The sequence below is a fragment of the Apostichopus japonicus genome, chromosome 11 (genome assembly GCF_037975245.1).
Source record: "Apostichopus japonicus isolate 1M-3 chromosome 11, ASM3797524v1, whole genome shotgun sequence".
In the NCBI taxonomy this organism is placed as follows: domain Eukaryota; kingdom Metazoa; phylum Echinodermata; class Holothuroidea; order Aspidochirotida; family Stichopodidae; genus Apostichopus; species Apostichopus japonicus.
Genome location: NC_092571.1, coordinates 21,813,219 through 21,885,307, shown reverse-complemented (window position 1 = coordinate 21,885,307; position 72,089 = coordinate 21,813,219). Strand labels below are relative to the sequence as shown.

At 38.2% G+C, this 72,089-nt stretch overlaps 1 protein-coding gene across 3 annotated transcripts; it reads left to right on the top strand.

Moving 5' to 3' along the window:
- Positions 1-11,845: 11,845 nt before the first annotated feature.
- LOC139975566 (gamma-adducin-like) lies at positions 11,846-71,406 on the top strand. 3 transcript variants are annotated; one of them, XM_071983574.1, is made up of 26 exons: positions 11,891-12,211; positions 14,800-14,957; positions 15,302-15,599; positions 16,095-16,294; positions 16,409-16,612; positions 18,653-18,751; positions 19,270-19,296; positions 19,927-20,165; positions 20,808-22,850; positions 22,987-24,625; positions 26,079-26,229; positions 26,531-26,678; positions 31,777-33,832; positions 37,793-37,957; positions 38,771-39,068; positions 44,469-44,587; positions 45,622-45,732; positions 46,576-46,668; positions 48,889-52,395; positions 53,314-53,374; positions 54,874-54,977; positions 55,230-55,415; positions 56,682-56,832; positions 57,632-57,847; positions 64,460-64,538; positions 65,737-71,406. In XM_071983574.1, the coding sequence occupies exons 14-16, from the start codon at positions 37,934-37,936 to the stop codon at positions 44,477-44,479; spliced, it is 333 nt and encodes a 110-aa protein (XP_071839675.1). In that variant the 5' UTR covers positions 11,891-12,211; positions 14,800-14,957; positions 15,302-15,599; positions 16,095-16,294; positions 16,409-16,612; positions 18,653-18,751; positions 19,270-19,296; positions 19,927-20,165; positions 20,808-22,850; positions 22,987-24,625; positions 26,079-26,229; positions 26,531-26,678; positions 31,777-33,832; positions 37,793-37,933; the 3' UTR covers positions 44,480-44,587; positions 45,622-45,732; positions 46,576-46,668; positions 48,889-52,395; positions 53,314-53,374; positions 54,874-54,977; positions 55,230-55,415; positions 56,682-56,832; positions 57,632-57,847; positions 64,460-64,538; positions 65,737-71,406. The 3 variants fall into 3 exon arrangements, 2 of the variants coding, with proteins under 2 accessions (XP_071839675.1, XP_071839676.1); XM_071983575.1 differs by lacking the exons at positions 44,469-44,587; positions 53,314-53,374 and having other exon boundaries at positions 11,892-12,211; positions 38,771-39,003; positions 48,889-52,382; XR_011795786.1 differs by lacking the exons at positions 44,469-44,587; positions 54,874-54,977; positions 55,230-55,415; ... (2 more) ...; positions 64,460-64,538; positions 65,737-71,406 and having other exon boundaries at positions 11,846-12,211; positions 38,771-39,003; positions 53,314-54,295.
- Positions 71,407-72,089: the final 683 nt, after the last annotated feature.

Here is a 72,089-nt window from a genome sequence, read left to right as displayed (position 1 = left end):
CACTTGCTGTAAAAGATCGGCAAAAGACGTCATCACCCGGGGTTCGAACCACGGATGCAAAAGAGAGTCTCGATCATCAGCTCGCACAGTGCGCCAAGCCATCGCGCCACTGTATGGACTGAGATATTAGGTGGATTAACTAATACTTACAGCTCCCCGTGTAGGCACTTGCTGTAAAAGATCGGCAAAAGACGTCATCACCCGGGGTTCGAACCACGGATGCAAAAGAGAGTCTCGATCATCAGCTCGTACAACGCGCCAAGCCATCGCGCCACTGTATGGACTGAGATATTAGGTGGATTAACTAATACTTACAGCTCCCCGTGTAGGCACTTGCTGTAAAAGATCGGCAAAAGACGTCATCACCCGGGGTTCGAACCACGGATGCAAAAGAGAGTCTCGATCATCAGCTCGCACAGTGCGCCAAGCCATCGCGCCACTGTATGGACTGAGATATTAGGTGGATTAACTAATACTTACAGCTCCCCGTGTAGGCACTTGCTGTAAAAGATCGGCAAAAGACGTCATCACCCGGGGTTCGAACCACGGATGCAAAAGAGAGTCTCGATCATCAGCTCGCACAGTGCGCCAAGCCATCGCGCCACTGTATGGACTGAGATATTAGGTGGATTAACTAATACTTACAGCTCCCCGTGTAGGCACTTGCTGTAAAAGATCGGCAAAAGACGTCATCACCCGGGGTTCGAACCACGGATGCAAAAGAGAGTCTCGATCATCAGCTCGCACAGTGCGCCAAGCCATCGCGCTACCGTATGGACTGAGATATTAGGTGGATTAACTAATACTTACAGCTCCCCGTGTAGGCACTTGCTGTAAAAGATCGGCAAAAGACGTCATCACCCGTGGTTCGAACCACGGATGCAAAAGAGAGTCTCGATCGTCAGCTCGCACAGTGCGCGGAGCCATCGCGCCACCGTATGGACTGAGATATTAGGTGGATTAACTAATACTTACAGCTCCCCGTGTAGGCACTTGCTGTAAAAGATCGGCAAAAGACGTCATCACCCGGGGTTCGAACCACGGATGCAAAAGAGAGTCTCGATCGTCAGCTCGCACAGTGCGCGGAGCCATCGCGCCACCGTATGGACTGAGATATTAGGTGGATTAACTAATACTTACAGCTCCCCGTGTAGGCACTTGCTGTAAAAGATCGGCAAAAGACGTCATCACCCGGGGTTCGAACCACGGATGCAAAAGAGAGTCTCGATCGTCAGCTCGCACAGTGCGCGGAGCCATCGCGCCACCGTATGGACTGAGATATTAGGTGGATTAACTAATACTTACAGCTCCCCGTGTAGGCACTTGCTGTAAAAGATCGGCAAAAGACGTCATCACCCGGGGTTCGAACCACGGATGCAAAAGCGAGTCTCGATCGTCAGCTCGCACAGTGCGCGGAGCCATCGCGCCAACGTATGGACTGAGACATTAGGTGGATTAACTAATACTTACAGCTCCCCGTGTAGGCACTTGCTGTAAAAGATCGGCAAAAGACGTCATCACCCGGGGTTCGAACCACGGATGCAAAAGCGAGTCTCGGTCGTCAGCTCGCACAGTGCGCGGAGCCATCGCGCCACCGTATGGACTGAGACATTAGGTGGATTTACTAATACTTACAGCTCCCCGTGTAGGCACTTGCTGTAAAAGATCGGCAAAAGACGTCATCACCCGGGGTTCGAACCACGGATGCAAAAGCGAGTCTCGGTCGTCAGCTCGCACAGTGCGCGGAGCCATCGCGCCACCGTATGGACTGAGATATTAGGTGGATTTACTAATACTTACAGCTCCCCGTGTAGGCACTTGCTGTAAAAGATCGGCAAAAGACGTCATCACCCGCGGTTCGAACCACGGATGCAAAAGCGAGTCTCGGTCGTCAGCTCGCACAGTGCGCGGAGCCATCGCGCCACCGTATGGACTGAGACATTAGGTGGATTTACTAATACTTACAGCTCCCCGTGTAGGCACTTGCTGTAAAAGATCGGCAAAAGACGTCATCACCCGCGGTTCGAACCACGGATGCAAAAGAGAGTCTCGGTCGTCAGCTCGCACAGTGCGCGGAGCCATCGCGCCACCGTATGGACTGAGATATTAGGTGGATTAACTAATACTTACAGCTGCCAGTGTAGGCACTTGCTGTAAAAGATCGGCAAAAGACGTCATCACCCGGGGTTCGAACCACGGATGCAAAAGATAGTCTCGATCATCAGCTCGTACAGTGCGCCAAGCCATCGCGCCACTGTATGGACTGAGATATTAGGTGGATTAACTAATACTTACAGCTCCCCGTGTAGGCACTTGCTGTAAAAGATCGGCAAAAGACGTCATCACCCGGGGTTCGAACCACGGATGCAAAAGAGAGTCTCGATCATCAGCTCGTACAACGCGCCAAGCCATCGCGCCACTGTATGGACTGAGATATTAGGTGGATTAACTAATACTTACAGCTGCCAGTATAGGCACTTGCTGTAAAAGATCGACAAAAGACGTAATCACCGGGGTTCGAACCACGGATGCAAAAGCGAGTCTCGGTCGTCAGCTCGCACAGTGCGCGGAGCCATCGCGCCACCGTATGGACTGAGATATTAGTTGGATTAACTAATACTTACAGCTCCCCGTGTAGGCACTTGCTGTAAAAGATCGGCAAAAGACGTAATCACCGGGGTTCGAACCACGGATGCAAAAGCGAGTCTCGGTCGTCAGCTCGCACAGTGCGCGGAGCCATCGCGTCACCGTATGGACTGAGATATTAGTTGGATTAACTAATACTTACAGCTCCCCGTGTAGGCACTTGCTGTAAAAGATCGGCAAAAGACGTCATCACCCGGGGTTCGAACCACGGATGCAAAAGCGAGTCTCGATCGTCAGCTCGCACAGTGCGCGGAGCCATCGCGCCACCGTATGGACTGAGATATTAGTTGGATTAACTAATACTTACAGCTCCCCGTGTAGGCACTTGCTGTAAAAGATCGGCAAAAGACGTCATCACCCGGGGTTCGAACCACGGATGCAAAAGCGAGTCTCGATCGTCAGCTCGCACAGTGCGCGGAGCCATCGCGCCACCGTATGGACTGAGATATTAGTTGGATTAACTAATACTTACAGCTCCCCGTGTAGGCACTTGCTGTAAAAGATCGGCAAAAGACGTCATCACCCGGGGTTCGAACCACGGATGCAAAAGCGAGTCTCGGTCGTCAGCTCGCACAGTGCGCGGAGCCATCGCGCCACCGTATGGACTGAGATATTAGGTGGATTTACTAATACTTACAGCTCCCCGTGTAGGCACTTGCTGTAAAAGATCGGCAAAAGACGTCATCACCCGGGGTTCGAACCACGGATGCAAAAGCGAGTCTCGGTCGTCAGCTCGCACAGTGCGCGGAGCCATCGCGCCACCGTATGGACTGAGATATTAGTTGGATTAACTAATACTTACAGCTCCCCGTGTAGGCACTTGCTGTAAAAGATCGGCAAAAGACGTCATCACCCGGGGTTCGAACCTCGGATGCAAAAGAGAGTCTCGATCATCAGCTCGCACAGTGCGCGGAGCCATCGCGCCACCGTATGGACTGAGGTATTAGGTGGATTAACTAATACTTACAGCTCCCCGTGTAGGCACTTGCTGTAAAAGATCGGCAAAAGACGTCATCACCCGGGGTTCGAACCACGGATGCAAAAGCGAGTCTCGATCGTCAGCTCGCACAGTGCGCGGAGCCATCGCGCCACCGTATGGACTGAGATATTAGTTGGATTAACTAATACTTACAGCTCCCCGTGTAGGCACTTGCTGTAAAAGATCGGCAAAAGACGTAATCACCGGGGTTCGAACCACGGATGCAAAAGAGAGTCTCGATCATCAGCTCGTACAGTGCGCGGAGCCATCGCGCCACCGTATGGACTGAGATATTAGGTGGATTAACTAATACTTACAGCTCCCCGTGTAGGCACGAGCTGTAAAAGTTCGGCAAAAGACGTAATCACCGGGGTTCGAATCACGGATGCAAAAGAGAGTCTCGATCATTAGCTCGTACAGTGCGCGGAGCCATCGCGCCACCGTATGGACTGAGATATTAGGTGGATTAACTGATACTTACAGCTCCCCGTGTAGGCACGAGCTGTAAAAGATCGGCAAAAGACGTCACCGGGGTTCGAACCACGAATGCAAAAGAGAGTCCCGATCATCAGCTCGTACAGTGAGCCACGCCATTTTTTTCCTCTTTTATTGGGAGATGAGCCCACTGGCTTACCCATTGACAATATTATTTTCAAGGGTAATTTTTACAGAATTAAAACTTAAGTATGATTTGATTCAACTAGAACATTAATTAATAATTACCTTAACATTTACCCATGTTTAGGTTAAGAGAAAACTAAAATACTAAACACCACAGACATAAGAAATTATATACAAAAGACAACAATGTCTAAAGCAAAGTCAAAAGACCAGACCCTGATTACGTCAACACGTATTGTATACAAATTAACCTCTATCCAGATAGTAAGTATAGCTGTTCGATTCTTTCTTAGAGAGCACAATATCGTTCTGTGTAAATATATTAAAAAACCGTGAGGTATTGTATTTGTGATAGTACACATCAAAAAGTAACCGAATTTTCTTCTTGAGTACATTGTGAAAAACTTTTTCAATATTACAAAGATAGTTATTATTGAGGCGGGATATTCTGCAATTCCAAATTGTACACTTATATGTATTGAAGATGAAGTCACACAAAATTCCTACAATACAGTTGTTTTTACGGCCAAAAATGACCCAGAAGGGACAACCCCTTCCATTCATCAAAATTAACTACCGGTTGTAAAGTATGCAACTTATTAACCAAAAAGTGCCATACATTTTCGACTTCAGAACACTCAATAAAAAGATGAATAGTACTTTCGTGCGCGGCTTTGCAAAAGGTGCAGTAAGGAGAACCGGTTAATCCAAACTTGTACAATTTGTCGTTAGTGTAAAGAATATTATGTAATACTTTGAAGTCGATATCGGCGTCAAAAAAACACTTTGGAGAACGATATATGTTACTCCATCTATTAGAAAAATCAAGACTGGGAAAATGCTGCTTCCAGTATTCTTCGCCCTTGGGCGATGTGTTAAGATTGTCACGCAAAAGGCGTGAAGCTATTCTGCACGAAACTGAGGAGGCATCTATAATGTTTTTGCCATTTTGAAATTTTACAGTAGGATTATAGTCAATTTGCGTAGATACAATTGCATCAGAAGAAAATATATCACCTAACCAGTCAGAGGGGAAGGCGTGGAGAATGACATCGATATAATTTTGTTAAGCTGTTGTACGCTTTTTGGAAGACTTCCTTCACACTGTAAATTTACACGTGAAAAACAAATAAATCAAATCAAATCAAAATAATTCTGAACATCGGTTACTGTAAGGGGATTATCAGGATTAGCAAGCTCAATGCACTCATGCACGGCCTTGGCTGGCAGAGAAGTGGGTATAATCTCATACATCAGAACACTTACAGAAACGATACCACCTTTAATGAAGTGACGATTAAAAAGTGTTTGACTATCATTGTCAACAATCAGGGTATTACTAAAGATAGGTTGATTGAGGATGTCTTCTCTGGTCTCTTGGTAGCCAGAAACGGCCTTGAATTAGCCGATCCCATGCTAACATGAGTTCACATGTGTAATACGGGCTTAGCTTATGAACAGACTTGCGGTTAGGAGTAATTTGAAAGATACCACGCCCAAGGCTCATATCTTCATACATATTAAAAAAATACAACATTAATTTTTGTAATTTAATATTAATGTTATTGCTTAATATCTGACTACAAAATTTAATTCTAAGAGCATCGCTTGTTAATTCAATGTCGCTCAAACTGAATCCCCCTCTGTAGATTGGTAAAAGCAAGTTAAGATACTTAAAAGAAGGTTTTTTACCTCTCCAGATAAAATCGACTACACTCTGACGTAATGTGGTGATAAACCAATCAGGGACTGGTAAAACAGTGGTCAAATATACTAAGCGAGTTACGATGAGCGAATTTATAATGAGAGATTTACCCTTAAAAGATAATTTAAAAGGTATTTAAAAGGTAAAAAGGTATTTAGTAATTTACGGCAGGAGGTAACTTTTTTCTCCCAATTTTCGTTTTCGATTGATTTTTTATCGTTACCAATAGCAACACCTAATACTGTAATGAAATCTTTCCTCACAGGGAAGTCGAAATTGCTGGGATTAACATGGCTGCACCCAATGCTAAGTAATTTAGTTTTATCAATATTACAACTAGAGCCAGAAGCACGTTCATACAATTTAATGATGTTAAAAATAGAATAAATACTTGTGATACTAGACACGAAAAAGGTAGTGTCGTCCGCGTGCTGAAAAATTTTGGCTTCGACTTCACAAAATTTAATACCATGAATATATGGACAATTAATTATAGCTCCAAGAAACGGTTCGGCACAGAGAACATAGAGCATGGCTGAGAGTGGGCAGCCCTGCCGAACTCCCCTTTTGACAGGGAAGGGATCGGATATATAACCATTGTGCTTGATTCGGCCCTCGATATTGGTAAAAAACAGTTTGATCCATTTTAGGAGCTTAGGGCCAAAACCCAATTTTTCAGCGACTTCGAAGAGGTATTTATGGTCAACTCTGTCAAAGGCTTTATAGTGGTCTATTTTAAGAATAAAACCTGGTTTATTATATGAATTTACATACTCAATTACATTTTGCATACTAAGCACGTTTTCAGAAATATCTCTTGATTGAATACAACACGTTTGATCTTCTGAAATAATATTCTTACTGATACTTGTGATTCGTTTGGCAGGCTTTTGCAATCATTTTGTAATCGACATTTGAGAGGCTTATTGGCCTCCAATTATTTAAACTACGAAGATCTCCTTTCTTGGGTATAAGGGTAAGTATACTTATTTTCATGGATTCAAAGAGTTCGTTGTCATGGAATGATGTCTCAATGAGTCTAGTAAAAATATCGATAAAATCCCGCCAAAACACTTTGTAAAATTCAGCAGTTAGTCCATCTAGTCCTGGACTTTTGTTCGGTTCCATTGCTAACAGAGCGGCTTTCAACTCATCTAATGAAATATTTGCTTCACATGCTTCATCGTCCATTGGCGAGAGAAATCTTCTGAGTTCACAAAGTATCTGATTCCGCGATTCGTTGTCGGTTTCTCCGGCTTGGTAGAGGTTAGTATAAAACTTTACTTGTTCTTTCATAATTTCGTGTTGATCGGTGATGATTAAGCTCTGGTCAGTTAGCAGTTTCATTACCTTCATTTTTTTCGTTGATTTTTCAAGATTAAAGAAAAACTTTGTTGATTTTTCACCCTCCTCGTGCCACTGAATTTTAGACCTGAGGAAGGTTCCTTGTAATTCTCTTAATGAACGTTGGTTCGACTCATCTTCTAGGTTTTTAAAATGGGTACAGTCGTAATCGGAGAATTTTTGAGCTTTGTATTTCTCGTAGTCAATTTGTTTTGTTGTATAATTGTATTGATTGTATAATTGAGGATTAGCTTCAGTTTTTAAAGTTACCATATGCGATTGAACACCACGAACTTCTGGGAGGGAAAATTATGTGATAATAATCCTGCATGAGAATGCATTACATGGGAGGGCAAGTAATCCCTTCGTTCGTGTAATGTCTCAGTAGAATCTCAATCAAACTTCAACCTATGGTCTCGTTTAATTTAACGATTCTACTTCCCCATTACACTTCACTACGGAACTACTTGAGATTTCAAAGCAGTGTTCAAGCGCATACGAACAGAAAGATTACAAACGAACACAAATTCAAAGTTTGTATCTTTTTTAATTTGCTTGCTGAGCAACAGAAACATTTCTTTTCTTTTTAAACAAGAACTGAGGTAATTTCATAACCACTTGGTACAAAGGATAACATAACATTCTTAATTTCCATACTTTGAAAATAAAAAAAGCCTGGATATAAATATCATCAATGTAGCTCAGGCAAGAAATACCCAATTTCCTGAGCTCAGCCAGAATAGGTTTGAGTAGTTTAGTAAAAATGCGAGGTGCTGAGGCCATCCCATTTTGTAGGCAAGTATACTGATAAAGTTTGTCTTTGAACGCAAGTCTCAAAAATTTTCGACTTAAAGAACTAATAGGTACTGAATAATAGGCGTATGCACTGCAGAAACACATGCACTTTTGGTATTAGCCTGGATATAAATATCATCAATGTAGCTCAGGCAAGAAATACCCAATTTCCTGAGCTCAGCCAGAATAGGTTTGAGTAGTTTTCTGAAGCTAATCCTCAATTATACAATCTCTCTTTTTAAAGTTACCAATAATTCAAAATTTGGAATTCACTGTCAATAACTTTAAAAACTAAGAAAACAAGCTCCACATTTAGTAAATGGCTTAATCATATTAACTAAAATATCATATAATTGATTTATTGTCGAAACGTTTAATTTGATTTTTAATTTTTTCTTCTCTTTTCTTTCTTCAGGGAGTCTTCTATAAGCTATTGTATGCTTTATAGAAGACTTCCTTTCACCTTGTATATTTGCACGTGAAAAAAAAAACAAAATAAACCAAATCAAATCAAACCAAATTCCTACCAAGAATAACAGACCAATGAACTTCATGTACAGGCGAAATTATAAACCAGATAAAATCAGGCGTTTTAACTATGAAATCGAAAACAAAAACTGGAACGATGTTTTAAGCCAAACTGATGTTAATCTGCTTAAGACACCTTTCTTTGAATCCTTTAATTATACCTATAATAATTGTTTTCCAATATGTTATGTAAGCAAAAGGAAACGACGTAAAAAGAAACATCCATGGATTACAACTGGAATGTTGACATCTATCAAAAGAAAGAACAAGCTCTTTAAAAGTTATTTAACAGCACCTACTGATGTTAACAAGGCTACGTATAAGCATTATCGCAATAAGCTTAACCATTTTATTAGATTTTCTAACAGATTGTATTTCTATGATAAATTCAAAAATAATAGAAATAATATAAGTGTAACTTGGAATACAATAAACGAAGTTCTAAACACCAACCGAAAAAAGGTGGATATCCTGCTGCTTTTAAAACTGGTGATCAAGAAATCAGCAACGAGAATGACATTGTCAGCTACTTTAACAAATATTTTGTAAACATTGGACCCTCACTTGCAAGAAATATTACAAATAAAGGTAGTACAGAATATCTTATTCATAATAATAACAGAAACAGTCACTCTATGTTCATTAATCCTGTCAGTGAGGAAGAACTTTCAATAGTTGCTATTTCCAGCCTGAAATCAAGAAAAGCAGCGGGATATGACGATTTTAAACCAGATATAATAAGAAATGTTATTCACTTTATCGCCAAACCATTGACTCATATTTGTAATTTATGTTTTACTTCTGGTACATTTCCAGATAAACTAAAGATTGCTAAGGTTATACCAATTTTTAAAAAAGGTGACCAAGATGTATATGAAAATTACCGTCCTATTTCTTTATTATCATGTTTTTCAAAAATTATTGAAAGGCTTATGTACAATCGTATCTTTAAGTTTCTAACCAAGTTTAATATCCTGTGCAATGATCAATACGGCTTCCGCCCAAAACATTCTACAGAACTTGCTTCGGCAAATGCTATTGAAAAAATATGTACTAGTCTTGATAATACCAAAATATGTATTGGAGTGTTCCTCGATCTCTCCAAGGCATTTGATACTATTGACCATACCATTTTGCTAAGTAAATTATCTTTGTATGGTGTAAGGGGAACAACCCTTGACTGGTTGAGCAGCTATTTATCCAATAGACATCAGTATACTTCATATAAAAACTCTAAATCCGAACACGCTGTAACCCGTTGTGGTGTTCCACAGGGCTCAATATTAGGACCACTGTTGTTCATAATATATGTCAATGACATTTGCCAGGTGTCAAAAATTGCCAAGACTATTTTGTTTGCTGATGATACCAATATTTTCTTCGAGTTCGAAAACGTACATAGAATACATGATACTGTCTCTACTGAATTAACTAAATTTACTAACTGGTTTGCTGCTAATAAGTTATCACTTAATGCAGACAAAACTAACTATATAGTATTTAATGGAAGAAGAACGCTTAACTGGAATAATGACATAATAATGGACGGTAAAGTAATGAAACAAGTATCAACTACTAAATTACTAGGGGTTAATATTGATAGTAAACTTTCATGGAGTGACCATATTACAAAAGTTTGCAAGAGGTGCAGGAATTTTAGCAAAGCTAAAACATTTCCTCCCCCAGAATATACTCAGAATGCTTTATCAAACTTTAATAGCACCACATCTGTATTACTGCTTGATTATCTGGTCTGGTACAAGTGTTTCTCATTTAAGTCACCTTAAAATACTTCAAAAGAGTGCAATACGTCATATATCTCACGCAGCACCCCGTGAACATACAAGCCCCCTCTTTAAGAAACTCAATTTATTGAAATTAGATGACATTATAAAAGTTAATATTGCAACATTTACATACAAGGCTTGGAATGGATCATTGCCAATCAGTTTTCGAAATTTTATAAATAGCAACACAGATTTCCATAATCATAATACCAGAACGGCTAGCAACGCACATTATAAATCATACAAAACACGCACTGGTATGTTAAGCCTCAGAAACCGTGCAACCAAAATTTGGAATTCGCTGTCAATAACTTTAAAAACTAAGAAAACAAACTCCACATTTAGTAAATGTCTTACTAAAGAAATTATCATGTCTTATTAATTATGATTTAGCTGCATAGTCGCATAGCAGCATATTCACATATTGAAGCGTATACGTATTGTTATTAACATTATTTTCACTATTTTCTATCTTTTCTTCATGGGAGTCTTCTGTTTTGTTAAGCCAGCATAGGCTTTTCAGAAGACTTCCATTCACATTGTAATATTTATGTGAAAAAAAAACAACAAATAAATGAATGAATGAATGAATGAATATATATATATATATATATATATATATATATATATATATATATATATATATATATATATATATATATATATATATAAACATTAGTGAGAGAGGAAAAATGTCCATATCTTATGGATGAAAGAAATCTCTGTCTATCTAATATCCTCATCAATAAAAATACTGTTAAAAAGAGTTTCATCGTTCTCTTCGCGTAAGAGAGGGTTATGTTAAATTGGTTGGATAAGCATCTCCTCTCTTGGCATAAAGGGGACTTATAGGGTGCGAAGACTCGCGCAAAAAGAAACGTATAATGCCGGTAATCTGACCTAGTTTCGAATGAGATGTAACAAAAGTGTTGGACACCACCATCGATCCCAGAAAATACACACACACAGCTTGCTACCTTCGGTAATTAGACACTAGTGTACAGTCAGTGCATACAGCTGCGGTCAATAACCACAGCACAGTATACAGACAATACAGCGATGGACATCTTAGGTCCAGCTAAAATATAACAAGGTATCACGTTTCATTGCCGTACTGTACTGTCTGCACTTTGTAGCGACACGAACAAATCGTCACTTGCAAGCCACGGAAAGTTAACTTTTTCAGATCGCCGAACGTGGTTTTGGGCGACTCTCCAATGCCTTTAAATTGAACCAATTTTGGCTCAACTACAAAACTCCCCAGCCCCCTAGCTCCCATCCATGCACTTAAAAGCTTCTTGAAGGATCTTATTACTTAATTTCTGTTTTCATACGTTTTTAAAATAAACAATTAAGATGACAAGCAAGAAACATAACATATGTTAAGACATTCTAGCCATTCATGCTCTTCAACATGCAAGCCACAAAAAAAAAAAAAAAAAATATCAAGATTGATAACGGGTCAAAAAAAGATGTTCTCCTGATGCTTTTTGGAACATTTCCCGAGATAGAATAACAATCGGGCGGATCGATATCGACTCTTATAGGAGTATGCCACCCTAAATCAGAAAACTTTATTGAAATGTGCAGACGACACTGCCATACAATTTTACAAACACATATTTTGTATGAAACGTGCGTAGGCTAACAGTGGTTTTGTATCGTTTTAAAGAAAACATCTTGCCTTGCTGTGCGGCCTGATGTAGCCACCGAAATGGAGATGGAGTTCGTTTCTACAAAGACGAAAGATTTAGGAGACAAAATTTCAACTGCATGACGGTCTAGAGGCCTACCAAGCTGTTTGAGGTGGGGATAAGCATAGGACCATAGGCACTACTACTAATCGGTAATAGGCTAGGCTTCAACAACTAGTATTACGACAGTAAGAGTAGATCGGCATGTTTTGGTCATCAAGTCCAGGATGTCCTGTTTAGTTCCATTTTAGGCTTGGCTTACTACTTATTTGAGATCAAAGCAAACAAGCATAGGCCTATGGCTTCCTATGTCTAGGCCTACGACTGAGTTATACGACTGAGTTATAACAAGCCTAGCCTAGACCTACAGTAGTTAATACCAGTGCAACCAATGTAACCAAGATTCTAAAGTCTGACTGTAGCTGGGCTGAGTTAGGCCTAATGGACCTATATGCAGACAATTAGCTGTGTATCTCAATCATAGGAATTGAAGTTGAATATGGCCATAAGAAGTAGCCTACTACTAGTACTACTATGGGCATAGCAATACATATTCAAAGTGGCTATTCTTACGACTAGTCGTAAGAATAATTTCCGATTACGCATGCGCAGTTGCTATTTTCACGACCAGAAGTACTATTTTTACGACGAGGAGTAACAATAATTTCAGGTTAGGGTTAGAGTAAGCGTTAGGATTGAGGTTTAGGGTTATGTTTAGGGTTAGGGTTACTGTACCCCTACTACATGCGCAGTTGCGTTATTTACTTTACTGCGCTTGAATTTGCCTTTGTCGTAAGAATAGTTTATAAATAATTGTTACAACTAGTCGTAAGAATAGCCACGGCCATACATATTACTAGGTCTAATGCTATGCATGAAGGCCGAGACTGTCTATAGATAAACAGTCCTTCTCAAATTCACTCGAGCATTAAGAATTTGTTACTTGATAAACTACCCCAAATACTGCCACTAGGATTCATCCTTGAGCGCACCTCATTAATTCACCAGTCAACATGTATGATTGTAAACATAAGTGCTCTAAATCTAATGGCCAGCACTACTTTCCTGTGCTTGAAGACATGTTTGGCTTGACCACTGAAATAATGCTGTGTGTGTTTAATCATGAATTTGTGCAGAGGAGCATTAAGTCTGCCTAGCATTACCAAATGGGGTAGATATTCAATATCCCCTTTTTTGGCCAACCACAAGTCGAGTCAGTTGGTATTGCAATAAGTATATGGAAGATGGTAATGGCTTAGCCTAAGATACTCCTAGGGTAAGCACCTAGCATGTTATGCAACAACGCTTTGAGTGAAGATTTGTTAACAGACTTATCAGCCATAAGGCTAGTTCTAAATTAGCTAGGCCTTACACAGTTACATTTTCAGCCAAAAACTCCATTAGGCCTATACAATTTGGCCTACTGCCACTGGCTGAAGTTTAAAACGATAGGGTTAAGACTTAGACTAGACTCAGTACATCAGCAAAAATCGTTTAAGTCGAAGACTATATTGCTAGGGTTTTGCAGGCCTGCCAACTCTCGCGGTTTACTGTACAACTCTCACTGCAAGTCTTCAAAATTTTACGAAAGTTTGTTATACTTTTGAGTTTGAAATCAGCGTCCTCGAAATTGGGTCTGTTCACGTTTCACGGTTGCCAAAGGTAGCAAATTTTCAAATTACAGTACAGAACTTCTATTCTAAATGAAAGAAATATAATTAATATCTGCAATTCATGAATTAGAATTGACCAGACCTTAAAACTATTCTGGAAATTATATTCACGATGGTAGAAAAGTGTGACAATCTATAAATTTTCTAAAAGTTGTTCTTTTCTTAATGGTGGTTCCACTCCACCATTAATCAAACATATGTTGTTCACTTAAAGGCAATAATAATGAGTAGACAAACATGTTATTAATTCATAACCTTACTAAAAAAGATATATAAACTCTTAATAGGTTCCAAGTTCGAAACAAAGAAAAGTGATCAACAAGACATAAATTTATTAAACACAAGCCATGCTTGTTATTATACTAAGCAATACATTTCAATGTGTAACGCGCAGGCACACAAAATTCTTAGTAGTTGCATATTTGCACGCACTGTTCTGGCCTTCGGTTAAGCATTAGGAGTTGAGACCGTTAACTTACTTAGCCCGATCTGATATTACAAGATGACTTCTCCTGAGCTGGATACCGATGAAGAGTACATTATCATTGGAAAATATCGTTCGTCAGGACTGTGCCCTGAAAATTCAACATTAAATCTAAGAAGATCGATACGGAAAAGATCAAAGAGTTTAGACTAACGGGAGCAATAAACAGCCACCGAGCTTTGTGCTGAAAAGTGTGAGCAGTAATAGTTTTAAATCAAGAAAAGCCAAAATCATGCAATTTAAGTCATTGAAAGTAAAAAAGCTTCACTGTCCAGTATCAAAAGTATTTGCAAACTTTGATACAGCATTCTGTTCTGTACAAGAATTGTTGATTGTACACACCTTATTAGCAGTGTAAGAATACCTGCTTTTAGCACATTCAGTCATCGAGAAATCTTTTGTCAACTTTCAATAAGTATATATCAGCATGATTGGAAATCCTTAATAGCAGTATATTGTCTACAAAACTCAGATATAAATCACTTGAACATCAGTTGGTATGATTGTGTATGGTTCTGAATGCTATTTTCCTTTTTTTTTTAGGTGGGTGTGGATATGATTGGACCCCTTGCAGAGACCATCAATGGAAATAAGTACATCATAACCCTATGTGACTATTTTTCAAAATGGCCAGAGGCTGTTGCTGTAAGAGACAAAACAGCATAAACCGTTGCAAACTTTCTGTTTGAAACCATGGCCAGGTATATATCCATCTACTTTGTTTTTACTTTACATAACATATTTTTGAAGTTAGTTATGCAGACTTGCATTTGTTCTCAGTTTTACCTGTGACCCAGAAAGCGGCCAAATGGTTACAGGAATTTCTTGAAGTTGTTTTATAAGTTAATGTTAATAAAATGTTAGTGGGATAACGGTCAGCGCATCCAAGACCAGGTGTTATGTCAGTGCTTAACTTACTTGTTTTGAAAGAAGTGCTAAAAGAATCTGCTGATTAAACCACACAGCCACTCTGAAGATGCCAATAGTTTACTGTATTACTCATAACCAGTTCTTTAACAACTTGTTTAATTTTTCATTTATTTAGATTTGGGTGCATGAAAGTTGTCATCTCAGACCAAAGAGGAGAATTTGTTAATTCTCTGAACAAGTCCCTGTTTGACATGACAGGGGTGGGCCACAGAGTATCCTTCAGCTACCACCCACAGACCAATGGGCTGGATGAAAGATTCAACCAAACTCTGCAAAATGCACATGTCACTCATCAAAGTTGTCAATCAAAACCAAGATGACTGGGATGAAACACTGTCTTCCATTCTCATGGGGTACCGTACAGCAAAACATGGTTCTACAGGTCTTTCTCCTTTCGTTGTGATGTTTGGAAGGTTTGTAATAATTCAAACCTACCATTGCTGAATAGAGGTTTACATTTGTAAAGGTCATATACTGTACGGAGAAAAGCAATCAGGGAAAAGAGAGTTTGGAAAAATCCTGCATAGCTACACTGATCCTCTATAGGATAAAATCTCATTTGACACATCCCAGGTCCTGGGAAAAACTGCTAAATAGCAAGCACAAAAGATGAACATTCATTAAACTATAAAAGCATGCCAATTAATTTAGATACATGCAATTAATGCCACTGATATTGGTTTTGTTTTTCAGTTATATATCATATTTTGGGCTGGTATGCAATTTGGACCTATAACAGCACAGAATATACTTTTGTTTTATATTTCTGCTGGTTTGAGTATGTGATGTGACTCAGATTTATGGTTCCAGGGTCTTAAATGTGAAAATAAAATATATAAAAATTTATTTATTCTTCAGTCAACAAAGTGTTGTGAATAATTGATTGTTAATTATCTTCATATATCCAGAGAGCCGTTGTTACCAGTCGACATTGAAGACTCCATTGTCCAACCAGAATCTCCTGCTGCAGCGATGCACAGCGGGAGAGGGTTTTTCAACTCATGTCACAGTCGCAGGACATAATCAAAGGTTTTGTAAAAGAAAATATTGGCAAAGCCCAAGAACGGCAAAAAAAAAGAATTTTGATTAAAGGCAGCAATCAAAACAGGTAATTACATAATGCTATGTTGTGCATTGAAAACTGCACTGTAGTTAAATGAATGGCATCATATACATTGTATTATGATGTTTACGTATATATGCTGGATTTTGTTTTATTCAGAGCTTCAAAGTTGGTTCTATAAGTGTTCTCGTCCGGAATGCTAGAAAGGATGCCTGAAGAGGAGGGGAGCTCGAAAACTCTTGGCTTGGGCCGTATGGAGTCAAGGCTGTGAATGAGAAAGGGCTGTACACACATATTAACAGTTCCACAGGCCTTCCTTTGAAGAAGAAATTCAATCCATTTTACTTAAAGAATTTCACACAAGTAAGATTCCTTTACAGTCTTTTTATTTGGGAGGGGGGGGGGGGGTCGGGAGAGGGGGTTGATTGGCATGATTCCTCCATAATTTTCTTAACAATAATCAGTAACTTGATGAGTTCTGTGCTGGCTTATGTGAGGGTAAGGGCTGTAGCTGTCTTCACACAATAAATCAATTTTGACTCAATGGCTTTAAAAAGGAAACATAATTGCCAACAATAAAAGAAAGAAGAATAAGTTAATTAGAAAACTCCAGTTTCCAGACAAATGTTTTCAAATATTTGATTTTATTTGCTTAGTTTCGAGAGGAGAATTTTATGTGATGTCAGTTTGAAACTCAGCAATTAAATGTTCAACTTCTAATTAGCTTCTTGCCAGATCAACTTGGTAAAACCACATATAGTAACTATTTCCTTTGGTGTAGATATCATGCATGGTAATGAGTGGGCGGGGTTAACATGAAACTAGTATCAACATGTTGCTTGACCATTACAACATTTTTAATCTCCGGTTTATTCTGCTGATTGAATGTTTGTAACGGGGGGGACCAAAATAGATTTTAGCTGACGTTCTCTTGTTAGCTCCAATCTGAAGAATGGTAGGTTGGTTTGAGGTGATCCTTGCAGCAATGATGAGCTAAGGAGGGTCGTTATTGCTTTTGGTGCAGATATTGTGCAACAAAATGAGTGGGCAGAGCTTAACATTAATAACTGTTAGCTCCAATCTGAAGAATGGTAGGTTGGTTTGAGGTGATCCTTGCAGCAATGACGAGCTAAGGCGGGTCGTTATTGCTTTTGGTGCAGATATCGTGCGACGAAATGAGTGGGCAGGGCTGAACATTAAAACCTGATCTGCAATTGTTCACCAACCATATGTGGTATGACTAAATTTTATTGTGCTGAGCAGGTTGGTTACACAATGCAATGTTTTCAGTGCTATTATTTTGCTGCATATTGATGAGATGTGTGACAAAATAAGGTTCAGCTGAAATTTCCTTATAAACACAGAATCGGAAGAATTTTATTCCATTTGAGTTGATACTCAACATAATGATACCTCATAGCCTGCAGGAATGGTCCGTCTCGTTTTCTTGGCAGATATTTTCCACTTTCGCCCATGTTTGTTGCATCTCAATCATCATTCCAGCTTTTTCTAATATTTGTAGAGCCTTAATTACTATTAAGTGTGTGCAATCCCCCTTCCCTCCCCCACACACAAACAAACGCATACACAAATTACTCATGTTACATCATGGAAACCATAATGCATTTTACCTTGTTTGATTTTTCATATATTGAACAAACTAAATATTAAGAAAATGTCCCTTAACATATTACTTAATTCAAAAGGGAATTGCGATATAGCATCATTATGGTAATGTTGCTTTACCATTCCAATGTTGTTGTTATAGGAGAAATGATATACTGCTTAAATCTTCATGGTGGTGGCAGCAACCCAATGAGATTCCAGGCTTGCAGCCGACAATATCAGGAACTTGGCCAAAGTTGGTTGAGTTGATAATCTAACACACTGTCTAGACTGAGTTTGCAGCAAGAACAGCCATCAAATTACCATTTCCCCAAAGAGTGGTGAAGCTGGGAACCACATTGCACTTTGCATGTGTGGTTGGAGTATTAATTTTATACAGGTTGTAAAACACTGCATGAAGTCACATTTATTCTTTCATCAACATTGATTCTGTCATCACAGAAATCTTCATAGAGGCATAAATTTCCAGAATAGGGACTGATATTGACCGACTTAAATTTCATCTGATCTTGAATTTGGTATGACCTCTATGTATTAACATATTCCTTAATTAACAAAGAAAAAAATGCAAATTTGTATTCAATATCCAATAAATGTCTCGGAGCGTTTAAATTTTTTATTGCAAGAAAGAATTTTTTAACAAAAGGTATCGATATATACATGTATATGAACATATCCACAGTGTACTAACACAAATAATTGTTGACCTGTGCTGTGATAGGTTGTTGAATATAGCTGTTGCATGTAATCCATAAATTTAATTATTCTATATTTCAGGAACTTGCAGCCAGTATCATCAGTACAAACACACCAGATGGTTAGCAGCCCAAGTTTGAATATGATTCAAATATCCAATAGAAGAAATTTGAATTAAAGGTAGTCTGTATAGGCAACAAATTATAGCATACTTTTCTGAAGATTTCAAAAATTACATTCCTTGAGATTCTTATTTCCAGATTGGTCTCAGACATTCTAAATGAACACACAAGATGACTGAATGTCTCAGTGAGGTAAATTTCCTCCTGGGTGGTAATGACAACAGTTTAAAATGTTGACCAAATGTGACCGTATTGGAACTTTTGGCATATTTGGGGCCAAACAAACCTCTGCCCCCCTGCACAATTTCCCACCCCAACCTATGTTCTATATTTCTCTTTCACAATATATGTTACCTTCTTACAGGGAGAAACATGATCAAGGTCAATACAGCCCCACAGTTATTGCATATATATCCAACTCTTGCAAAGAATACTGGTTTTTCTATTTCAAATTGAGTTTTCTGTTTCATTATTTTATGGATATAGATCCATGTTATTGTGAATTTCTTGATCGTGGAAAATCACCGGCCATGCTCGAAAAGTCACATTAAATATTGTTAAATGTTTTTATTTCAGGAACAAAGCAATCCTGTTACTGTAAAGGTAAGTAACCTAAGACAACCCATGCAGCTTTAGAAATAAATTCATTAAGGCAGGGATTGCAAGCTACGGAGGTGCAAGACTTCATGTGACTTGATCATCCCCACCTGGAAATGTTGAAAAATGGAAGACTTTTACTGTGCCAAGACCATACCCTTGACAAACTCCTATGCCTGGAGAAGGGAAAATCCCAACCTATATGGGCACAATTGCAAGGGGCATTTTGTGATGTTCCAACCCCATCCCAAGGATTGGCACTTATTGCAGAATATCATAATTTTCACTTCAACAATGAAGGTTTTAAGTTTTATTATCCCCCAAATATACTAGATTTCCAACATGGGCACTCTCTTTGTCAAGTTCATGATACCTCTACTCCTTTCTCCCAGTAGCAAATTCCAACAAATGGTTATTAAGATATGATGTGTTTATCATTTTACTTGATGAGAGTAACTTTTCAGTTTCAGAAGCTAGTGACAGACTTCCAAGAAAGTGCTTTGAAACATCAAGCAATCATAAAAAAATAGATACAAATGAATGCTGCAACCCTAGACTTTTCTACTTATATTGATGAGCCACCCATGTCAGATGTACTGTAGCTTTCTAAAAATCTAAATTTTCCTTCTTTTATAGCTTCTTTGCAGCATCATTCAACACTATGATGGACATAGCTCTGAATTAATGGAAGTAATCAAAGCTCTCTTCCACGCAATTTCAACCTGAACTTTATGGGCCTCCTGTCTCGCAAGGTTGAAACAGACTCTTCCAGAGTTTGATTCAACTGCACAGGAGGATGCATTAGAATTCCTTGGTGCAGTTTACACATCATCATGCACTTCCTGTAACCAAAGCCAGTGCAAACTTTTAGATGAGTAAGAGATATAGATCGTTCTGTGAAAAGCATCAAAGCAACCCCCCAAAAAATAAGTGAACTTTTCAATGTATTATTTAAATTTATGCCATGTTGGCCCAAATATTCAAATTTGGTCACCTTTGGTCAAAATTCTATAAACTGTTTTTTTTACAACTTTTGAGGAAATTTACCTCACGGGGACATTCAGTCATCTTGTGTGTTCATTAAGAATGTCTGAGAACAATTTGGACTAAGGGCCTACATGAAAGTAACTTGTTAAAATCTTCTAGCAATTATAGCATCCTATAATTTGGGGCATATACAGACTACCTTTAACATTGAAACTGATTGGGAATTTGCTTAGGTTTGCAGGGAATTAGTCATTTTTAAAAGAGGTATCATGGCACCAGTTAGATCTGAGTGATAAACTTGCATCAATGCAATGAGGATGCATATTTTGTAAGGCTGGGTTTAGATGATAGTCTGTATCTGATTTATAAGTTTGTTGCTCTTAATAGTAATTCTGATAATTTTAAGTAAAAGCTGAATGAAAGTTTTCATTTATACCTGATAATCCAGAGGGTAAAGGAACAAATGGAAATTGCAATAGAAATGCAACATTGTTGTACCTGTAATGAGTAACTTATTTTTTCCTTTCCAGGTACTTCTTCTTACATACAACAAATGAGATGAAGTGGACTTCCTGCAATGAGACTTGGCACTGTCGGGCAAACTCATATCCAGTAATTCCAATATATCCTAGTAACAAGAGCTATATGTCATGCTTGAGTATGCAGGGGCACCTTCAGGTGTGTCTAGATTGCAAAGATCTTGAAGGCTTTTGTGAGTCCTGGTGAGTTCCTGCAAAGTCCCTGTTTTTGTCATATTGTTTTCATTCCATGCTGTTTTGTGTTATGTAAAATTGTTACAATATGTAACACAATGCTTTTTTGTGAAGTAGCAGTATGTGTGTTTATGAGTGTAATGCTAAGAGCCTGTCATTACGATAACTCAATAAACTGACAAATGAACAGTAGTCAAATTCTGAAACTATTAGTGATGTAAGTTAATGGCCAGAATTCATACGTTGGAAATTTTCAGGTTTAGAATCCAGCTTGAGTTGAAATGATCCCATTGAGCAGTTCTAAATACTGTATACAGGCATCTTTTCATATTGACAGTAGATCTCTGGTGTTATGTCTTTCACAGTTTATTAATTTATTAAGTGTTGTGGAAAGAGTTAATTTCACATAGGGTGACATGTATATGTGAAATTAATTAACTAGTTAATTGTATTTAATCATCCAGTGTGACGAAATTACACTAAATCACCATTGTCGCCCTAAGTGGTGAGTTTATGCTATGTCGTCCTAAGTGTTGTGAAAAGAGTTAAATTTACCTAGAGCAAAGATGTCGCCTTAGGAGCTTTATGTGCAATTCACTATTTTTTAATTAAATACTTTGGTATTTGTATTAGGCAGAGGGATTATTATAAATAGCACACCATCAGTCCGGTTCTCCTTCAATACTTCTCTCCAGAAAGGACACAATTTTCTGGCCAATGGTTCAAGAACGGGATTGATAAAGTATACCGTTTGTATTAGAAACCATTACTTCATCTAGCCAAGGATGTGAAGAATTATTAGTCTCCAGTAGTTCTTGATTCAGTGGTTCATATTCAATTCATGTTGAGTTTTCAGGAACTATTACCAGTTATGCAACGAGTCAGGGCTAGAGTCACTAAATTTCAGAGAAATAAAGTAACTCAAACACAAGTTCATGGACAGTCTTCCCATAGATCTAGATTATGCAGTGACCAAGACCAAGATTCAACTCAAACGTAGGTTTCATAAAAGTGATATCTTTATTAAGTATATTGATAGTCACTGACTTTTTCATGTTTGCTGATAGTGGTTGTACCAGATGTCATTGTCTTAAACTCCACAAGTCACAAAGTAGCATTAATATTCGGCATAAATTTTTTTTTCTAATAGGGTCGTGAATGAGTGGAATGGTTTGCCTGAGAAAATTGTACTTGCAAGTACTGTAGTGAGAATGGCTTTAAGAATGCTTTGGACAAGCACTTTAAGCATTGTAATCGGGTCTGATCGTTTGTGTCATCAGTTTTCTTCCATCTCCTATAGGGTATTTGATGGGGACTTGAGTGTCCCTCCTGATCCTTTTTCTTTACTAAACTAATATAAACTAATAAGGTCAAGCATAACGTATGTGTGCTGTAGGCCTACGCAATTGCAGAAGCCAACCTTCTTAACCTTTTTGAACTAGCACTTTTAAGGTTAACTTAACCTTTTAGAAGGTAAGCTTAACTTTTTCTTTGCAAATGTAACACAAACACGATTGAGCAAGAGTCGTGCCAGCAATGCCACTGCATGAGGGAAATTCACAGTGACAGAGTAAATAATTGCTTTCCCACCCACGGATGAACACATGTTAGGTATATTACTATCACTAATCTGGGGAAATTGCATTTAAAATATAAATATGTTTATCAGCTGGTCAACAGTTATTTAAGGTATCATTTAATTGTTTTCATTTACTCCATTAGTGGTCTTCCCTTTTCCAACAGCTTTACTGGAAAGACTCTTGCTCAGCTGCATTACACAAACACTTTACGAACAGAATACTGCAGATAGCTGATCGTTAACTATGTTAGGAATCCACATGCAGTTCTGGTTATAAAATAGTAAGAGACAAGATCTGTATTTCAATCTATGTTTATGGTTAACTATGATTAAGAATAATGAGTTGTAATTTTAATAAATGAGCCCTTCAGTACTGATAACCAGGATTTTAGTTATCTATTTTTTCTTTCTTTACAGTACAGAAATGCAGGGTTGCACTACACCATTTCCAACAGAGGAAGTATGGCAGAAAACAGGTGGAATTTTACATATAAATGCCAAAAATGTGCTGGACAGAAAGGTTCAATAAACCTTTGGAACATTGACACCTCATTCACTTACATGAGGAAACCTTTTCTCATAGATGTTGAATAAACAGTTGTAAGAAGATTAACATGTAGAATTGGTTCTGAAACTAAATCAGTATTTATGAACTCCTCACATCTATGATCTCACCATAAAAGAACAGAAGCAAGTTGTTGAGTTTGAAGAGTTTAAGCAACTTAAAATTAGGAAAAAGTTTCATATTCAAGAAGAAATCAAATTTCAACTTTATGATAAAGAATGGGATGATTGCATGGATAGGTGTGAAAAACCTCTCAGCTACCTCAAAATGAAAAGTGAAAGTAATACCCATCACCTCAGAGCTTATACCATCATCACAGACTTACACTCACTAAGTAGTACATGTAGCTTATTTGATAGGGAAGTTGTAGATCTGGTGAGTAGCCTACTTCTGTGCAGTGTAGCAGAGCAAAAGCGACAGAAGTTTAAAAGCATATATTACTACACAATGTGGTGTAAGAATCAGCTGAACTGAGCCCCAAGCTGCATTCAGAATAAGCTTAGGCCTATATACATTTAGAAATATGTAACTGGAAAGCTCACACCTTTGCAATTTCAGACCAAGATTGGATGGCATGGGCTGATGACATAAATGAAAAGTTGGCAAAACATACATCAGCCCCAGCAAGTTACACAGAGGGATGCAGAATGTGGACAGGTGCCTACACCATCAGTAAGCCAGGGGCACCAGCATATGGCATTATTTTCACAATGCTAACCCTGGCAGCTAAGAGAAGAGGCAGCAGAGTCCACATTCTGACATATATGCTCTTCAAAGTATTGTGCAAAGTAAAGAAATCTTAAGGACCAAACCATTTGACATCTCCTACATATGCCACAACAGCCTACATGTGGAGAGAGGTGTCACATCTCTCAACAGTATCTTTCAGTGCAACACAGCAGAAAGCCTTGAAAGTTTGATGGCACTTGCCAAGTTTATGGTCATCAGCTTGATTGCCTACTTCCCTGACTGAGTGATACTGTTTTAACTCATAACAGTGAGTGTGGATAGACTCAGTGTACAAATTACTGGCATCACTGATAAATATTGTCATCTTCATCATCAGTGTAGTTTTTCATCCTAGAGTAACTGGTCATGAATCAGTTGATCTTTCTTATAGATACTGGACTGGTTTATGTTTTTAGTTCTACCATGTAGCTTGTACTTTCTCTCTCTGAGTTGTGCTCTCCTCCATCTGTATGCTCTGCCTCTCTTACATAATTCATCACATTGCTGTTTTCTTTGCATCTATTTCAGAGTCTGGATACATGGACTATTTGAGCTCACTTTTAATACTGCAGCTCCCATCTTCCTGGCTATGGACTCTTCAGGCACATTATATGTTATGTGTATGGAACTGTAGTCCCTGTACTGACCAATGCATGAAAGTGTGGTACTATGTTTCGGATTGGTCACAGTGAAAGCCTTATTGATGACATCTGCTTTTGAGTGGAAGTCTCAAAACGAGTGGACCATAATCATTTGCTGCAGGTGGGTGTCTCAGATATTTTGTTTAGCTTCCTGCTGTCAGTGTGGGATATTAGCAGAGAACCCTTTGCAGCATTTGGCAAACATGGAAATGTGTACTTCCTGCCCCTCTTGCATACAAATGAATGTTTTTGGCAATATAAATGATTCCCACTGTAGTACTTTGCAAGGCATTCTAAACATGTTGATAAAGCGCTTTTGATATTTCAGATATAAGAAATTTATTGACCATAAAAGTTGGCATTCAGTCCATCTCAGTAAAACAGACAATAAAACAATCATAAATACATCGAAAATACATAAAAATCTGATTCCTAAAACGAAAAATTAAGATTACTATGTCCATGTTCTGACACATATATTTGGCCTATTTCCTACATAATTCATTGGCAAGATTGAGAATAGCCCTTTGCAAGAAAGAACGCCTGTATCTCTCGGTTCAGCATCTCATGACAATTAGTCTGCCTGTTTGATTGCTGTAATCTACCCGATGCCCCAGAGGATGTTGGGATGACATGATTGACTTCATATTACTCTGTGATACTCTGACAAGCAACTCATCTACTGAACTGAGGTCATGTGACCGACAAACTTTCCTTGCATTAGAAACTAGTCTACTTAACTCGGTCATGTCTCTAGCAGTAGTATTTTCACCCCACGCGGCTAAACAGAATGTAATGGTGGTCTTGATTGCCGATTTTAATATAGAACAGAGAAATAAGAGTTGATCTAGTCCGAATAAATTAAGCTTCTGTAATAGGAACATACGCTGATTAGTTTTTGCTAGAATACGTTTTACATGTTCATCCCACTCCAATTTATCAGTGATGGTTTCTTCCAGGTATTTATAAGATTGTCAAGCGCTTCTTAGTCACAGTTTTTGCAGGAACATATCAGAGGAGAATACTGCTTTAATATAGTCAGTGCTCTGCGGAGTGACTTGAGTAGGTGAACTTGATCTAACAGGATAAGTTCACTTTCAGAATGAGTAGTTACAGCCATTGTACTACTGAACCTTTTACATGCCTTGCCATCAGCATCAGTTGTGAGACACTTGACCATTAGTGGATTCTTACCTGTAAGTAATTTGGATTCACAAATCTTTCCACCATTTTGTTCATCTCCGAAATAGGGCATCTTTGCTGAACAGCCCTCATTGTACCTTGTGATCCCTTCTTCTTTTCATTTCACCCATTAAGCACAACTTGTTACTGTGATGGTAACCAATAACAAATGTATCCATGGTGACATTCGCAACTATTACATCTCTGCATTGGCTTGCAGGAGCAAATGGAGTCTTACTTCTTGCATTATACTTAGAGGGTTGTGATATTGATGATCATATTCTGCCTGAATTGGAAAGTCTTTGGAGAGGCCATGCAGTTGCAGTGTCTTCTTAATTAGAACCCTCTTTTGTGCCATATTATTTTTGATTAATTTCTTTCATTACATGTAGGTACAAACTGGTTGTAGTGTACTGACCACAGGACTGGGAAGAGACATGCTGTCGAGCAATCTACGAGCTGCACTTGAACTGCCCACTACTCAGAGGCAGCGGGGGCTACCCGTTCCTGGGAAAGGCATCCATACCTGGCGCTCATCCTGTAGTAAGTAATGTTTATATGTACATGCTATTGTGTCTGGGCTGGGTAAAATATAATTCCTTATCCTAGGTTGCCAGGGTCAGCTCTGTGCATCGTTGTCTTTGTAGAGAGTTCCAGAGTATGTTTGGTAGACCAAACCAACTGTGAATAGGAAATAACGGCTTTCAAACAGCATGTGTGTGTATTTGATTAGATGTGTGTGTGCGTGAAGCTATGGTGTTGGAATGGGATTTATTGTGATTGGTGATTACCCAGTATGTGAACATAGAGCATTCGATATTATTTATAATTCCTTTTGAAACAGGATTACTGGAGCATGAAGTTGATGGACAAATTTAGGAATGAGAGGAACACATGCAAGCAGTAAAGAGGAGAAGAAACAGTTAAGTGACACCTGTTCCACTGAAAAATAACCAAGTAGATGACCCAGCTAGCAAACAAAGGCATAAAATGTAAGTACAGGTATAACTTTTGAGAATGAAGCTCATCTTGAGGAAAATAGACATCATTAAATAATTAACATACTAGACTAAAATTGCATTATGCAGTCCTATTCACAAATTTGATTTGATTTGTTTATCACGTGAATATATTCAATGTGATAGGAAGTCCTCTAAAAAGCCTTCAGATGGCTTAACAAAGTAGAGGACTCCCTGTAAAGAAAAGGAAAATGAAAACAAAATATATAAGAAAAAATGAACATGTTCAATTAATAAGATGCAATAATTTTTTGAATAAAGTTTCTTCTGAATGATTTTGCAGAAGGTTTATTTGTAATATAGTCTGATAGAGAATTCCATGTTTTGATTGTACGTGCCCTTAGTGATAACATCCCCATTGTAGAATTATACCTGTTATAATGTGCATTGCCTGAAGATCTGGTATTGTAATGATGAATATCACTGTTACATATTAAGTAGTCATTAAAAGCATTTGGTAACAGTCCATTCCATGCCTTACAAGCAAATGTAGCAAGATTAACCCTAATAATGTCATCAGCTTTTAACAACTTAGAACGCTTAAAAAGAGGATTTGTGTGGTCCCGTGGTTTGGCATGTGTTATATCGCGGACTGCTCTCTTCTGTGTAATACAAATGGGATTCAGATTGGTATATCTAGTACCAGACCATATGTTACAACAATACGTAATATGTGGCTGGACTAATGTCTGATAGAGAATCTTTAATATGTGTTGTGGCAGATAATGCTTAGGCTTAGCTAAAACACCAGTGTTTTTTGCAACTTTCTTACAGACAGTTGTAATGTGGTCACACCATTTAAGTTCTATGCCTAAAAATGTAGTACTATTGACTTGTTGTAGTCTTTTACTACCCATAGTAATATCAGCATTCCATGTAAAATTTTTAGAAGTATTAAAAACTATATAGTTTGTTTTATCAATATTCAATGATAATTTGTTGCCAGCGAACCAGTCGCTGAACTTGTCTAATTCAGTTGATACTTCCATATGAAATAAAGTTCTCGATTGTGAGACGAAGAAAATATTTGTGTCGTCAGCAAAAAAAACAACTTTAACTTTATCAGAAACATTGGTAATGTCATTAACATATAGGATAAAAAGCAATGGACCAAGTATAGAGCCTTGTGGCACACCACATTGAATTCTCTCCGGTTGGGAATGTGCATTTTTGTAGGATGTATATTGGTAGCGGTTTGCTAAGTAACTGTCGATCCAATTAAGAGGGGTTCCTTTTATGCCGTAACGGTGTAATTTATTAAGCAGAATTGTGTGGTCTATTGTGTCAAAGGCCTTTGAGAGGTCCAGGTACTATTCTTGTCAAGATTACTATACAAATTGTCAATGGCATCAGCTAGTGCTAGCTCAGTGGAGTGTTCAGGACGGAATCCATACTGTTCCTGGCATAAAATGTTATATTTTGAAATAAAGTTAAAAATACGATTATACATAAGCCTTTCAACTATTTTGGAAAAACATGATAATAGTGATATAGGTCGATAATTTTCAAAGTTTTCTGAATCCCCTTTCTTAAAGACAGGGATGACCTTGGCAATTTTTAGCATATATATCAGGAAAAATACCGGTATTGAACGACAAATTACAAATGTGGGTTAATGGTTTGGTAATAAATAGGATAACTTGTCTTACAATACCAGGCTTAAAATCATCGTATCCAGCTGCTTTATCCGGTTTCATGCAAGAGGCTGCTGTTTTTAACAACTCCTCCTCACTGACAGGATGAGAAAACATGGAATGAGTGTTAACAACAATGTTCACAGATTCCTGTGATTTACGTTTGTGGTTGATTTTACTTGCCAGTGATGGCCCCAGATTGACGAAAAAGTCATTAAATTTATTAGCAATGTCATGGTCGGTGTTAATCTCTTTGTCACCATCCTTGAAAAAGAGACGGATACGATGATTGTTTACGACCTTTATGGAGTAGTTGGTTAATGGTATCCCATGTGCCTTTTGGGTTACTCCTCACATTATCAAATTTATTGTTGAAATATAATTTTCTAGAAAATTTGATAACATGATTGACCTTATTGCGATATTGAGAATAAATAGTTTTATTTACACCAGACAGGTTCTTAATATGTCTTTTAAATAGCTTATCTTTTCTTTTGATAGAAACTAGAATACCTGCAGTAATCCACAGGTGTCTCATTCGACATCTCTTAGATTTGGTGACGCATTGCTCAGGAAAGCATTGATTATATATGGCATTGAAATTGTTATAAAACATAGAATAGGCAATGTTTGCATCAGTTTGGGATGAAACATTTTCCCAAGAAGCATCTCGGATTGTTGAGAAGAAATTCTGTACATTTGTTTTGCAGTAGTTCCTCACATACATAGGGCCCCTTTGCCTACTTTTGTGTATGGCAGTTTGGAGAAATAATGGATAATGGTCACTGAGATCGGTTACAAAGATACCAGTTATTAGTTTGCAGTCATCATTGGTTATAACATGATCTAAAAGAGTTGCAGAAGTGCAACCCACACGGGTAGTTTGGTAATAGTAGGAAAAAATCCACTGGCATATAGTAAGTTTAAAAAGTCAGCAGATTTAATATTGTCAGCAAGATCAATATTATAATCACCCATAATGTACGCACTATGTCGTTCATTCGGGAGTTGGGTTAAAATTTTGTTTACGTGTGTCAGAAAAATATGCAGTGAACTTTTTGGAGGCCTATAAATTATGCCTATGGTATAATTTTTCATTGCTGATGTTATGTCAACCTCTATGAACATTGCCAGAATCATTGAAAATGCTTATATCGTTTCTGAGTTTGCAATTTAAATCGTTGTTAACAAATAAACAAACACCGCCACCTCTCCTTTCGGGACGATGCCTTTCAACAAGCGTATAGTTATTGATATGGATTAGGGGGGATATATCTGCAGTAAGCCTGGTTTCGGTAAATCCAATGACAGAGAAATCCTCCTTCAATAGAGACGTAAATGTAGTTATGTCGTCTAAGTTTTTGTTAAGGCTTCGACTATTATGGTGGAATAAAGACAATATGTGTTCGCTAGACATCTTGTTGTATGAAACAATATCGTAGTAATTGCATGCGATAGCTTCCTCCCCTGTTTCAAGGTATTTTGCAGCTTGCATCGCTATAAATAAATAAATGTATAACATGAACGTCATCATCTTTGCATAGGTTCTGCTGAAGAATCCTTTTTTCTGACATTTCTCACTCTGCTGAGATTAGGAATAAATGTTTTCTTCTTTAGTCTGATAGTTTGAAAGCCGTCTTCGTCTAGGGATATTTGCCTTTTGTGGGGTTGGATGTTTCCCCTTTGTGTGCTTGCCCCCTCCATCCGCTGAGATCCAGTCTCCGGTTGTGTTCTCCGTTGTTCTACTACTTTTTGTGTTGGCAATGTCGTCTTTTGTTCAGTTCGCTGTTGTTGTTGGGTTTTCTTTGACTCCTGGTTAGGATTACTCGGGTGTCTGGAGTTCGCGTTATTGTTCTTCTTTGCTGTTGAATCTGTGTTTTGTTCGGATTTCTGTGCCCTGACCTCGTTAGCTTCTTGAATAGCGTGATCGTCCTGTTCAACTGACCCAGTGACTAATCCCTCAGACTGATATTGTGTTTCGTTTTCATGTGTATCTAGGGTCGAGCCAGCATCTGTGTTGTCATGGCGATACTCTTCAAACGCCTCAGGACAAAGCTTTTATGTCCAAGTTCTTGGTATTTAAAGCATTTGACCTTTGGGCAATTAGCTTCCCGGTGCCCTTGGACATCGCAAACTTTACATTTGTAGTTAGGACAGTTTCTCCTGATGTGATCGCTTTCCAAACACAGATTGCATACTTTAGTTTGACCATTGTGCTTTAAGTTCATATTAATCCCGTTAATTCTAATTGCGTAAGGCAAGCTCTTGTGTTCTTCAGGTAGTTCTAACTGTACATATCGTATTCCGTTCTCGATATTTGGGAATCTGGGGAAGGTCTTTCGTTTCCATTCGCCTCTTATTTTACACCCATACTCACAAAGTTTTCCTGTTAGATCTTTGTCCTGTATGAATGAAGGTACTCCGAAAACACTAACAGTTAGGAACGTTCTGTTGACACCAGTAGAAACTGATTCCCATTCACGAGGAGTCCACTGTCCAAAATAAGATCAGCTTGTTCCTTTGCTTTTAATGTGATAATCCAGCATCCCAAAGATTTCACACAACTTGCAATTCCATCTCTACCAACATCATTCATGATAGCATACAAAATCTCAGTATCTTTATATGAAATGTCGGCAACACTGATGCTACACTCCTTTAATTTCTCCACTGTCGCAGAATCCGTACTAACAATCTTGTAGGCTAACGAACGTCGCAAGACGTCATTGCCGAGATCTCCAGCGGAAAAAGTATTCCAAAATTGGAATAAAATAAAATTTTCTGCTAAATATTGTCTCAATTAGTGTCTCAAATAATACAATTTGCAATGATGTAGTGAAAACCACACTCTATTTAACCTCGGAGATCATTAGAAAGTAGAAAATATAAGAGCTCCTCAAGGAACAGTGTTAACAGGTTGACGGTTGTTTATCCAATAACGGTTGGTTATCCAATTTTTTGACTTCATGAAGTCAGACCAACTTAAAATTGATCTCAAGGATTGGGCTTTTTGATAGGTCTATTTATATGTAGAGATATGCACTAGGTAATTGCAATTTCAGCCCTCCAAACTAGTGTAGGGATATGCACTAGTTTATTTGCAATTTCAGCCCTCCAAACTAGTGTAGGGATATGCATTAATTTATTTGCAATGTGACCCTTCAAACTGGTGTAGGGATATGCACTAGTTTATTTGCAATTTCAGCCTTCAAAACTCCAGGAAGTTGCGGGTAAGGAACCTGAAAAAGTTTATGGTCAGGACCATTGACAACGTGGTTTATACACGAAATCTAAGATTTATGTATATATCCAAAAATATCAGTTATTTTTAATTAACTTTCCCTGCGTCAGTTTATCATCAAAAGCTCTATGAGGTAATGACATGTTTCATTTGTAACTTTTCTAAGATTTTGACTGATATGATGCTTTTTTTGTAGTTTGACGTGAAGTTAGGTGTTGCAGAAAATGTACATTTGCAGTGTATGCTGGGGGCAGCTATGGAGACCAGGTACAATCAGGTAAGTTCGTTCCTTACTTTTTAAACATCTTAGGTCCAAAGCATGTGTTATATTATGTGATATGCCTGCTACTACTGTACTAGATGGAATAATTATTTCAGTATGTGAACGAAGACGTTACAAGTATTCATATTTGCTTGCATTTCATTTTTATATTGTAGGTGATTTCTGTTGGTAGACAGCATAAGGCTAGATAGGTTGTACATATTCTGCGGTATTTGCCAGTAGCACCCTCAGTTTTATCACAAGTTTTTGTAGTATAAGATGGCCGTGTCCATGTGTTCGATAAAGGTAACTGTTGTGTACATATTGTTGTTGGCGTTGGTACATAATAGTATTCCATGGCATTGGGATTAGTTGGTCATATGTACACTTAGAGTTGTAATAAATAAGCTGTATTGATTCCCTTCAGCTATCATCTATTGACAAAGCAAATATTTTTTTAGATGGTTATGGATTTTGGACAAATTTAAGATTTTATATCTTATTTTTTTGTATCATACAGTATGTTGGTTATAGCCATGATTTTTAGAATAGAAGGTTAATTTTTGACATGAGATGCATTGTGGGTTGCATGGCATAAGCATTTAAAAGAGCCTTCTACTCCTTAATATTAAAGGAGCCATTCACTCTTTCATATTTTCTGAGCATTAAAGGAGTGTTCCAACATTTAAAAGCTAGTTTATGATTTTATCAAGCATTGTTTATTACACATTTGTTTTCCTTTTTCTCCTATTTTTTGATGTAGAGCTTGCTAGTGGGGAACAAAATACCAGCGCTTAAAGAGAAAAACTGAGTTCTGCCTTCCCTTGCCATACTATATCTTCCCCCACCCTCCCCCCCCCCCCCCTTGGATGTCGCAACCAGACTTCTCTAACCACCCAATCCTTTACATATAAACAATGTCCAATCAATTGCCAGGTAGTGTTTATAGAGTTATAGAACAACAGTGTTTGTTTCAATTATCAAGGAGACTTCTCTGCATATGCTGGTCTTCTCTACTGCTTTCAAATGCTAGCTAATGGCTAACTTGATCAATTGTCTTGCATTCTTTTCTTGATATAGTTTTGCCTTCTTTTGTGTAATCTAAATAATTAAGTCACTCACTGTTTTATTTAAAGGCAACAATGAACTAAGGCATTTTTTTTGGATCAACAGATAACTTCTGGAGATGAGTGGAATAACCCCAATGTTGGATGCTTCTCGGCCAAAAGATGTTTTTCTCATCAACTTCAAAGCAGTTGCTACATATTGATAGATAGTGTTCAAAGTTAAAAGTCTGCCAAAGCAATAGTAATAATAATAATAATAAATCCAGACCAGGTACTAAATGCATTTAACATGTGCACACTTCGGCAGCCGCTGCTGTGAGTATCCACCTTTATAATTACTTTCATGATTCTTAGAGCAGGTTCCTTTTTTCTTTACTTGGATTTTGATCACTTTTTTTTAAGATCTTTAGCTTGACTTGTCACATTTCGATTTGTTTTGATTAATACCTGGTTGACTTTATAAATTTGCTGACCACATAAAAGAAAAGAAAAAGAAGAAAAAAAACTACCTTAAAAGCAATGATGTCATAGATTATGGAGGATTTTAAATGTTCTTTGAATATTCAATATGTTTGCCTAGCATTACCCTTCCTGCAAGTTGTTGACCAAAGCAAATCGTTAAAAGCAAAGATGTCATAGAATATGGAGGATTTTGAATTTTTTGCTTTGAATCTTGACAGGTCTCAACTATGAAGTGTGGCCTATTGCCGATCAGTCAAGATGCCTTGATTTGTGGTGAGATCTTTATACCATGACTACACGGAGATCGTGGTCGAGGAGGAACAGAAGGATCAAATCATCAGGGCCCCTGGACCCAAAAACAAGATCCTATTCTTGGGTAACCATGTATCGTCTGCTGTGGTGGGTCCATAGAGGAGGCATACTTCCTAGCCCTCAACTGTGTAGCAGCATGTGAGATACAGGTAAAGAATTAGCTGGACTTGGTCCAACGTGGTCGGATTGCTTGTAAAACTTAGCAGTGTGAGGCCAAATGTTTTCTGGTTATGTTACAGTTTGTTCATTCTCCTCCATTTCAGAATATTTTGGAGACCTGTGAAAGTTACAGAGTTTTCCTTTTTAAGCTGTTTTTTAAAGAGCCGGGAATGGGGTAAGGGGGGGGGGTTAGGGTTGAAAATGGACAAGATTAGTCAACTCGAAACACAAAGTAAATGGTATGGATTGAGTTTATCTTTGATATGACCCTCTCCTCTGAGAAAAGTTATCTGAAATTTTCAAACTGTTTCCAAACAATATAATCAAGTTGGAATTTTTATTGTCTTAGGAATGATTGTATCTCCTAGCCTACACAGAACTTGATTTTGCCATTAGCATAGTCTACTTCTGTATCAATATGTAGTCATTACACTCTCCTCAACTCTCTCCACCCCCGAAGATTCCGCTTCTGTACAAACTTTTGTTTGCTATTTCCTGAGTCAAACTAGGCTCTGAGTAACAGCAGAAAGCCACCCGCAATAGCAAAGCCTGCTCCATGAAATGAAAAGAAAATAACAGCGGTTGAAAAAGTATGTTTGACTGGAATAATTGCTAGTCTTGATGGGACTTGCCGACTCCAAATCGGATTTATGGATTTGGATTAAGGCATAGTAGGGGATGTTTGCTTTCTAACATGTATGTGCACTAATAATGTTGACATTCAGCGATAAAGTTCCCATAAAATTCTTTTCGATGTCTGACCCCAAGGGCAAGGTTACCCACCTGGGAGATGTGTTTCATTATTGACCTTGGAAACCAGGGTCTTTTGGCTAATGTAAATCCTTAGAAAAGCTACCAGTCGAAACTTTGGGAAAAATTTCCCTTAGAGATCATTCATGAAAGTCATAATTGAGTTTTCTATTTGTATGTCTTGAGGGTTCAGCAACACACTTTACTAGTGGGTTAGAATTTCAAGTGGTGGGTGAAGTGGGGGGTGTTGATGGGCAGGAATGGGAGTACTTGGTCCTCTCTTCTCCCTGCAGCATCAAGAGTTGGTTGTCTGGGTTTTGTCAACCTACAATTTTATCAATCGGTGTGTGTGTGTGGTTTTTTTTGTCGAGTCTGGGTAACAAACAATGGTCGTTACAAAGCGGATTATCTGCTTTCTAATAAAGTTACCCTTACCTAACACGAATATAGTCGATAAGTATTCAAAAAGTATTCAAAGATTTCCTTAGTATTCAGAAAATTTACCATATAACACACAGTACAAAATAAGTATTCCAATACTAATACGAATAACTATACGCCTTCGTCAGAGCCAAAATATGTAAATGAGTGAAGTATTCGAATACCTGTTAGGTATTCAAATAGGTATTCGAATAGGTATTCGAGTAGATTTGGAATAGCTATTTGAATACTTAGCTCATTTACATATAAGTATTTGCTAATTTAAATAATTCGGCTCTGATGCATACTTATAGTTACTCGATTACTTATTCGCTAGTATTCAAATACTTGTATGCTAATTAGTTATTTTATGAAGGCTTAACAGGTTTCTGAATACTTACTCGAATACTTATTGATTATTGTATGCTAATCAGTTCCAAGTAAGGAGAGTTAGGAATTTGGCCAGCTTGTTGTCATAGTTATTGATTAAAACTCTCCAAACAAATAATGAGAATAACCAGAATTCTAAAGTCTCCTTTTTTATTCAACAACTATAAAATTACAAAACAAACAAAACAAAAATAAAATGCAGCTTCTTCAATTTCATGTATCTTAGAGCATTCGTGCACTTGTATGCAAACCGTTTGTTCATCTCTTGTGGCTGTGGCTCTGTCCACTGGTTTCTGCCACACATACTGTGAATGTACGTCGCAACGCGGAGGAGCGATGGGTGGCTTTAGACCCCACTTTTTTGCAAGCAAGCATGTTTACACATGTCTTACAACATGTCACAAAGTTTATATATAACCTTACTAGCGCTCCCCCCCCCCCCCTCTGTAATAATTATTAAAATGATGAAAAATTTGGCTCCTTGCATATAACCATATATGAAAAACAGAAATGTAATCACATTGAACCCTGCATGCCCAACACTTAAATGTTTTGCATTTTTATAACGCTATTTCAATGGTAAGTAAAATCTCTGTAGTACGGTAAGAGAAACGTCAGACTTGAACGTGAAGTTTGACTAGGTAAAACTAGGAAAATCCAAGTGCTGAATGTCCAAATAATTACCAAACATAGGCATTGCCCCATGCACCCATAAGAATAAGCTTAACTGTAGTAACCCTATAAGTTTAGGCCTAAACAAGAAATATACTACACATGCAGCCTTGTCTTATTTTAATTTGATTATTAATTTGATGCTGTTTATCGTGGCACAAGACAGGAGAAAATTAGAAGTTGAACTTGGTTATTGTGCCACTGTCAGAAAGTCTCAAATGATTACACATAGAAATGAAACAGAAAAAAGGTCAACATACCACTTATTTTGATGATTTTTGTAGAATACGGCCCCTTTCCTCTCCACTTTATCAGGCAGACTGCATTTTCATTTGCATTTTCTTTGTCCATCACCGACTCTGTACTAACTTGTTGATCTTTCATCTAATAAATAACACATTTCTGAGGCTTGTTCTTCTTCGATGGGTCAACAATATTTTCCATATTCTTGGATAACTGCAGCAAGTTCTGAACATTCATTATTGGATATTTAGGCCTAGGCCTATCGCTGTGGGATAAAATTTATTTTCTTCCAAGTTTCAGCCTAATGTTAATAAAGTTCAGTCGGGCTGCAAGGACTGGAATAAATTTAGTTTGACTCAAAAACTGAAACATTTATTTCTGCTAACTCAAATTCAATCTGCTAATAAAAGTTGAATAACATTCAAGAGGAATAAATATCTATTCAAAAGGGAGTATTAAGCACAGAATACTAAAACAGTAAGTCTATGAATATGATCGATGAGATTTTGGAAAGGCTTCAGTTTTCAATCCTCCGCGGTATATTCAAATACTGCCGCGCCTGTGCACTTCACCTTGGCCAGAAAGCGTACTATAAATACTAATGTGATGACACTAACATCATGAAAGGAAAGCTGGGATGCTCCTGAGGGTCTTTGTAAGTTTGATGAGCTCAGCTTGCGCCCGCAGGCGTCCACAGGATTCTGTATCAAGTCGTTTGGAGAAGAGGCTTATAAACACAAAGTTCCATTTTCCTGATAGTGTTGCAATGCTTCTATTGTACCTCATACATATTGTACATAATGCTTTTGCCTATTTGCTATCAAGGTGCCTTGCAGAATCCAGGCATTGGTTATCTCCACCATAGAGAAGTTGACATCTTTTTGTTCATTAAAGAGCAAATTATCAAATAGCCAAGTTTGGTCCAGTTTTGTTGACAGACAAATTTTTTTTGTTGGATAGGGACAAATGAAGTATTATTGCCCAGACAGACAGTTGCTCAAATATTTGCCTGTTGAAGGAGAAGTGCATTTCTGTGTTTGTTCTGTAATGGCAGTATTTAGCTCTTTTGTCCCTTGACAGAGAGATGGAAGACAAAATGCTTCAATTAAGGAGGATTCAAAGGTTTCATCAAAAGGACGAAAGTTCAAACCGGATTTAAGCTAAAAACGACTCTTTAGTGGGTCTTGTATTTTTGAAGCATGAACGCCAAACGGATGGTTTTTTCGGCAAATCATGTACGATATTGTCGTCCTCTTATATGAAATTGTTGAGTTTCATTCCTCGGATGGCATATACAAGATGACAAATATAAGAATCTCCTTAGTAGTGTTAGGACCAGCAGAGCAAAGTCAGCGACGAGAAACAACAAAGGAGGAATAAGAGAGATTAAAAGAGTCGCTCGTAAGACTTGTGTTCGATAATGTAACAACAAACTGCATTCAAACGCTTTACCGTATGCTAATTATTCGTGACAGATACATGCCGTAGGCCTAGATAATGTCATCCACCTACCGGATGAAGTCAGAGACAAGTTCGGCGAAGGGACTGCCAAGGTCGCAGGTGGGGTCAGTGAGACAGGACACAAACTGAAGGTCGGTGAACTGGAGTTTGAAGCCATGATGAGACATTTGGACAATATGGTAAGATTTCAAAATGCAAAAATTCCAACTCACTTGGCCTGCAACGTCTGTGCAGCAGACCAACTAGCATTATTTGCATTTAAAGATCTGGGCAGACATAGTAAGCATTTACTATGCTAATTGCCAACCGATGGCATCGCTAGTTATCGTATGTGGTTTTGATCATATGTGTACCAAGCTAATACGCTTTATTAAGTGAGATAATTCAGTGAGAAGTGAGTTGTAGGAAGTCAGTGTGGATAAGCAGGTAGCTTCGTTCAGTCAAGTAAACAGCTGTGACGTATCAGGATGGTTGGATACACCATTTTGATTTGATTTGTGTCTTACTTGAAACTCTAATTGTTACAGCTTGATACTCTCTTAGATTCAATATATATATATATATATATGTATATAGTATTGGCAAGCTCTTGACTTAATAATCAGAATGGTTGCATACGTTATTGAACATAATCCAAACTTTATCGGGTTGGGGAACTTCATGAAGCTCCCTACAAGTGATCTGTCGCACACCCCACCCATTTTGAAAATATTTTCAAGATCACCTGCATCCAAAATTGTGCAGTATTTCATGGAAATGGCATAGAAACGGAATGTTCCAATTAGTTTGTCCTGAATGCACCAAAGACAGCGAATGTGTGAGATTTTCAAAGAGATACTTGTGGAAGACTTGATATGTAATCATTTCATAAGTAAAACAGCAAAGAAGACAAAGATGGAGGAATGTTGTGCTGCTGATGTTAGATGTAAGAGTGACTTAGATCTGCAACCAGCACAAAAATTTGATCACAGGAACTTTTTAATTTGTTACAGGGTTACATAACAGGCAAAGTGTACGGCCAGCCGTTTGTGAGACACGAACTGAAGCCCAAGAGCGACGTCGCCTACCCAGCAGCCTCCACCAACTTCATCTACATCTACGACAACGAATTTGAGAAGAGCAGATACGAGTCACCGATCAAGATGTTGAACAGGAGGCAGGCAGAGGAGGAGACGAAATGGCTGAACACGCCAAACACATACTCCAAGGTGGAGGTAGCTCAAAAGTACACCAACTGGGGAGAGAAAGGGGAAGACGAGGGCTACAAGACAAAGATACACCTGAGTAGTACCCAGCCAGCATGCCCAGTTGGGGCCCAATTGGGTTTCACTCGGGCTGCCAAGTGGGCCCCAATTGGGCTTCCCAATTGGGGCCCATTCAGATTTGTCATTCCGTTCCACACAGGACCCAATTGGGCCAAACAGATTGGGGCCCACGAGTGGCCCAAACTGGTCCCAGTTGGGCGAGACTGATTGGGGCCCAAACCAATCCCATACAGGGACCAACCGGGCCAGCTGTATGGGGCCCACCTGGGCCCCATTCTGGGCCCCAATCGTTTTGGCCCACACAGAACCTATACTGTGCCCAATCAGGCTAACTGCATGGGGCCCAAATGGGACCCATTTCGGGCCCAGTTGATTGGGCTTGACCCAAGTGAAACCCACACTGGGCCCAACTGGGCCAACTGTGTGGTCCAAATTTTAAGCCCAGCTGTTTCACTGTGTCCCTTAAAATAGTTCAGTTATCTACAGGTTTACCACCTCTCAGCATTCAGGAAAGTGGCTGAAGGCCAAGTTTCAATCACGACCATGGGATGGGGACGTAAAATAACAGCCCTGGGAGCATGCAGGAAGTGTTTGTAAAAGTCATAAGTTTGTCTCAGCGTGAAAGTGTAGTCGCCCCTATCATCCAAAGGATGAGAGAAGAGCTGGATATAGCTTGGTTGCACTTGTGTCCCACATATTATAGTAGGTTGTTGAATCAATAACACTTGAACCGTTCATGTACTGTCGTGGTACAGCAGAGATTAATTGCCTCAGAAACAAATCCAAATAAAAACAAATGTATTCATGTCTACATTCATTGAAATATATTTTTCAAGAAGACAACAATGAAAACTAAACAATAATTCATAAACTCCATAATTACATTTTAATTTAAAGAAAAAATATGAAACTCTCAGAACTGAAACTATATGCATACTAATTGGAGGGAGCATTTTGGCATTTGGAGAAAGAATAGAATGTCCAGGCAAACCCTGCAAATGTTAACGATGAGGGCAAGATGCTATATATTGCACATACTTTTGCATTGCAAATGCAATGCGAATGTTATTCAGGGCCAACAGTATTTATCCTCTAGATCAAATGGAATCATAAAAACATGAACTCATTTAAAATCGCGACCGAAAGCGGAACTTTTACTTTTTCTGGCAAGGTGAGAATAAACATCTTCTATGTTTTATGACAAGATAATGACATAGGTAATACAAAATATTGCTACAGTAAATCTGGAAAACACAAAAATATAAATGGATGGATGTACTCTAGAATAAAGAACATTGATGAGCAAGAATTAAGGTGTATAATCGTTTAATGTAGATACGACACAATGAAAAAGAATGGAATGGTTTAGTACTAAGCATAAAAATTCACATTAAAGGGCAAGTGTACTCAAAATGTGATTTATGTATGTTATCAAGCTTTAAAAATCATGCCAGTAGCTATCCATCCCATCTCTACACAGGGACGTAGCTAAGGCCTGATGATGGGGGGGGGGGGTGTAGTGGCTGAAATTCCAACTGGATGGATTTTGGAGCCAGAAAATTCCAACTGCTGCCTTGTACCCCCCCCCCCCCCCCCCGGTAATACTCATCAACATTACCATGTGGAATTATGCGGAATTATTTTTCGATACATCTGTACCACTGGCCCTCACTACACAGTAAGCAACTGAGTATAGTTATCTGTTTGAAGGCTACATAGACTACTGACTACAAAAGCTATGTTAATGTAACGAAAGGGAAAACTTTTTTTTTCAACAAATTATATTCGACGACATAGTGAATTACCAAAAAATACAGTGCTTTTTACCAACACGCTTAATATTATTTTCCTGGGGGGGGGGGCTATTTATCACTCACATGAAACAATTTCAATTGTTCACTTCATTCCAGCTGAGAATTTGGAATGAAATGAACAATTAAACATTTTGCAGAAAAATGTTTATGTTGAGTTGATGAGATACCATAAGTTGTTAATTAAACATTGTGCAGAAAATGTTTCAATTGCTCAGATGGAATGAAGTGAACAATTGAACATTTCGCAGCAACATTTCCAATTGACGAGATATGATAAGTTGTCAATTAAACATTTTGCAGAAAAATGTCCAATTGACGAGATATGATTAGTTTTCAATTAAATGTTTTTCAGAAAATTTTTCAATTGCTCAGTTAAAGCAACTGAGCAATCCAACATTTTCTGATATTTGATAAGATTTTATTTTGCTATCTAAACAATACACTGAAAAATGTCAATTTATGGGGCAAAGTTTTTCTTATGTTGATGGCACTTTTAAGCTTCCATAGATTAGCATTGAGTGTTTCAATTGTACATACCATAGTGCCAATGTAAGCTAGTGAACAGGGTCAACCCACCTAATAGCAAAATTAATACGTAAATTAACCAAATTGAAGCTGAACGTTGTACAGTAGTTCTAGGCATTTCTTTTAGAATATTTAAAATCATACAAAGTTTTGTTATGGTGGAGTATAAGGATCACGAGATACAATTTCTCAATATGACAAGGAAAACGTGGTAAATATGACTGATTAAAGGTCAATTTTGACCGAAAATTTTAGGACACTCACAAATTACAAGAATATGTGAAAATTAGAGTGCGACAGTTGGAAAAATTGAGTGCGACAGAATATGAGCATTTGGAAAATTCCTAAGAAATAAAATAGAACGGCAACACTAATATTTGATGACATCAGTTCCTTAGGTTTGTAGCAATTCCTATGTTTTAAATTGTTATTCATAGTCATATAAACATGGAAGTTATAACCCTATCTGTTCTAAAATGTTAACATGTTATGTCAGCACTTGGGATTTAGATGATGTTTACACAAAATTATTTATTTCACATGTAAGGAATGTGTGGAAACATTATATATATATTTCAAAGGGAAATATAATACTTTTAGTAATAGCCAGGTATTGACATGAAAAATATGGTGTGGCCATTCTACTCCTATTAAATAACAAACTGCAAACAGTCATATCTTGGTAACTGAACATGCTATGAATATGGAAATAGGGCTACCGATATGATTTTCAATGCTCTAAGTATCAGATAGGTGAACTACAGTTTGAATAAATGCCCCCTTTAATCTACAAAAATGTAAAAAAAGTTTGAACATGAAAAATACATATTTACGAATGTTGAAATTGTCTTGCGGTTGATGATTGAAACAACGGATGAATAGGTTGACTGCGTCCAATTGATTGTCGAGATCGTGTTGACAGGCCTTGAGTTGTTCAGTAGTGAGTATTGGCGAAAACAGCTGCCTACTTTCCCGGAACTTAACAAAGGAGGCTGTAGGAATAGTAATAAAGGCAACAATAATGGGTGGTTGCTCTTGTTGAACAGCGTCCTTAAAATGTTGGAGACGTGAGATTAGCCAAGGAGCAGTAACTGGAGATCGACGGAGAACTCTGTGACCTGAAGAATTGCTGGCGAATTCCGTAAGGTTGTTAAATGCCTGCAGCACAGCGAAGAATGACCCAGTCGTTGGTAGGATAGTGACGTAGCTTATCTATGGTATACAGAAGCAAGTCTGCAACAGTGGCTCCTCTTCTAATTACAAAGTCTATGCTACGTACAGGTCCTTCAGGCCTACGATAGTGATCGAAAGAATATGCCGTTGAATCGGTTACAAAGAGAAAATTAATGCGTGGTGATCCACTACGAGACAGGTGTATTTGAAAACGAACAAGGAGACTTATCTATGAAAAGTTTATAATAATACACCAACCGCGATTGCTCTGCAACTGTAAAAGTCTATGTAGACCGTAAGGATAGGCTTTCGCGAGTAATACACGAAATGACATGCCATTAGGTCTAGGCTAGTTGCCTGATAATGCTATAACTTATACTAGATTAAGGGTATTGTAAAACAAACCTCTGATCTAATAATTTGGATCAGTCCGTCTAGTAAAATTAAATGAAAAGTGGTCGGTCCTCCAATACACGAAAATACACACAGTGCACCGTCGCTCAGTCCAAGCTAAGATCGGTGGCGTGAGAATCTTTACGCCAAGCCGTGGTTGGAACTTCCAGAAGGTGGCGCGAAGTAGTAGTAGACTATAGGGCGCCTAGGCTTACCATCCTATGAACAGCAACCACGCTAGGCTACGCTGATAAACAATAATCACCTGCGACGCAGACAGGAGGTGATCGTTAGGCCAAGAGCTCGCGGAGCAGTAAATTACACGAGCGGGCAATGTCCGAACAAATATAGATATTAAGGGTTGAAGTTCCCGAGGTAAAGATATGCGTGTAGAGCTGTAATTAAGTATATTAATAAAGGTCAGCTGGTACTCGTAATAGTAATAATCTACATGTCGCGGAGCTCCCAAGCTAAGATGACGCATGTATTCCTCTGGTGAGTCCCTTAGAGTATTTTCCAAACGAGGAAACCCGTCACAGAAAGTTTACACTTCCGGAGATGAGGGTGCAAGGAAATAAAACTTGCTACAAATTCACCCAAATGAGTCACACCCTCACAGAAAAAAAATTGTTCCAAAATACTCACCGAGTACCAACTCCTTTCGAGTGAATGATTGAATTATCAATTGTGAATTGAATTATTTCGATGGATTTCGTTGAATCATATCGGATTTCGGAAAGCGTTCTCGGTCATTTCTTTAGCTTTATTGCCGTAGAATGATCACGTGAGGGCATATGGAGCGCGATACGTATTGGTGGCAAAAAAACGCGCCTAATTCGGGAATCAGTGTTGCCAGTTGGCTTTGTCATAACGATAGTGCAGTGTGGAAATGAGATATATGCATTGAAGTAGGTCAGCCGAAAGAGTGAAACCCAGGGGCGTACCGTACGGGGGAGGGGGGTGTGGGGGGTGTTCGTGAGTTCCTCGGTAAAATCAAATATACTGATGACCTTCTTTCTTTTCTCTTTCTTTTCTTGTCAGTTTTTTCGGCTAACAATCTTACCAATTTAACATATTTTTCGCAGACTAACCTCATTTTTTCGAGCGAGATTGCTAACAATCAATTTTGGTCGGTAAATTTGGGTCCGTACACCCCCCCCCCCCCCCACTCGACGCAGTCACAGAAAGCCCCTGGTGAAACCGTCTTGCTCCCGAATGGGCCCGAAGCGGGCCATACATGAGGGCCAACCTGATCAAAAACCGAGTCTGTCCCAATTGGGCCACTACGTTAATGAATTAACTGTTGTCAAGGATTGGTGGCCAAAGGAAGAACCTAAGCTTTCCAAAGCAAAAAACAAGTATGTGTTGAACATCTCAATAATGTTTTGAAGTATGTTAACCAGAAGGGCCAAACTGTATTGTGCCCGAATGGGCACTGAGTGGGCTGGCCCTGGCCCAACCAGGCCCAATTCAACCGAGTGAAACCCAATTGGGCCCCAACTGGGCATGCTGGCTGGGTAGTGACATGTAATTGGTGGTAGGCACATCATCCGTTTGACAGAATCACCCGACACAATCCTTAATTTTGGGCAATTTGGGGACTTTGACAATTCAAGACATCGAAGAGGCACTTGCCAAGGTGATGAAAATGTTTTGATTTTAGCACTTTCCAGAAACAAAAAAATCTAAATCTAAAATGTCCTACAGATGGAATTATCAGAAGTTAGTCATCCTTTGTTTGTTTGCTATTTACTTAGCAAATGTTTGATCTTTTCAGAGGGAGAACAGGGATAGAAGGGTTGTTGGGGGGAGGGGGAAGCGGGATTGTCACTAATATGGACAATGTGATCCGGGGCGGTGATTCGTTTCAAATATTGATGGGGTACATTTGCTTGGGTGCAGGCGCGTAGCAACTTTCATCCCCCAAATTGTTCTCGCGCTTTGTGATATTTTGTATATTACTATCTAAGCGGAGCGCCACCATCTGTTGGCACGCAAAATTTCTGGTTTTGATAGCCCCCAGATCACCGAAAATGGCACTTCTCAGGCTTGAAAATGACCAACCAGATGAACACTTTTGCCTGAGAACCAAGTTTTTTCCAAATAGTTTTTTTTTTCATCCAATACCTATTTTAAGATTGACACCAGTCACACATCATGTTGGACCTCATTGCATCTCCTGTGGATCATTGCTTTTGTAGGTAATACTACGTAATGGCCCACAATACCCGTCAGCCCCACTTTTCGAGGTTTTAAAGCCCATTATTTGTTCAGAATTTGAATAAACAAATTCACTTCAAACATGCCCATAATGTTGCACAAAATATCATCTATGGACAACCAATATAGAAAAAAAACCTTCAACCCCTAACAGACCGGTCAAAATTGCACGAGTAGAGGGAAGTATGATGAAGAATGTTGGTCAGGGAATTTTCGAAAATTCAGACACAGTTAATTTATTGGTGAACAAATATTAAAAGCTCTTATAACAGCTACTATAAAACTTCGATATCATAAAAAAAAATACAAAAAAAAAAATCGAGGGGGGGCGGTCTCCCCCTTTGCCCCCTGGCTACGCTCCTGCGGTTAGAAATCTTGTAGGAAACAGGCCAAATGGAAACCCAGTGATTATGCGTAATCCACAACTCTTCTCTCTGGTTACATTTTTCACAGTGGGTAGGTGACAAGGACCCCAAGAGTGGTGATGCAGTCGCTATCACCGATCCACAACAGTTTGCAAGACAGGGACAAGATCATAAGGAGTACAAGAAGAAGGTTTAAACTGTACGTTGATGACGTTATACACTGTTATTTCTAATTGATTGTTTTATTTTTGTTATTTGTCACCACTTTCTCCTTCCTCTCACTTCTTTCCCATTTTTTCGCCTTTCCCCTAATTCGGTCTTCCGAGGAGTGAATGATGTATCTGGTATGTTATAGAAAAAGTGGTAAAAAAAAAAAAAGATAATGTAAAAGTGTATCAGTGGGTGTTGCCCTGGATTCGTTGAAGCGGACTCCCCACGTAGGTAGGGTTCTCCCCTTGTAGGGAGCGGACTTCCCATTTAGGGAGCCATTTCCATGTAGGGAGGGTTCACCCAAGAAAGTTTTTTAAGTTGTGCTATTTACTACTTTTGTATTTTTATGGTAGGTTGAAGCGGATGGGTGTATATTTCCTCACGCCCCCGACCCCCTTCCCACCCGGGATCATTTTACACACAGCAGACCCTTAGCAAGCCTCAAAAATTTGCTGTGAGAACTTTAAACATTCTTAAATCTCTCCTCCTTAGTATCACTATTCAATGTCCTCTTAGTGTTATGTTATGTGTCTTCTTAGTGCTATGTTATGTGTTCTGTCATTCTGACATCTTTGATAGATGTCCCAAAGAGTGTCTGCCGGTGAACTTTCCGTAACCATAATACCCAGAAATGAAAAATTGATGAGGTCACACCTGCAACCAACAGAACGAGGCATTTAGCACTCATGCCACATGCTCCTTGCAGCTGGTGTTAGGACCGCGGTGGCAAAAGGCATGAATTTTTAATGCCTCGTCCTTAATGGCAGAGAGACTATGAATAGAAGTGTTATAATGTTACCAACGAGGATGTTGTCTACTCTTTGAATTTCAGATTAGGCAAAAGCGTTTTGGGGATAAGACGCACCCTGGACCCATCTCTGAAGTTCTGGCAGGTATAACTTATGGAGATGCTTGCAGAACACAGGTGCGTTGGAATTGTCCTTGTCTCTGGCCCCCTCTACCTTCCATTCTTCTCCCCACCCCCTCTGCATTTATCTATTAAGTCCACATTCTTAAAGGATATCTCTTGTTTTAGATGATGAAGAGCAGAGCCACCCACCTGTTTATAGATTGTTTATGATTTGCATACTAGTATAAAGTATACCGACTAAGTTCGGTAGTATGTCAGCTGATAAGGCTTTTTGTTTCATGGACAAGACCGTAATAAGTTGGTGTAGGGTTACACAGCAGTTGTACGGGTATGCTACTGTAGACAAGGACAGAATAAAGCGCCCTCGCTACCTGTTGTGTTCTAACGTGTCTCATGCCAGCACAACAGTGTCCTGTTTCATTTAAGCTTTACACTGGTTCGAGAGTAAACCACCTGTATCAGCCCGATGACCCTCTAGTAATATTGTAAACATTGATCAAGATCTAATAATATGGTAAAGTTTGATCAAGGTACCAGTTTACTTAAGAATAGAAAGTCTTTTTTTTTTTGTCTGTAGTTAGGTAATAGCTTGGCTGGCCTATCCCCCAATCCCAACAATTATTTTTATGTTATTTGATTAAGCATTATCTTGACCGCACCTACCAATGGGTTGCCAAAAACTTAAGTATCCTTGCTTAGAAAAATTGTAAAAATCTTCATCATTAATCCAAAACAAGCACTAAGTAATAGAAAGAGAGAAAATAAAAGGGAGGGGGGGGGGGCAATTTTGTTATATCAATGTGCCTGGTGTGACAGTTGTTAGGATACGATTCATGTGTACTTATTAAAGTGTGGTGAAAATGACGGATGGTCTCGACATTCCTTCTGTTAGGTTCTATGTAAGTAATATCAGTGAATGTACCACAAGAAAGTACATGAGCTACGGGGAAAAGTTGAGATATTAGCCACTCCCCCTCCTCCCCCCACCCCACTCCACCCAGTAAAATGTGTGGGTAAATTGACACTGAAGCTAGTACTTGGACATGCCACTGGAGTTGCACTTCATGTTAAAATCAATAGGTTGAACAAACTTCCATTGATAAGATCGAATTAATTGATCAATCTCAACTTACTAAAGCCAGCTTACTCAGAAACAAATATCTTTCAGTTATGGCTTGTTTTGATATTCTTCATTAATGATTACACAAAGTGATTGGTTTTAAGTGTAGAAATCATGTCACCTTTATGTGAGTCATAAATCAATGCTTTGCTTTACTTTTGTTGGTGAACTCGGTTTGATCAGTGCTGTTCTACCCAACCTCTACCCCCCACCTATCCCCACCCCCCAAATTGCAGTTGTTTTCGGATTGGTTTGACTAGACTCACATGTTTGAAAGACTTGCCTGCAGCTTTTGTTTACTTTTCAATTGAGTGTTTTGTTTTGAAATTATTTTTGAAGTGATATTGTTTTCGTAAGCTTCACTTTCACCCTTTTTTTGCATGAAAAAATGTTTTTATGGTAATGTGTGTATCTTTGCTGAACATCAGAAAGAAAAAAAATACAAGAAGATAATTTCATAATGAAACTATAGTTTAGAGAATTAATACCCAGGAGATTCTCAAAGAATATTATTTTAGATTTGCCAGATTTTCTGAAAACATCGGTTCTGATCCTGCCAGACTCTATGTTTATTGTTCAGTTAAAGTAGCATTCAGCTTGAAAAATCTCAATATAAAACCAAACCATGTATTCCATATCAAATACGAACATAATTGATGTTCAAATGATAGAAATTACACAAAGAGGAAGTTTAACCTCCGACTATGTCCATATTAGCTGTTAGCGTTAGTCTTTACCATGTTTTTACTGTTTCTAGCTTTAGTGTTTGGCTAACAAACAGTTTAAGACAAAAAAAAATGGGGAAAAAAGTGCTCCTTTAATCTAAATTGCCTGCATGGAATATAGCTCCACTTTTAGTCAAATGACAGTAGTGCATGTCACCTTTAAACCCTGTCTTTCTTCAATCTCCTTAAACTAGATCCCCCAAAATTGCTTGACTTTCTCTCCAAACTGGGATGTTGCCTCGACCAAAAAGAGGGGAGAAAGGAGAAACTGTTTTCTTTCTTAATTCAGCCATCTTTTTGGGCATTTGCTACAATGATGTGATTTTGCTGTGACGTTGTCACAACTTGTCACAACGTATCACAAGTCTGTATTTACTCTGTCGTTGTCGTTGATGTTGTTGCAAGTTTTGGTTTTCCTTCTCCACTCAGTGGACCAGGATGCGCCACTGTCGGATTCTCGTGACGGTATGTAACCAGGCCAACAGGAATAGGAAATAAATTTAATAACAAAATAAGAACAATAGCGCATCTTGGGAATAAAAGCAACCGAAATATCATCATTTTGTTACGGTGGATTTATATTGCAGACTTGAGGTTTCAGTGTTATCTATGAGGACATTATTAGAACAAACATCAGTAGCAACTGAAGTTCTCTCTCACCCTGTTTACTTCATCCATTTTCATTTTTCTTGGTGGTGAAGGGTGATGGGTGTGGGGAAGTGGGGGTTAAATGCCACCCTGGAGATTTAAAATATGCAAAATTCTTAAAACCACAGAAAGATCAAATGTAAGAGAGGATTAAGATGTCTTACTTTACTTTTCATATAGCAGAAAGGACAGAGGTGATCTGGCTAATTAGCCATGTGAAGTTGCACCTCTTTGGGTGTGGGTTGGAGGGGGAGAAATACACCAAGGGTTTCGTACAGAAATATTGCATAATATTGCCTTCACCTGGTGGTAATTAGAATTGAATGAAAAGTGTAGTATCTTAAATGCTACTTCACAAAGTTGATTGATCTTTTAGTTTTCAATTCAGGCTTCGTCTCTGAAATGCTCTCTCAACAGATTCTCCATTCAGTGATAAAAGGACATCTGGATTCAACTTTAAGTCTCTACTTGTTTGTTTGTTTCTGTCCTCTCGAAATATGAAAGTCTCAATATCTGTCCCATCCATGTTTTGCCATGCCAAGCATCATATATTTACGGACTAATTGCACCCATTTCGACGGTGCTGAAGTAAAACTCATTGAAGTGTTTTTAGGGAACTATCCAGTAGCTACTTGACCCGACTGTCAACTTATTTTCTATGGTTTCAATTTTTTCTTTAAATCCATTGGGATATGGGTATTTTGAGTTTTTCATATGACGTAAACACAAACAAAAATGTTGGTCATGAATAGCACACAGCTCCTCTGTTTTTACTTACATTTCAAAACTGAGTAAATTGGTTGGTTTTATAACTTGCCTCGTAGTTGTGTTCTGATGAATATCCTTCATTGTTTGTACTTACTTTCATGTGATATTTAGGTATAAAGCCCCATTATGCCTTCCATTATAAACATGAACAAACTGTTCCCTAACCCTATTTTGGTGCCATTGTGTAGTTAATAAGCAGACAATCTTGTAGGTGCATTGTTTGCCAAATATTTTGGCTGAATCTCAGAGAACGAGCGAGAATAGAAACCTCCAAAACATTATTATTCAGACCGTCCAGATGGAATGCATAGTGAGACTTTAACATCAAAGGACAAGATGTACAGTGACCTTTGAGTTAATGTTATATATTCTTTGATGGTATGATATTCCTTTTATTACCCATATATTTCTTACATCATTGTGAAGCGTGTAAAACCTACCTTTATAATCCCCACCGGTTTCATACACAGTGTATCAAAGACTGGAACAGTATGAACTATCTTTTTAACTGTTTCCATTCATTTAGAAGATAGTACAGTATTCAAATGGTGGCCTTTACTGTAGAGTTGTTTACTCTGTTGTTCACTCTGATAGTTGAGTATAATTAAGTTACATAATATATGCTGCAAGACACTTGGGTCGATATTTTATGAAGGAAGTACGTTCCTTTGTAGCTACTTGTTCTGTTTGCTATATGATCTAACTGTTAACAATGAATTATTTGACAACCTGTAGGCTTTATTTTCACACTCAAATGAGTAATTATTAATGATTACCCACATTGTTGATTATTATAGATGTGATTGAACACACAATATCACAACTTAATTAAAAGGCTTGTATTAGTATACATCTCTCTCCAGAGGCTCCAGTTCATTGTACTTTCATCAAGGGATGTCATTTTCTTATCATGTTTTCAGTTTTAGTACTTTTATCTTTTATGTTACTGTTTAATTATAATTCAATTATGGTGTGTATGTATGCTGTTGATAAATAAAAAGGATTCCAGCTTCCACGGAGTGGTAAAATAAATGGCTGTCCTTTGAGTTTCTTATAAAGCTAAGATTTATATCAGAGCTGTAACATTATGTAAATGTGGTTTTCTGTTTCTTAATCTTGGCGTCCAATTGCACTACACATCCAACAGGTGCAGATACCCCCTCCCCCCACTCCAAAGATAAGAATGGGGTTACAAGGCCCTTAAGGCAGTTATTTTTACAAAGCTTAACCAAACACAAATGTGGGAGAAGCCCGCACAGGCGTATGGATCACAACTTACACTACGGGTGGCTTCCAATTCAACATTTTATATAAAATTTAGAAACTCATTTCAGATGGGAAAACTGTAGACTGCTCTTGGATGATAAACCCACCTTACATAGAACCTCCTGATTGCCAAACCTCATTGCTTCAAATGCCATTGCCTTTATCCACTCGATCACAGCACCAGTGGATCATCCTAGATGAAACCTGGCAGAGGGAGGGGGGGGGGGCACCTAAGATACAGTTACAGCAACTGAAGTAGATATAATTATTGATTCTATTAAAATATAGCAAACCTCTACTTTACCCAACCTCTACTTCAAGACATGCATAATTAAGAACAGATATTCTAAAACTCTGCACAAAAAGGTAAGACTGTACTTTAAGAACAAAACCTCTACATGGATCACAGAAACAGTGAATTTCATTTAATACCTTCATTTATATTGGAGAATGGGTTAAAAATTCAGACAATTTATCTAAAAAATCCCAAATGTGACATTTTATCACAAAATTGAAGCAGTTTTTGCCAAAATTTGTTGTATCTGAAAATGTTCATGCAGCTAGCTAAACAATTTAAGGCTGACATTTTTATGTCAAGATTCGCCCCAAGAGTCCCCCTCAAAAAGTGTAAATTATTATCTTTAGAATGTCTGTCCCATGGATACGCCAGACCTACACCCTCGCCCCCCCCCCCGGGTTGATCATGCATGACAGTAGGCCTACTGTCCCGCCTAGGCCTAATGCCAGACCAACCCATTCGGGTAATGATATATTGGTCATTAAAACAACTTTTCTGACGAGATTCGCAGCGAACTCAATAAATTATCTTGACCAACATGTTTAATGACCTTAGGCCTATGTTATGAGACCATTTGAATTGTTTCGTTGTAAATGTAATGATTGCAAATGGATATGCATCTAGCATGTCATTAAAAGTTTATTTTTTTTTCAATTAATACGTTGATATATTATGCGGTGTTTGTCCCACATGGCTTGCCATAGACGCACACGGTCATGGTCAAAGGTTAAGCAACGGAGCGCGAATTATGATCTGTACATTTCTATGGATCTGTATATAAAACTCACGAAAGGTGGTTACACGAGCAGTGCAGTTCGCTTCCTGGCAGCCGTTGGCTAACAATTCATACGTAATTGTAATTTGTAGCCTATTCTGTATGGGGGGTAACTGCCAAAGAATGTGAATGGCAGATATATTCGCCAGCTCGAAGGTTGTGTATTAGGTTTGTGGAGCAAGTTAGTACTTCACATTGAGTCAGCGAGCGTGAGAAATACGCTAGCCTATCATATAATAGTATCGCTTAGGCCTAACGATAGGCTAGCTCACGTAGGCACTGGCGTCTATACTAGTTGGAATGCTAGTCTAGGCCTAATATGATATTCACTAGACAATTAACGTAAGTAAAGTAAGTCACTTTTATATCTTCCGACAAAATACTAGACCTAGCTGGTTGGGCCTAGGCCTAATTACTTTCTGGTTAAGGCTAGTACAGCCTACCATACAGTAGCCTAGGCTATGCCATCTAGCACTTAACACTAACAGTAACACATCCTCAAGAAACTAACTCGCAGCCGGACAAATTAGCTTAGGATGAAAGCTCTCTCTCTTTCCTTTTTTTTTTCCATCATGACAGGCAAGGCCGTTGGTTTCTTCTCCAACTTTCAAGAATGAAAACAATAGTTTCCTCCCTGAAATTATTTTTAGGGGTTGAAACCAACATTTTTCAGGGGAGGAAAGAAAGACGGCTTGGCTGTGGAAAGAATTAATGTAGGTAGTGAAGCAACTGTACGTAGTAAATGTGTCTTGTGATTTAGGAGAGTTTGGTGAAAGAAAGGAACATATTTCAAAGAGACACTTGTAGTAATTGAAGAAACTGGTAAATAGGAAAACAAGGAGAGGAAGCAAGGAGGGCATACCTACTGTATAGGCTAAATTGTCTATGTTATTTCATTCCCACAATGAATGCCATACAAGCAAACAACCCATTACCACTATGAATTCCACGCATGTAAATTACCCCATGTTCGCATACAATCCTATGCAAACAATCCGGCCTATTCACAAACATTTTTTATCTTCCAATCACTGAACAGTTACACAAGGAAGAAACCTGGTCACATTTTCTATTTTCATACTATCACAACTTTCTTTAGCTTACTCTACAAGAATATGCAGTCAGAGCCTACAGAACAACAGTCTCCTCCCTTGAAAATAGTATGTTAGTTTCCTTAACCATGTTATTTTTCACCCTTAACTTTACCTTTCTCCCTTTAAATCTTTTCTTACAGTTATTCCACTTACAACATCTATTCTTTCCACATAGCCTAGCCAATATGCCTCCCATGAAAAACCTTAGTTAACTCCCCTGGAAATGTTAGTTTCCAGTGAAAATGTACTTGACTCCCCTATGATGTAGGGGAGGTAAGTTACTCAACTTTTAAGTGGGAGGAAAATAACGTTGTTAGGGGAGGGAACAAATGGCCCCAGGCTAGGCCTACCACCAAATGATAATGGGAAACCTAGGCTAGCCTACCAAAGCGAAGGCTAGATAGAGATGAGGACGAACTAGCCTATCCTAGGCTTCTTATAGCAACAGTACTTTGTAAAATGAAATTCTCAAGCAATTAGGCCTAGCTCTGTGGTCTAATTGATGTTATAGTGATGGTTCAAGTATGGAGAAAACTCTCCATGAAAGCTGATGTTACCTAGCATAGGCAACTAAATTGATATACATGTATTAATTTGATCAACTAGCATAATTTTGACCTGAAGCTAGGCTTAACAGTATTGGTCCAACTCTCGGCATATCTTTATCAGATCATAGCCTTCTTTTGATGCCTAAGGCATGATTTTATGGTCTGCAGAACTGTTTCACTGAAACTGATTATTATTAAACCGAATTCAAACTTTGCTAAGTCAACCTCTCATTGTTGAGTAATTGTCTTTAATTTGGTTTTTAGTTTGAAAACATTGATTGAAAGTTGTGAGGAACACAACTCATGGTAAACACATATTAAGAGTATTGAGAGATAAGTACAAGATATAGTATCTCTGTCCTTGTTGATATAGAATATTATTACACAGGTGCTAGAAGTCATGGAAGCACATGAAGGTTTACCATGACTACAGTATACTAATATGTTGTTGGTACTTGTGTATTGGCTGAAAAGCCAGTTTTCATATTTGCTAAGTGTACATGTTGTAGCTTAAGTGTCGGTCCTTATTTCACTTGTCAAGTTTCTCGTTTCAAGAATGATGTTTATTTCAGACATTTTTCAATTTTCCAGTTCCTCATGAATGTGCTTGCTAAGTTTGTTAAAACTACTGTAGTACATGCTCTCCAAATTGTTTGGCTGATGAAATGTTCTCAAATTGTGTTGAATTCATTCCTTTCAATCAGCTTGACCATTATAGTGAACAATATACATGTATCAAAGGAAGTTTTGGCATTTTACGAAGTACTCCATAGGTTTGATAGCAATGTCTAGTAAGGTTCATTAAAGAGTCATATTGCAAGTATTAAAAATAAACAGGCACTAGTTCAAAAAGAGGTACAGTTTATTCATGTTTGTAAACATTCATCAAAAAGGTATCTGCATACGCAAACTGGAAGATGATCTTATGTAAAACTACTTAAAAAAAAATACTAAAATTTATTTCACACCAAAGGTATATATATACTGTACATATTGCTTTGATATTTGTCTTTACAGCATTGCATTGGCCACACTGATTCACAAGGAGACTCCATGAACTGTGACTGTAACATCCTGCTGGAGGTCTGAGACATTGAAGATTCTGTAATGCTTCCGTTTGGGTATGCAGTTTACTATAGTAACACAGAAATATTTAAGCTCTGGTATTTGTTTCGTTTATTTCTGCCATTTAACCACAATCATATACATTTGTTTATACAGAGTTATATCAATGAGGCAGCAGTCAGGGTTGTTTAGGTAGTCAGGGAGAGGGAGGGGAGGAAGGGAGGGAGTGTATAAAAATGAGTCTAGTTGCAATGTCTATCTGCTTTCCAATATATGAAATCTTCTTATCTTTTACAATACTGTCTCAGTTGAAAGAAGAAAATTGAAGGAAAATTGTGAGTCTTGGATGTCTGTAATGAAGCTGGATCAGGTTTAGAACAAGTGGTTGAAAGATCATAATCTCCACCAAATACGAGAAGATCCTTCAAGCCTGTCCTCTACAGAGAGATCTGGAAGTGTTATCTGGAGGTGATTTAACAGAAATTGGAGAAAAAGTAAGATTCAAGGAAAACATCAGTGTGAGCCAGTATCATGAACATCAGTCTTGTCCTCTCAACAGTTGATTGTTGTCAAGATCATTTCTAAATGTAGGAGACACGGTGCCTTAGCCTGTTGGAACCAGTCGGTATTTGGTGTGGTCTGTTTTTGTGCTAACTGTACGAGACACAGTGCCTTAGCCTATTGAAAAAGGTAATTGGTGTGGTGTGTTTTTGTGCTAATTGTATGAGACACGGTGCCTTAGCCTGTTGGAACCAGTTGGTATTTGGTGTGGTCAGTTTTTGTGCTAAATGTACGAGACACGGTGCCTTAGCCTCTTGGAACAAGTTGGTATTTGGTGTGGTCAGTTTTTGTGCTAAATGTACGAGACACGGTGCCTTAGCCTGTTGGAACAAGTTGGTATTTGGTGTGGTCAGTTTTTGTGCTAAATGTACGAGACACAGTGCCTTAGCCTGTTGGAACCAGTCGGTATTTGGTGTGTTCTTGTTTTTGTGCTAAATGTATGAGACATGGTGCCTTAGCCTGTTGGAACCAGTCGGTATTTGATGTTGTTTTTTTTTGTGCTAAACTACTATTCTTACAGAAAGGCTGAACAAGTTCCATGATATAGTTTGTACAGAGTGACACATTCCACTCATTCCAAGCAACCATGACAACATCAAAATGAAGCTAATTGGTTTCTTAGTGTATTGGCATGAGATGCTAATTAATGTAGTCTGTTTTTGTGCTAAATTATTGAGACATGGTGCCTTAGTTTATTGGTATTAGTTTTTAATTAGAAATGTAGGAGACATTTTTGTGCTAAATGTATAAGACCTCGGCCTTAGCCTATTGGAACCAGTCGGTAATTGGTGTGGTGTGTTTGTATTAAATTGATAAGTTCTGCCTTAGTTTATTGATATGAGTTGCTAATTAGTGTGGTCTGTTTTGTGCTAAATTAATGAAACCTGTTGCCTTAGTTTGTTGGAATGAATTTGTAATAAGTATTTTGGTTGTCTAAAATTAATAAGACATTGTACCTAGTTTGATGGAACGAGTTGGTATTTAGTGAGGTCTTTTTTGAGAGTTGTTCAAACCAGTGTCCAATAACTTTGATCTGAACATAAAATTCCATTTCTTTCACAAATTGCCCCTCTAGAAGAGTATACATGTTTTGTCTCACGGCTGACAGTTTGGTTGTTAACAGGGTTTGACTTTTTTACTTTTGCTGTTACTTTGAAGAAAAGTGACTAATTTGTTTTGTATTCCTCTCCTTTCATCAGAGATCTGTGGCCTATGTTGCTCAACAAGCTTGGATCCAAAATGATACTTTGAGAGGAAACGTTCTGTTTGGTAAAGATCTCAACTCCACCAAATACGAGAAGATCCTTCAAGCTTGTCCTCTACAGAGATATCTGGAAGTGTTATCTGGAGGTGATTTAACAGAAATTGGAGAAAAATTAAGTTTCAAGGGAAACATCAGTGTGAGCCAGTATCATGAACATCAGTCTTGTCCTCTCAACAGTTGCTTGTCAAGATCAGTGCTAAATGTACGAGACACGGTGCCTTAGCCTGTTGGAACCAGTCGGTACTTTGGTGTGGTCTGTTTCGTGATAAATTAAAGAGACATTGTGCCTTAGTTTGGTGGAATGAGTAGCTAATTAGTGTGGTCTGTTTGTGCTAAATTGAAGAGGAGTACTGTGATAATTTGTTGGTAGTTAGTGTGGTGTGTTTGTATTAAATTTATAAGTTTTGCCTTAGTTTATTGTTATGATTTGCTAACTAGTGTGGTCTGTTTTGTGCTAAATTAATGAGACCCGGTGCCTTAGTTTGTTGGAATCATTTTGTAATTAGTAATTTGGTTGTCTTAAATTGATGATTGTTGCCTTAGATTGTTGGAAAGAGTTGCCAATTAGTGTGGTCTGGGTTGTGGTGAATTAAAAAGACAGTTGATTGTTGTCAAGATCAGAAAACTCAAAGATGAGCTGATTTGATGGAAAAACACCAGCTAAGCTGGAAAGCTGCAATATACAGTCAAGGTTAGTCATAAGAAAGAAAGGTTCATAAAAATGTAATATATATTTAATTATGTTTCCACCAATAAAGTTTCAATCACAGCCTAAACTTTGTTGGAATTAGTTGCTAATTAGTGTTTAATGTTTTGTGCTAAATGTACGAGACTTACTTTGAAGAAAACTGGCTAAGTTCTTTTGCATTCCTCTCCTTTTCTTAGGGTTCTGTGGATTATGTTGGTCAACAGTTAGCTTTTTGACATAGCGCCACCCCACCATCCTTCACTCTATGACTTACTCGCCATTTACAAAACGTACGCGTCCTTGGATACCAACACAACGCTGCCGAGTACACTTTCAATTCATTTGTGTGTCTCTTCAAAAGGAGTTCCTATTCTTTCCGTCCGCCGTCTTAGGTTGGAGACTAATTCTTTCTGGTAAGTGAAGTTTATGATCAATTTCATTGTATAGAAGCCATTTAAAACCCGTAGGGAGGGGCTGTTTTGCCAATATGACAACCCCTTACCCACCTATAACCGCCCCCCTAGTCGAAAACCTAAACCTCTCTGATTTTGACATAGACATTAATGACTGGATCCCTGTACAAAAATAGCAGAAAAAGACAACGTCCAATCTACGTTGAAATAAACCCATCTCCTAACTCCAAACCAACCACCAAAAAGTCCGCTCAAACAATCATTGTATCAGGAATCTTACCAGAACTATCAAAAAACCCAATAAACACTTGCTAAACTAATCAATGAAGAAAAACCAAATGCCATGATCTCAAATATAAACCGTCTTTGTAGTAACGACATCCTAATCACCCCCATGACCCTAAATCTGCAAATATCCTCCTGAAACCATGGACTCGAAAGACTAAACTAGGCAACCCCAAACCAAGAATCCCCCAAAAAGTATGACGGAAACTTCTCCGTAGTAGCCTGTGGCATAAACCCTGAAATTCAAATCAAAGATATTGAACAAGAACTCAAAGACCAAGAATACACCCCAATACAAACTAAAACACTCATTAGTCATGCCACAAACAATACAACTTGGAAAGTAAAAATGACGTTTGAAGAACAAGAGCCTCAACAATCCCTAATCAAACAAGGTTTCTACTTAGGATACTCTAAACACAAAACAGAAGAATACCACAAACCCCCCAAATCACTCAATGTTTCAAATGTCAACTCTTTGGACACACCCACCATACTTGCAACAATCAAACCAGATGTCTCAGATGTGGCGAAAACCACAGAGTTAAAGACTGTCCCAAACCAAAAGAAAACCCAAAATGTGCCAATTGCTCAGGGACTCATGTCGCCCTTTACAAAGGATGCCCAAAATTTAAAGAAGCTAAAACTGAAAATAATAACAAACAACAAGAACAAAGAACCTACGCGAATGTAACCAATTTTACCCCTAAAATTGAAATAACAAATAAAATCGTCACTGAAAAAAAAACTTAATATCGCAACCTTTGTAATTGAATTAGTACAATACACTTTCCAAAAAGCCAACATTAATATTAAATCTGACGACCTTGCCAGTTACGCCACCGTGTTAGCACTAAAACACCTAAACTTAAATATCCCAGAAACTGTAATTATGGAACGTCTCCACCATCTTTCAATATTTAGCCCTCCTCAATCACCTACATGACAAGCACACTCCCTCCTTCGGTCAAGTTCCTCCACCTAAACATCAACAGTATCCTTCCAAAATTAAGCCTCCTACTTACTATATTCGCCAACCACTCCCCGGATATCATTTCGTTAAACGAAACTAAACTAAATAAAAATTCCCACCTTAGCATCCCTGGTTACCAAACTTTCAGACACGATATCTCTCGCTCTATGGGAGGAGTACTTATTGCTGAAAAAAACAACCTCAAAGCCACCCTCCTCCCAAACAAACCCAAACAATTGAAATTGTACTTGAAAGAGACAATAAACCTCTCCACATTATTAGCTATTATAGTCCCCAAAGGAGCCCATATCCACAATCAAAAAAAGTTCTAATAAAAATACAATACTACTAGGAGATTTAAATGCCCACCACATCATTTTTGGTAGCACCAAAATATCTGAAAAAGGCATATCCCTCTTAGAAATATGTGATAAACACAACTTAACAATAATTAACCAAAATACCAAAACTAGGATAAACCCAATAAACAAGGGCTAGACATAAACCTCAGTCGCATCCAAAATAACGAATTAACGTATAATTACAATAAAACAGACTGGACATCATTTAAAAAGGGATCATAACAAACACTATTGCCAATTACCACAACAACAAGCTACATTACATCGGCATATATTGTGACAGCATTGCCCAACATATCTTTAATACCTTCAAACAACACTGCCCATTAAAAACAAAACAGAAATCCAAAACTAAATAGGAATATTCTTACACTAAATAACTCAGACGTCGCCTACATAGAACCTATATGATCTCCCCAGATCCAACTCTAAAAACCTAAATTAACCAACCTAAAAAACAAATAAATAGACAAATATCGGCGGTCGACCAAAACCGAATCCAAAACAAATGCGATTCAATCATTAATGACAAAAACACTTTTGGAAAAATTAAAAAAATATCATAAACCCATTACAACCCAAACACAGGTAATACAGACGAATGCCTTAGATATAAAGTAGGTAACCTCATCACAAAAATTAAGACCAAATAAAGCTTAGTGAATCATACTTGAGAACTATATTCAATATCTGAGATGGCCCTCCATACGATAACAGATTCCAACACAAAATAGACCGTACAATTATCTGTAATGCAGCTTTATCCCCAACTTCTAAGGATGTCTCAACAAAAACATCCCTCTACTCAAAGAAATAGATATAAATGATTGGTATAGTGCCACTGAATATGCAAAAATGCCTCCTCCCCTGGTCTTGACAACATAAATGACCTAATGCTAAAAGATTCCCCTCCGTCGGCCTCCGATATTCATTTTCCCATTATTTGACAAACTCCTTATACTGGGTCATTTCCCAACCCTGTGGAAATCCGCCAAAATGATTTTAATACCGAAACTAAGTAAAGACACACCAAAATTCAAAACTATCAACCAATTATTCTCCTACCAGCCTTAGGTAAGATTTTCGAAAGAATTATAGATTACCGCACCATAAACCACCTTGAGCAAATTAATCACTTTGCCCGTATCAATCAGGCTAATTCCGCGCACACAAATCTACAATAAACCAAACTTTCCACCTTTCCAAAGAAATTCGCATCAGCTTCATAAAAAGACATGATACCACTGCCCTCTTCCTTGATGCCGAAAAGGCGTTCGACAAAACTTGGCACAACGGCATAAGAATTTAACTACTTAACTTTAATCTCCCCTCCAATTACACCAGACTTCTTTCCTCTTTCTTTAGTGAGCGCAATGCCAAAATATGCTACAAAACCAACAATCAAAACCTATTCCACTTGGTGCAGGTACTCCACAGGGCGCTGTTCTCAGCCCCCTCCCCTGCACCCTATTTGTTAATGATTTGAACATCCCCCCTCTATCTGAATGCAACTATAGTCAGTACACTGACGACATACAGTAGCCATTTGGAGCACCAGTAAAAATATCTATATGATGGAACTAAATATTAAAAGAGCAATTACACATCTCGAAAATTGGTGCTCGATGTGGAGAACAAAAATATATCCCTCAAAATCTAACCTAGCCAATTTCTCCATAATAAACTCAAAATACCATAACCATATTTCCAAAGTTAATCTTTTCAACACCTCAATCACTGCTACTCCTAATGCAACCTTCCTTGGTACCACTTTCGATAGCAAATTATCGTTTAATCTACTTTGTAACAGAACTGCAGGACGCTGCTGGTTCCAACTTAAATCCATTCAAATCCTCTCACACAAATATAACTTCCCTCTGAAAACAATTATTCAAATCTATAAACCCGGGAGAATCTCCCTGCTTACCATCTCTAATCCCAATAAACAAATTTTAAACAGAATCCACACCACAGCTTATCGACTCGCACTCAAAATCCCTACCTATATTGCTACTTTGTACGTTCTCCGTGCAGGAAACACAAAATCTACTTTCACCTCGAGAACGACCCTTTGATTGAAGACCTCCCCCTGAAATACAAAGTCGCAACAACTCACTACCCAAAAATCAAACCCTTTCTGTATTCACAATTATTACTACTTAAAGTCTCATTCCATTAAAAAAATCCTTTCCAAAATGGGTCTAGGCCCAAGTATACTTGGGCAGGGTCAAGGGAAATGTAACAATTGGGTTGAAATTGGAAATGTACAGAACATGGTCAAATGTGGTATGGCTAGATAGGTAAAGAGTTATATTTTACCACTGTGCTTGCAGAACAAAAATATACAAATTTAATAAAAAGTTATAGACATATATAACACAAGCCAATTTGCACTTGTGTTATGCCAAAAAATATTGAATTTTGTGGATATTTTTAAAACCAAATTTTTCCTAGTACAATGATGACTTAGAAAGATTACTTACACAGCCTAGTAGTCCTGGTCAATATTATGCATATCACAGGAATTTTTCCCCATCAATGTCTATAAATTGTCAATTAGCAGTAATTGCTAATTACCTGATTTGTCCCTCCGTTACCTGTCCCTCCGTTACCAAAAAAATACATTTTTTTAAATTTCTCAGTCATTCAATGCTGGAAAAATTTCATAATTTGTATAAAACACTTTCATAGGGTTAACCACTAAAGAAATGTTAAACCAAGGAGTTAGCTACTTTTATGCTAAAATAAAGAACAAGTGAAGTAGTGTCCCTCCGTTACCAGTAACGGAGGGACAATTGTTTAATGCAAGATTGTGCACAGATTCCTGCCAGTGGGAGTTTACTTGCTAAGTAGTTGTGTTCTTAAAATTGAATTCTTGACTTCCTGTTTATGTGTGGAGAACAACAGCTTGACTAACATTAATAAATTCCTCAGAATGTGAAGTCATGGAAGTCAAGAAAAGCTACAGTACATTTGAGTTAAAAAAAAAAACACACCACAAACACTGGCTGGAAGGTACAGAATGGAAGTTTTCATTCATACACTGCTGATTGCCAACCAGTGCAAAACTGTGAGCAATATTTCAGCTGTGAGAATCAAGGACATTTTCTTCCATTTGCAAGAGCTTCCAAAGCCACTTTCCTTCAGCAAGAGCAAACTCAAAATTTGTTGATCAGGATTATAAATAATAGAAAAGTTTGCAGACATGTTCAAAGCATAGTTGTGATTGGAATATTGCTTTTTATTTTTATGATATTGTTGTTTTGTTTTGTGTTTATAAATAATCGCAGGAAGTTAATTCAACTGTAGTTTCTAATCCACAAATATTACATTCAGGCATACTGAACCTTTCTGCAGTACAGTACAGTAGCTACTGTAACTGCATCATGTTATGTCTCAAAATGTTTTTGTATTATTATTGTTGTTAGTTGTTAAATTGTTATACTACCACTGCATTATTACAGTATGGTTTTATCATTAAAGTTAGAAATTACCTCAGCATTTCACTTTTAAGACCAGTATCAATTACTGCACCGAGTGGTTTCTGCAAAGTACTAGTAGTATTTGGAAGACAAAATGTGACTTATACTACTGTAATGAAATTTCCTTTCTGCAGATGGTACAGTACAGTACCTGTGAACTGTCTACTGTAAATATGTGATTTACTGACTTGTTTTGAAGTGCACTAGCCACCAGCCCCCCCCCCCCCCCCACCAGTTGCTAATAATGCAGTTAGAGAGTGCTAAATGATGAAGAGTGGTCTGTTTAAACATGTTCTTTTAATCAATTTCTTACTATTTTTTCTCATATTTTTATTAACCACAAAAATTGCTAATGTTTTGGTGAACATAGCTGTTGGTTTAATGTTCTTATCCTTGTTTCCCTAAGTAATATAAATTTTAGTCCAACAGCAATAAAAATATTGAATCTAAGCAGCAAAAACAGGCAAAAGGCTACACTAAACAACACTGAACATTTTGTGTCCCTCCGTTACCATCGGAATTGTCCCTCCGTTACTGTACGAAATCAGCTGTAGATTTTACAATTTATGCCTGTTCATCTAATTTTTCCTTGGTGTATGTGAAGCAATGTACCAGCCAACACCTGATATAAGTTACATGGTCAGTGCAACTTAAGAACAGTGGATTTGACATCTTCCAAAAAAAGTGTGAAAACGCGTGTTCATTTGGTGTCCCTCCGTTACCATGATGTTTATCATGCCATATTTTCCCTACAGTAACAGCCACAAGAATTAAGTTTATGGGTATGAAGCAAGTAACTACCTGTCTAGATAACCACAAAAGAAATTGCAACATACTCCCTCAAACTAATGCAAAGAGAGACAAAATGTGTAAGGAATACAGTCAAATGTCCCTCCGTTACCGCTTGACCCTGCCCACTTATATATACAGATTATATTGTTACCAAACAATAGAAAACACAACCACTCCCTACCCAACAATAGAAACCACTCCGTTTCCACAATTCTCAGTACTTAAAAAATTCCTCTCCTTTAGAAATCCCTCCCTAATTGACTCTTCGACTCTGACCTCGGGTATGATTATGGCTATCCTGTCCTATGTAAATATATAAGACTTCATTTACCAGCAATTCCCTGACTGAACATAAACAACCTCTCCAAGAAAAAAAAAAAAAAATGTCTATTCTATAAAAACAAACTTATTATCCCCCGTAGGACCTCTCGCCAGGTCGACCAGGGTTTAAACTCCTTTTGTTTTGATATCAACAACAACAAAAACAAAACTTTTACTCGAATTAAAAAAAAAGGTAACTAATTTCATTTATTTCATTTTATTGATTTTTGTTCTATTTTAACATAAGTATGACATATGACATAGAAGGAGATAAGAAACAAAACTTGTGAAAGGAAGTGTACTAAAAAACCCTATAGGGCTTGTCGAGTAGTGACACTCCCTAAAAACTTAATGTGGAAGACATCATGATTAGATTTTGGTTTCATTTAATCAATAGGTGGAGGTAGAGGAATTGGACACTCTTGCACAAGATATCAACAGCTTGAAGTACTCTCCTCAGGCGGCCGCCATTCTAGGTATGTACGTAATAATAATATTATAATAATAATAATAATATTCAATTTACTGTGTTTGGAAAGAAACTTTTTGCTGCTTTGGATGAAGATTAAGGATTCTTGTTTTTCAAAAGGCAAAATGCAAGATGGACTATATATGAAAGGATGAATACCAACAAATTAAGAAAAGAAATTGGGTGGGGGGAGGGGGAATCAGGCAGAGACCATCATGTTACTACCCTGTTAATTTTGTGTAGGACCCTGGTTAATTTAAAAGGAAGAAATCCCTTTAGTACCCTTGAGTTTCTGAAAGGTTTCTTCTTTGGGATAATGGTGGAGAGACATATCGATGTTCTCTTTTGGGTCTGATCGTCAGGAAAATGCAGATTAAACTGCCATGTCCATTTGGAACCTGGGAATTGAACCCTGCTACTGGAACAAATGTATTCCATCAGAGCATAGACAATGATTCAGAGAAATATGGCCTTTATATTAATAATCTGTTGTTTTCTTTCCCAAATTTTTCTCTTTGGTTAAACAATGAGTGAAAAGATTCATTTGGTTGGAAGCAGCACTGTCCCTTTTCACACTTTTTTTTTGGGGGGGGGGGGGGGGGGGAAGAGACCTATTAGCCCTTAGGGTCTGAAAATATTACAATAGGATTATTGTGGTGGACAGGACAGACAACAGTTATTTTTGCTTGTAGCTGAATGTATGATGTCCAGGGATCACAAGGAAGTATCAAAAGCCTGATCAAAACTGCTGTTTTTTGTACTATCGAAATTTGTCAGAATAAAGAAATTGAAAGCCAAAATATAAAGAGTTTATCTGGCCTTGTAGACTGCGATTGAACCAGTCTCTGTCATCTACAAATAATAGAAAGTGGGTATCCATTTCTGTTTGTGACAGCAATAACAAAAAATGACTGCAAATTAACAAGTTTTTGTAAACTTTCTCTATTCGGGGATTCGAATCCCAAATTCCACTCGAATATACCCCCCCTACTTATGAACTGTAACGTAGCTCAAGGTGACAAACTTACTACAAAGATGACAATAGGCCTTAGGTGGTTCCTAATTCAATGACGTTTCTCACAGTTAATTGAATTGACTTCCCCCACCCTCCGGATTATCCTCACCCATAGAATATACCCTCCACCCAAGAATACTTTGAAAAAAAACCATGGCTTACCAAGAACCTCTCTGCGTTCATTTTTCAGATTCCAATGAACCTTCCATCAGCAAAGGAATGGCGCAACTCGGTCTGAAGGACAATCGACCGCTGGCGGAATGGCTTGACTGGTACAACGCCAACCAGCCGGACCTGGCCGCCAAGCCCAACTTCACCACATTTCCACTGGACTTTAAGCCGTCACCGTGCAAACCGCTCTTCTTTGACATAGCTCTGAACCATATAGAGTTACCCTCCTTGGACGAGAAACTGGAACAGAATAAATCGTCCCCGCAGGGGGGTCTGGGTGGGTTCCTGCGTGGATGGTGGAGCGGGGGTGAAAAGTAACTCTCGATTTGCCACGATGTCGGAAAAAGGATTTCGGAAGAAAGGTCTTTTGTATACATAAGCCGGTAGTATTTGGGAGGGCTCTCACTCTTCTCCTGCATGTGCTGTAATCATCTTTTATTTAAGTTTTATTTGATTTCATTTGTTTTTTTTAGTATAGAAAACTACACCTTGTTGCAATGCAAACACAAAGATGGGGGAAGGCCAAAAAGAATAACACTCACTTTTTTAACGTGGCTTGGCAAACAAAATTTGAAGAATATTCAAAATGGGAATTGGAATTTTATATATTTTGGATTTGGTGTTTGTGTGTTTATCTTGTTTAGAGAAAAAGAAGAAAAAAATAGCATCTTTATTTGATGGGGCTTTAAAGTTTTAAAAATGGGTTTCGGGTGTTGATTTCTTGGTCTACAAACATTGCGGTGCTTGACTGACTGACACTTTATGGGGGGATGTTAAGGTGACTGAATTTGATATTGGCAGGAGTTATGGATGATAGTTGGAAGGACCAGGGGTGGGGGGGGGGTGGTGAGGCGAAGGATAGAGAAGGAGAAATGAAATTGTTGAAAGTGAAGAGGGAGAATCTTTGAATTGAATTTTCAGTTTGCAGCAGCACAGGTTTACTGCATGAAAAGGCTATATTTAAAGAAACTTTCAATAATGCACTCTTCGTGTATATAATTTGGGGTGTGGTAGTCGGAGCGGGGGGGGGGGGGTGTGTGTGATTGAGACAGCAATGAAAGGGAGCAACCTTTCCACATATATGTTGTTTGTGCTATGGTAGTATCGTTTCCTTTTTCAAACTGGAGGGCAAAAAATGTAAAAATTAAGTTATCTAAAATTAATTCAAAATCAGGTTTAGTTAGTAAGTGAAAGTTAAAGAAAAATTTATTGATGGTGGCAGGGGTGCCATGGTATTGTAAACTGAATAATCAATCAGCCATGGAAGGCCAACTCCTTTGTTTTGTTGGGAACTTGTTGTCAAGCAAACCTATGGATTCAAGCCCTGTCTGGCTAAAGTAAGATGGGGTTATTATTTTTATCTAGGAGAAATCAATTCTTTTTCCCCTCATGTTGAAATGGTTTCCAAATGTTTAAAAAAAAAATGTCCAAAAAGAATGTACTGGTGTGAATTGGATAGCCACCTGGTGTGAAGTAAAAAGGCCATAGGCTTATCCCATATGTACATGTGACTGCTTAGTATCATTAAATAACTGCCCTCCAGGCTGATATTATAAATAATAGAAACATTATAGAAAATAACTGTCTGTTGTCACCCAACCATCTCAATAGTAGATGCAGGTATCACTAAGAATGTTTATGAAATATGTATTGCATGTTTTGATTAGTATTTGCATAATAATTTGATGAGGGATAACCTGTTTCTGGACAGGTAGTTGAAGGGTATTAACTGTGTGTGGTGGGAGGGATGAAGGTATATCCTGTCCATGAACTGATTTGTCATTAAAAAAAAGAAGTTATTTCAAAGTATCACTCTTTTTTCTTCCTTATTTTTCTCTTCCTTTTACATGAGTATTGTAAAAGGAAAAGCAGAGGTTGAGTTTAAGCCAGGGACCTTGAGATGCAAAAGCAAAAGTCTTTACCACTAGACCATTAGATGGGCCTCTGGTTTCTAAAGCTTTACAAATATTTAAAGATGCTGCTGTTTGGACTTGTCGTTTTTATAAAACATTTTCTCCACTACTCCTCCCCTGACTACCGATTAGCTAGTCAGGGGGGGAGGGGTGGCGGCGAACTCCACTTGTCCGCGCCTTTACCTTGTCAGGGAGAGGGGGCGGCGACCTCACCTTGTCCACACCTTCGCCCCCTCTCACCTTGGTACTCACCTTACCCACCTGTCAGGAGGAGGGGCCGCCCACCTTCAGGATTCACCTCATCCCAGAACTCCTTTTGCAAATACTCACCTGGGACTTGAACCGATGCAATCCAAACCAATCGCTTACTGAACGATGGAATAACCAATTACACCATTTCGGTTCCCTCTGGAGAAACTTCGTTTCTTATATTTATACTTCCACTCCCTCCAGAGGGTAGAAAAGTAAAAGGCTCTGTCTGGACATGAACCGCAGACATGATGCTCTGTCTGGGAATCGAACCGGAGACATGGAGTTTGTCTGTCTCTCCAGTCCAGAGCACTACCAACTGCGCCACTAGAACTGTTGAGAATTAATGCTCGTTTCTAATATTTAAACTTCAGAGTCCAGAATAGAATCAGTAAAAGAGCAAAAATATAAAATGCTCTGTCTGGGGTTCGAACCGGAGACATGGAGTTTGTCTGTCTCTCCAGTCCAGAGCACTACCAACTGCGCCACTAGAACTGTTGAGAATTAATGCTCGTTTCTAATATTTAAACTTCAAAGTCCAGAATGGAATAAGTAAAAGAGCAAAAATATAAAATGCTCTGTCTGGGGTTCGAACTGGAGACATTGAGTTTGTCTGTCTCTCCAGTCCAGAGCACTACCAACTGCGCCACTAGAACTGTTGAGAATTAATGCTTGTTTCTAATATTTAAACTTCAAAGTCCAGAATGGAGTCAGTAAAAGAGCAAAAATATAAAATGCTCTGTCTGGGGTTCGAACCGGAGACATGGAGTTTGTCTGTCTCTCCAGTCCAGAGCACTACCAACTGCGCCACTAGAACTGCTGAGAATTAATGCTCGTTTCTAATATTTAAACTTCATAGTCCAGAATGAAATCAGTAAAAGAGCAAAATATAAAATGCTCTGTCTGGGGTTCGAACCGGAGACATGGAGTTTGTCTGTCTCTCCAGTCCAGAGCACTACCAACTGCGCCACTAGAACTGTTGAGATTGAATACTCGTTTCTAATATTTAATCTTCACAACATTAGAAGGCAAATAAATAGAAAATCAAATGCATCCTCTGGTGTTTGAATTCAAGACAAGGAGTATGTCTCATTTTTTCAGTTTATTGACAATTTCATTGTACAAAACAATAATAAATATGCAAAATTATACAACATAACAACTTTGCCACAGTATCTGTTAATTGAGAAATGATAGGCTTTTCTAATATTTTAGCTGCAAAATGAGGAAAAGAAATACCAAAACAATACATCCTCTGGGAGTTGAATTCTAGACAGAGAGTTTGTCTTACTTTCTAAGTACATAACACTAACCACCGTAACTGTTTAGAAATAATTATTAGTTATTTGATTTGATTTATTTTGTTTTTTCACGTGCAAATATACAATGTGAAAGGAAGTCTTCTATAAAGCATACAATAGCTTAACAATGTAGAAGACTGGTCAGAAAAGCAATATTTGGACAATTGCTTCCCATCTAGCAAAAACATATCCCTAACAAACAGTAAACCGGCGTCGTAAAAGCTTTTTGTCATAAACAATGGTATTATCAATTCTAATAAAATTATTAGGGATTTTCACACCCAATTTCCGATGGTTTCTTAAAGGTAGCTAAGCTTACTCAAAACCATACAAATTTGTCCAATGAAGGTATTTTTAAATACAGGAAATATCCTGGTCATGAAAATTATAATTAAAAAGCAACTCTTTACCGGACGGCGACAGAGAGGAATGAAATAAAAGAGCTTCCAATACCCCGTGTTGGCATTATTACAATAACGCTTGGCCCAATAGGTTTTGAGAGCACCAACAAAGCTGTGAACATACATTTTTTTAAACCCCCCTTTTCAATGGGGTTATACATAGTAATTTTCCTTACTTTATCAGTTTTCCCGTTCGAAATAAATCAAAAATAGTACTTTGGATCTTATCAATAAAATCTTTTGGAGGGCTATGCAGATTCCTTTGGGACCACGTACCTCCCGCACGGAAGCAGATATGGACCTGGGAGTTGCAAATTTGGGCTCCTGAGCATCGGTTACCCCCTGTTACGCCATTTGGGCGAAATCGATTGTGGATCGATTTTTGGTCAGTTTTGGCAAAACTGCAAATCAGGTTTTTTGCCCCCACGCCCAACACAGCACCTAATTCCAAAATAAACTTCAGATTCGTAATCAGCATGTCGCGAACTACCAGAAAAGATACACATTTATCGCTTTTGCGACAATTTTTTTTTTCACCTCAAAGAAAAGTAAGACCGAAAAACTTTTACGACGAACAAAGGTTATAAAACCTTTTGTTGTCCCTAAAAGTTTTTCGGTTTTCTATTGTTCCTCTGAAGTTGCAAACTGAGCGAAATAAGTGTCATAAGAGGGTGCTCGACGCATCTTGCCAGTGATACGTGATTTCAAAGCAGTCAAATCAAACCTTTGTTTGTCATCTTGAGTTTTATCTTGACATTCATGAATAATTGGGTCAATTTTGGCAAAAAACTGCAAGAGGTACGTACCCCTTACGGTTTTTTTAGGTGAAAAAACTTTTTGTCGCAAAGGCGATCAATGTGTATCTTTTCTGGTAGTTCGCGACACGCTGATTACGAATCTGAAGTTTATTTTGGAATTGGGTGTTGTGTGGGGGCGTGCGGGTGGGGGGGGGGCAAAAAAACCTGATATATGATTTATGAAAAACTGTAGAAATCATAGGCCTATAAACAACAAGACTTTCCCGGTCAGATAATTACACGAAATTTGTGTATAACAAAGACAAGGGTGTCTTCTACTCCACGTCTTATTTCAATGTTGATGGGTGTTTCAGAGAGGACATGAGAGGGGGCTGAAAAGAGGGGTTTTTCAAAATTGTGCACTTATAAAGAATACGTATTTCTATCGGGTCTTCTGCAGTATCGGAGCTAGGGGTATTGGTCGAGGGGGGCGAGGATGGTCTGTAGGGGCGCTTTCGACACTATCTAAGTGGAGCGCCACCACGGGTTGGCGCGGAGCGTAGAGAAATTTTTGAATAAAGATGCTCCCTAGATCGCCGGAAATGACCCTTTCCGGGCCTTGCTAATATGCAGATAAATGAAGAATAAATAGGTGTCATCGCCAAAAAAAAAAATGTGACAAATGTCAAGAGGTAGATGAGAGCGCATTAAAAACGTCAATAATCGCATATAAATAAAAAGTGGTATAAAGCTGAAAAGGGCGCCAGCAATCCATTTGAGTCCGTCAGGGGGGCATCCGCCCCCTGACTGTATGGACGCTCCGCCACTGCCAGATAGACCACCCAACCCCCCCCCTCCCCCTTCCATGGTACGCCATTTGACGCAAGAATAACACACCCTCAATGCAACCTATAGCTAATGGACACTTTCGTGGTATGATTATAGTCCCCCAAATGAGCCCATATCCACCGATATAATAAAAAAAATGTTCTAATAAAAAATAAAAAAACTCCTAGTAAATGCCCACCACATTATTTTTTTCTGAAAAAGGCAAGTCTCTCTTAGAAATATGTGATAAATACAACTTAACGATAATTAACCAAAATACCAAACCTAGGATGAACCCAATAAACAATATTACAGAACTACTTGACTACCCATATAACCTCAAATCACCTCGCAACTAAAACACATTCGATACAAATCCTAGAAGATGACTAAATCAGTGACCATTTTCCACTCGTTTTTGAGCTAGACATAAACCTCAACTGCGTACCAAAAAACGAATTGACGTATAACTACAATAAAACAGACTCCCAAAATACAACAACCAAAACAACGAGCTAAATTACATCGACAATTACTGTGACAGCGTTGCCCATCATATTTTCTATACTTTCAAAAGACACTGTCCCTTAAAAACAAAACAGAAAACGAAAACTAAATAAGAATATTCTTACACTTATGAAACTCAGACGTCGCCTACGTAGAACTTATATCATCTCCCGAGACCCAACTCTAAAAACCCAAATTAACCAACTTAAATAGCAATAAACAGACAAATATTGGCGGATGAACAACCGCGTCCAAAACAACTGCGATTTCATCATTAATGATAAAAACCCGAAACACTTTTGGAAACTTTAAAAAAAAAAAATTATTAACCCCATTACAACACCAAACACAGGTAAAACAGACCAAGGCCTTAGAGATAACGTAGGTAACCTCATCACAAAAACTCAAGACCAAATAAAGCTAATTGAATCGTACT

Excerpts from the sequence above, each read along its gene's own strand:
- LOC139975566 (XM_071983574.1), top strand. The coding sequence starts at position 37,934 with ATGATGAGACATTTGGACAATATG. Across the intron at positions 37,958-38,770 it reads TGAGACATTTGGACAATATG|GGTTACATAACAGGCAAAGT; the intron begins GTAAGATTTCAA and ends AATTTGTTACAG.